Below are 72089 nucleotides of genomic sequence, written 5' to 3' on the forward strand. Positions count from 1 at the left end.
AGGTTATCTCACCAACAACTGCATAAAAGAGATTTTCGATGTCGGCGAAACTCAGGTATTCCAGAACTGCAACGATAAAATTGTGACGACAACACCTCAGAGCTCAACTCACCGGGACACTGCCACAACCCCTAAATGTCAGGAGGCACCAAGAACAATGTTCTCATCACAAAACCATCGGAACAAATTCAAGATACACATGTGATCCTAATTTTTTTTAATGAAATTTGAGAAGAGAAGAGTCAAAATTCTACGTCAGGATGCCTCACCAGAGCGGCGAAGGGACTGAGGAGTAAAAAGAATCCTACTCTCCGATATATATAATCCTAAAGACTCAAAACATTTTTCTAGACACAACAACGCCAGCGATTCAATCAAGCAGGGGGCTCCTAAGTCGGGGAAGGCTCTGATTACCAACTTGTAACACCCACGATGCGGCTATATCTCCCACGTGTCGGAGCACGACTTAGATGCATAACCGCATTGTAGGCATGTCGCAAGAGGGGTAATCTTTACACATCCCATGTACTGAATAAGAAAGGGATAAAAGTTGGCTTACAATCGCCACTTCACACAATACATAAATACAACATTACATCATCCAGAATAAAATCAAGGTCCGACTACGGATCCAAATAAAGAAAGACAACCCCTAATGCAATAGATCCTCGATCGCCCCAACTGGGCTCCACTACTGATCAACTGGAAACGGAACAACATAATGAACACGATCTTCATCGAGCTCCTCCTTGAGCTCAGTTGCGTCACTTGCATGGTAGCATATATGGTGGCTAACTTACGCAAATGAGAGCGAGAAGAGAAGCAAAGCACGGTCGTGAACTAGAAGTGATCAAGAAGTGATCCTGAAACTACTTACGTTCAAGCATAACACAAGAACCATGTTCACTTCCCGGACTTCGCCGGAAAGAGACCATCACGGCTACACACGCAGTTGATGCATTTTAATTAAGTTAAGTGTCAAGTTCTCTACAACCAGACATTAACAAATTCCCATCTGCCCATAACCGCGGGCATGGCTTTCGAAAGTTCAAAACCCTGCAGGGGTGTCCCAACTTAGCCCGTCACAAGCTCTCACGGTCAACGAAGGATATTCCTTCTCCCAGGAAGACCCTATCAGGCTTGGAATCCCAGTTACAAGACATCTCGACAATGGTAAAACAAGACCAGCAAAGCCACCCAGATGTGCCGACAAATCCCAATAGGAGCTGCACATATCTCGTTCTCAGGGCACATCCGATGAGCAAGACGTCGGGTTGGCATAAACCCTGGTTGCCCAGGGGGCGCCGGACATCGCTCAGGTTGGACCAACACTTAGGGAAGCACTGGCCCGGGGGGGGGGGGTAAAATAAAGATGACCCTTGAGTCTGCAGAACCCAAGGAAAAAAAGGCTAGGTGGCAAACGGTAAAACCAATGTTGGGCCTTGCTGGAGGAGTTTTATTCAAGGCGAACTGTCAAGGGGTTCCCATTATAACCCAACTGTGTAAGGAACGCAAAATCAAGGAACATAACACCGGTATGAAGGAAACTAGGGCGACAAGAGTGGAACAAAACACCAGGCATAAGGCCGAGCCTTCCGCCCTTTACCAAGTATATAGATGCATTAATTTAATAAGAGATATTGTGATATCCCAACAAATATCCATGTTCCAACAAGGAACAAACTCCAATCTCCACCCGCAACTAGCAACGCTATAAGAGGGGGCTGAGCAAAGCGGTAACATAGCCAAACAACGGTTTGCTAGGACAAGGTGGGTTAGAGGCTTGGCATGGCAATATGGGAGGCATGATATAGCAAGTGGTAGGTATCGTGGCATAGCAAAAGAGCGAGCAAACTAGCAAGCAAAGATAGAAGTGATTTCGAGGGTATGATCATCTTGCTTGAGATCCTGAAAGGAAGAAGAACGAGTCCATGAAGAAGACAAACGGACGAAGTCGAACGGATCCTCACAAACGCGACGCTATTGGAACTAACCCGAAGAAGCAACACCGGAAAGAAGAAAACAACATAGTAAACAACCACCACATAAACATAGCATGATGCACAATCAAGTATGATGCATGTCCGGTTTAAATATGCATGGCATGGCAAAGTGCACAAACAAAACTACAAGTTAAGTGGAGCCCAATATGCAACGAGTTGCATATTGACGGAACACCACATCAATTATTTAGTTCACACCCAGTTAAGTACTCAACAATATTAAATGTTGGTTAACATGGCAATTTGGTGAAGCATAACAAAACTATACTATCTAAACAATTAAAATGGGGCCGGATATAACAAGCAACAAATCCGGTAAATCCCCATATGCATTAGTAATTTAATGCAAACAACAATTTTAAACATTCTTGGTGTTATTATCATGATGCGGATGACATGTTCAAGTTTTATGCAGTATTTATGAAAATGTTGATAAGAGCATTATGAAGCATTTTGTCATCGTGGCGGAAACGAAAAGGGGTGCCACGGCAATGATAACAATAACGGTGCCACGGCAACGTTCCGGTTCTGGTACTTGATTGAGATACCGATGCAAAGGGGAAGTGTGCAGATGCGTGCAAAAGATGGTGGGGCGCTCCCGGATACCGGGTGTCCCATGAATTGACCACGGTGTCAGACGAGGGAACAGCTAACGTTCACGGGCGGATTACAACAACCAACATGCATCTCATACAACTCATGCATACGGTCCAAGAGTGGTCGTCTCGGGGTTATACCTTCGAAGCGTGCCTTTTCGGAACAGATCAAGTTCGTAGCGGAAGTAGGCATTTTCGCGACGTTAGTGGAAGTAGTCATACATGGCGATGGTAGGTGTACACGGGTCTTCGGCTACGACAGTAGTCGGACAATGTTTTCGTAGAGGTTCGGGGCCACGACACGGAACTTGACGTCCATGGGTTCTTTGCGGGTCGACGGTAGTGGTTCATGTTATGTAGCCATTCGAGTCATCGGTGGAGGAACTTGACGCATCGTTGAACTTGGCGTCTGAGGAATCCCGCGTAGTGGTACGTATTTCTTAGACGTTCGGGGTCGTCGATAGAGGTACTTGGCGCTTGCGGTGTGTTGCTTGGGGCAACCAATTGTACTTGTCAGGTTCCACACGGAGAGGCATCGATGGATCTCCGACTCGTTTGGCGGTGGACGAACTTGGCGAAAACCACGAAGGCGGCCTTGGGCTTCCCTGGTTGCTGTGTCTTGGCAGTGACAAGAGGAGCGACGAGGCCAGCGGGGCAGCAACCGAAGATAGCCAAGTCAGGCGTCGGGGTTGAAGACCGGAGGTGGTTGCGGCCAGAGCAGCGGCGACCTTGGAGGCGGAGGAGGTCCGGCGAAGGTAGCAAGCCGATGGCGGGGAAGGCAGCAAGGCGGCGATGTGTGGTGGAGGGCTCGAGTCCCTGGCGCAAAAGAGAGGCAGGGAAACGACAGGGGCCTCAGCGCCATGGGACGGAGGTGGAGGAGGACCGCATGGTGATGGGGCGGCAGCCGGCAGTGGCACCTGTGGCCGGCGGACTTGGAACTCCAGGCGAGGCGGAGAACTGGTGGCGGCGCTCCTGGTCGCCGGTGTCCGGCAGAGCCGCAGTGGCGGCGCGAGAGCGCTCCGGGCGATGCGAGGAGAAGCAGAGGCGCAAGGTAGGAGAGGAGGGCGACGTGGATCATGCAGGGGGTCGGGGAGATGGTTGCGCCTGCGTGCGGAGACTGACGAGACGAGGAGAGGGATCGAGGGTGAGTAGCTGGGTCTGGTCTCTGGCGGCTTGAGGGGAGAGGACGAGGGAGAGATGGGATCGAGCGCGAGGGGAAAACGAGAGGGAGGAGGGGATCGGGTAGGGTTAGGAGGGAGTGGGCCTGGGAGGCCGGTCGGCCTGGCTGGGCTACCGACTACGGCTGGGCCTTAGCCTCGGTGCAGATGGGCCGCGGGGATAGTGAGCGAGCTGGGGACGCGCTGCTGGGCCGCGGCAGCTGCTGCGCTTGGAGGCCAGCCCAGGAACACGTTTTCTTTTATCATTTACTTCCTGTTTATTTAGATAAACAGTTACAATAAAAGAAAAAGGCCAGGGGGCTAGAAGAGGAGTTTTTCAGATATAAAAATATCCTCAATCTCCTGAAACTATACTCTATTTGATAAAATTGTCTTGGATATTTTTAGAGGTAGAAAAATAAAACAAGTTTAAATATGATTCAAACTTGAGGCATTTTTGAACCTAACCAAAACAACTCCAAAGGATCTGAAATTTGACAGAGAGGTTAAAGGAAAGGTGTATGGTTAATAGGAAAAGAACGAACATATATGGACGACAGAAAATGGCACTTGCAAAAAATGAAAGGAATAAGAAGGAAGAAGGCGGTGATGACACATGGGTAGATTTTTGAGATATGGGAAGGGGTTGATACAAATGAGAAGAATCGAGCAAGACAACATCATGACGAATGCAATGCACATGGTGATAATGATGAAATGCAAAATGGCAAGAGGCAGGATGCAAAGCAAACAATGATGACATGATGAAATGCAACAAACAAATAAAACACCCGGCGACAACGGAAAACGTGGAAGACGTCTGAAGCGTCGGTCTCGGGCGTTACAAGTTTATCCCTCTACATCATGTCATCTTGCTTAAAGCATTACTCTGTTCTTAAGAACTTAATACGCTATATGCATGCTGGATAGCGGTCGATGTGTGGAGTAATAGCAATAGATGCAGGCAGGAGTCGGTCTACTTGTCTCGGACGCGATGCCTATATACATGATCATACCTAGATATTCTCATAACTATGCTCAATTCTGTCAATTGCTCAACAGTAATTTGTTCACCCACCGTAAAATACTTATGCTCTTGAGAGAAGCCACTAGTGAAACCTATGGCCCCCAGGTCTATCTTCATCATATTAATCTTCCAACACTTAGTTATTTTCATTGTCTTTTATTTTACTTTGCATCTTTATCATAAAAATACCAAAAATATTATCTTATCATATCTATCAGATCTCACTCTCGTAAGTGACCGTGTAGGGATTGACAACCCCTTATCGCGTTGGTTGCGAGGATTTATTTGTTTTGTGTAGGTGCGAGGGACTCGCACGTAGCCTCCTGCTGGATTGATACCTTGGTTCTCAAAAACTGAGGGAAATACTTATGCTACTTTGCCGCACCACCCTTTCCTCTTCAAGGGAAAACCAACGCAAGTGCTCAAGAGGTAGCATTATTGATGATCCCACTTCTGCTATGAATGATACTTATGATGAAACTACTTCTATGCTTGATACTACTGTGCCACTTGGTGAATTTCTTGATGAACAACTTGCTAGGGTTAGAGATAATGAAATTATTGTAACTGATAATATTGATGAAAGTGATGATGAAGACTCTCCCCCTAATGAATATGAATCGCATGTTATTCCTGAGGGTTATGTTTTTGAAAAAGAAGCTGCTCTAGCTATTTTAGCTTGCAAAGATAGATACGAGCTCAAGAGGTTATTAGCTAAATGGAAGCAGCATTATCTTAATGCTAGAATGAAACCTGGCCCTGCTTTTGCTACTTCACCTATGTGTGTTACTGATAAGGATTATGAATTCTTTGTTGATCCTGATATAATTACTTTGATTGAATCTGATCCTTTTCATGGCTATGAATCTGAAAATGTTGTGGCACATCTTACTAAATTAACTGATATAGCCACCCTGTTTACTAATGATGAGAGAACTCGCTACTTTTATATCCTTAAAATATTTCCATTCTCATTAAAGGGTGATGCTAAGATATGGTTTAATTCTCTTGATCCTGGTTGTGTACATAGTCCCCAGGATATGATTTATTACTTCTCTACTAAATATTTCCTTGCTCATAAGAAACAAGCTGCTTTGAGGGATATATATAATTTTGTGCAAATTGAAGAAGAGAGTCTCCCACAAGCTTGGGGGAGCCTTCTCAAGTTACTTAATGCTTTGCCTGATCATCCTCTTAAGAAAAATGAAATACTTGATATCTTTTATAATGGACTAACCGATGCTTCCAGAGATTACCTCGATAGTTGCGATGGTTCTGTTTTCAGGGAAAGAACACTAGATGAAGCTGAAATTCTATTGAATAATATGTTGACAAATGAAAATAATTGGACACTTCCTGAGCCAGCTCCTGAGCCTATTCCTAAACCAACTCCAAAGAAAAGGGGTATTCTATTTCTTAGTCCTGAAGATATGCAAGAGGCAAAGAAATCTATGAAAGAAAAAGGTATTAAAACTGAAGATGTTAAGAATTTACCTCCTATTGAAGAAATACATGGTCTTAATTCACCACCTGTTGAAGAAATGCATAATTTTAATCCATCTCCTATTGAAGAAACACATGGTCTTAATAACCCGACACAGGTAGTAAAGGTAAATTCTCTCTATAGATATGATAAAGCTGAAATCTCATTTACTAACTTTGCTAGCCCATGCTTAGATGAGTTTGATAAATTTATGGTTAAGCAAGAAGACTTCAATGCTTATTTTGGTAGAGAATTAAAATGCAGTGCTGGTATGCTTGAACACTTGGGTGCTTATATGGCTAATGTCAAAGGTGAACTTAAACTTATTAGTAAGCATGCTTCTATGGTTACCACTCAAGTAGAGCAAGTACTTAAGGCTCAAAATGATTTGCTCAATGAATTGAATAGTAAGAATAATGATTATGCTGTTAGAGTGGCTACTAGAACTGGTAGAATGACTCAGGAACCTCTGTATCCTGAAGGCCACCCTAAGAGAATTGAGCAAGATTCTCAGAGAAATAATATAGATGCACCTAGCCCTTCTAAAAGGAAGAAAAAGAAAAATGATAGGACTTTGCATGCTTCTAGTGAACCTATTGCTGAAACACCTGAGAATCCAAATGATATTTCTATTTCTGATGCTGAAACACAATCTGGTAATGAACCTGAAACTAGTGATAATGTTAATGATAATGTTCATGTTGATGCTCAACCTAGCAATGATAATGATATAGAAATTGAACCTGCTATTAATCTTGATAACCCACAATCAAAGAATCAATGTTATGATAAGAAAGACTTTGTTGCTAGAAAACACGGTAAGGAAAGAGAGCCTTGGGTTCAGAAACCCATGCCTTTTCCTCCTAAGCCATCCAAGAAAAAGGATGATGAGGATTTTGAGCGCTTTGCTGAAATGATTAGACCTATCTTTTTGCGTGTGCGATTAACTGATATGCTTAAAATGAATCCTTATGCTAAGTACATGAAATATATTGTTACTAATAAAAGAAAGATACCAGAAGCTGAAATTTCCAATATGCTTGCTAATTATACTTTTAAAGGTGGAATACCTAAGAAACTAGGAGATCCCGGAGTACCAACTATACCATGCTCCATTAAAAGAAATTATGTTAAAAACTGCTTTATGTGATCTTGGAGCCGGTGTTAGTGTTATCCCTCTCTCTTTATATCGTAGACTTGATTTGAATAAGTTGACACCTACTGAAATATCTTTGCAAACGCCTGATAAATCAACTGCTATACCTGTCGGTATTTGTGAGGATGTGCCTGTTGTAGTTCCAAACGTTACTATTTTAACGGACTTTGTTATTCTTAATATTCCCGAGGATGACAGTATGTCTATTATTCTTGGAATGCCCTTTTTGAATACTCCAGGGGCTGTTATTGATTGCACTAAAGGCAATGTCACTCTTCATGTTAATGGTAATGAGCATATGGTACACTTTCCGAGGAAACAACCTCAAGTTCATAGTATCAACTCTATTGGAAAAATTCCATCAATTATTATTGGAGGTTTTGAATTTCCTCTACCCACTGTCAAAAAGAAATATGATATTCTTATTATTGGGGATGTGCATATCCCCATTGAGGTAACATAGTGTTATTTGAAATTTGTCCGGTTCCATGTTATTTGGAATGAGTTCGTTAATAAGACTTGATCAACCTTGTTAGTGGATTCCTTTTGATGAGCATGAGATGGATGAAATTAGAAAACACAACTCTCTGTACCCTCCTTTTGCTTTCTGTTATTTATATTAAATAAAATAAAAATAAGTATTTTCCGTCTGTTATCTGATTTATCCGTGCAATATAAAAATACCCCGAAAATAAAGTTCTCCAAATGCCCTGAAATTTAAATATGAGTTTTTTTCTGGAATATTTGAGAATATTTGGCACTGAGAACACAGCAGGGGGCATCCACCTGGCCACGAGGGTGGAGGGCACGCCCTACCCCCTGGGCGCCCCCCTTTCTCGTGGGCCCATAGTGGCCCTCCTCCACTTATTCCTGCACCCACACACTCCTTCTTCCTCCCACAAACACGATTATCCAGTCCAAGCACGAGTTCTAGCTCATTTTGCTGCGATTTTCGATCTCCTTGCTCAAAGCACCTCTCACAAAACTGCTTGGGGGGATTGTTCCTTGGTATGTGACTCCTCCATTGGTCCAATTAGTTTTTGTTTTAGTGCTTTATTCATTGCAAAATTGTGCTGCCTAGGTGACCCTGTTCTTGAGCTTGCATGTCAAATTTATATGGTCCCAAGTAGTTCTAATGCATGATATAGGCTCTAGGCACTTGTAGGAGTTGTTGCTATCAATTTTGTTGAGCTTGGCTCACTTTTATTTGAAGTTGCTAAAAAATTCAGAATTTTTCAGAAAATAATGAAGAGATTTTTGAGGGGCTCATCGAGCCGAAGCTCGAAGGAAAATCAAAATGAAAAAGCAGAGAGGCCCAAATATAATCTGCCTCGCACCGCGGAGGTTCGGCCGTGTGAATGGCCTTTCGATGATTTCTTGAGAGTAGCCGGGATTTATGATGATTTTTATGAATTGGCTGAGAATGCAGGCCTCACCGCCTTCCTCCACGACCAACGCGAACAACCAGTACCTTGTTCCGTTAGATGCTATTCACGCCTACCAGAACCCTACATCAGCCACAGAGCCAGAGTCGGAACTACAAGTTGATCCTCCACGACAGTCTAATTACCAGTGGGATCTGGAGATGATTGCCAACCAGTGGCAATCAGAGTCTTCTTCTTCGCAGTACGACCCCAACTATTACTATGGATATCCGCCAGGCCAACCATGGCCATATACCAACTTAGGCCAAAAGTCTAAGCTTGGGGGAGTACGTATTTCCCACCGACATTACATTCATGTTCACACACTCATTGCTAGATGTCGGTGCTCATACTTTTTCATTGTATCATCCATGCTAGTTTATTTCCCTTTTTATGCTTTCTTCTTGTGTGCTTAATAAACCTTAAGAAAAACAAAAAAATAGTTGTAGCTTTTAGCTAGTTTTAATTTCTATGCTTGTAGTAGTAATTAAAAAGAAAACCTAAAAAGATTTCCTGTTCTTCTTTTGCTTGTTGGGAGCTTTCCCGTGTAAATAGTTTTATTTCTTTTCCTTTCTTTGGGGTTCTATAGGAGAAGATCATGATTAAATTGTTAAAGTGGCTCTTATATGCATTATTGTTGATCTGACAAAAGATCCCATATTGCCTTGTCTTCTCCTGTTTATTGAATGCTTGCAGATTCCAACTTAGTCCAATGCCCGTGCACTATTATTATTATCCACATCATTCGGTCGTGCAAGTGAAAGGCAATTATGACGATATATGATGGACTGATTGAGATAAGAAAAGCTGGTATGAACTCGACCTCTCTTGTTTTTGTAAATATGATTAGTTCATCATTCCTGATTCAGCCTACTATGAATAAACATGTTTGCAATGACAACTAGAGATCATAGTTTCTTGTGCCATGCTTGATTAGCTAGGAGCTTATAATGGTTTACCTTGTGTGCCAACATGCAATTAAAATGGTTGTGATGTGGTATGATAGGGTGGTATCCTCCTCTGAATGATTCGAGTGGCTTGACTTGGCACAAGTTCACGCATGTAGTTGAAACAAAATCAACATAGCCTCTATGATATTTATGTTCATGGTGGATTATATCCTACTCATGCTTGCATTCCGTGTTGATTAATTTCATGGTGGATTATCAACTGAATTGCTTGAGGACAAGCAAAGGTTTAAGCTTGGGGAAGTTGATACGTCTTTGTCGTATCTACTTTTTCAAACACTTTTGCCCTTGTTTCGGACTCTAACTTGCATAATTTGAATGGAACTAACCCGGACTAACGCTGTTTTCAGCAAAATTGCCATGGTGTTATTTATGTGCAGAAACAAAAGTTCTCGAAATGACCTGAAACTTCACGGAACGTCTATTTGGAAATAATAAAAAATCCTTGCAAAAGATGAAGACCAGGGGGCCCACACCCTAGCCACGAGGGTGGGGGCGCGCCTGCCCCCCTAGGCTCCCCCTACCTCGTGGGCCCCCTGGAGCTCCTCTGACCTCAATTCCAACTCTATATATTTGCTTTTGAGGAGAAAAAAATCAGAGAGAAGGATTCATCGCGTTTTATGATACAGAACCGCCGTCAAGCCCTAAAACCTCTTGGGAGGGCTGATCTGGAGTCCGTTCGAGGCTCCGGAGAGGGGAATCCGTCGCCATCGTCATCATCAACCATCCTCCATCACCAATTTCATGATGCTCACCGTCGTGCGTGAGTAATTCCATCGTAGGCTTGCTGGACGGTGATGGGTTGGATGAGATCTATCATGTAATCGAGTTAGTTTTGTTAGGGTTTGATCCCTAGTATCCACTATGTTCTGAGATTGATGTTGCTATGACTTTGCTATGCTTAATGCTTGTCTCTAGGGCCCGAGTGCCATGATTTCAGATCTGAACCTATAATGTTTTCATCAATATATGAGAGTTCTTGATCCTATCTTGCAAGTCTATAGTCACCTACTATGTGTTATGATCCGACAACCCTGAAGTGACAATAATCGGGACCACTCCTGGTGATGGCTGTAGTTTGAGGAGTTCATGTATTCACTATGTGTTAATGCTTTGGTCCGGTACTCTATTAAAAGGAGGCCTTAATATCCCTTAGTTTCCGCTAGGACCCCGCTGCCACGTGAGGGTAGGACAAAAGATGTCACGCAAGTTCTTTTCCATAAGCACGCATGACTATATTCGGAATACATGCCTACATTACATTGATGAATTGGAGCTAGTTCTGTGTCACCCTAGGTTATGACTGTTACATGATGAACCGCATCTGGCATAATTCTCTATCACCGATCCATTGCCTACGAGCTTTCCATATATTGTTCTTCGCTTATTTACTTTTCCGTTGCTATTGCTATCATCACTACAAAATACCAAAAACATTACTTTTGCTACCGTTACTTTTGCTATCGTTACCACTACTATCATATTACTTTGCTACTAAACACTTTGCTGCAGATATTAAGTTTCCAGGTGTGGTTGAATTGACAACTCAGCTGCTAATACTTGAGAATATTCTTTGGCTCCCCTTGTGTCGAATCAATAAATTTGGGTTGAATACTCTACCCTCGAAAATTGTTGCGATCCCCTATACTTGTGGGTTATCAGTCCTCTAGAAATTCAGTTGATAAACTGAAAGTGATAAAGAAATTTTTTTACAAACTCTGTTTGCTCTTGTTGTTGTAAATATGTAAAGCCATCATTCAAGTTTTCACCAAAGATTATGAACTAACCATATTCACAATAACAATTAGGTCTCATGTTTACTCATATCAATGACATAATCAACTAGCGAGCAATAATAATAGATCTCGGATGACAACACTTTCTCAAAACAATCATGATATGATATAGCAGGATGATATCTCGCTAGCCCTTTCTGAGACCGCAAAACATAAATGCAGAGCACCCTTAAAGATCAAGGACTGACTAGACATTTTAATTCATGGTAAAAGAGATCCAGTCAAGTCATACTCAATGTAAACTAACAGTAATGAATGCAAATGACAGTGGTGCTCTCCAACTGGTGCTTTTTAATAAGAGGATGATGACTCAGCATAAAAGTAAATAGATAGGCCCTTCGCAGAGGGAAGCAGGGATTTGTAGAGGTGCCAGAGCTCGGTTTTGAAATAGATATGAATAATATTTTGAGCGGTATACTTTCATTGTCAACATAACAACCAAGAGATGGCGATATCTTCGGTTCCCAAACAGAATGGTAAAGTTTATACTCCCCCTCCACCAACAAGCATCAATCCATGGCTTGCTCGAAACAACGAGTGCCTCCAACTAACAACAGTCCCGGGGGGAGTTTTGTTTGCAATTATTTTGATTTGATTTGCATAAAGCATGGGACTGGGCATCCCGGTGACCAGCCATTTTCTCGTGAGTGAGGAGCGGAGTCCACTCCTCTTAAGAATAACCCACCTAACATGGAAGATACGGACAACCCTAGTTCATACATGAGCTATTCGAGCATACAAAACAGAATGTTTATTTGAAGGTTTAGAGATTGGCACATACAAATTTACTTGGAACGGCAGGTAGATACCGTATATAGGTAGGTATGGTGGACTCATATGGAATAACTTTGGGGTTTATGGAATTGGATGCACAAGTAGTATTCCCGCTTAGTACAGGTGAAGGCTAGCAAAAGACTGGGAAGCGACCAGCTAGAGAACGACAACAGTCATGAACATGCATTAAAATTAATCAACACTGAATGCAAGCATGAGTAGGATATAATGCACCATGAACATAAATATCGTAGAGGCTATGTTGATTTTGTTTCAACTACATGCGTGAACATGTGCCAAGTCAAGCCACTCTAATCGTTAAAAAGAGGATACCACCCTATCATACCACATCACAACCATTTTAATAGCATGTTGGCACGCAAGGTAAAACATTATAAGCTCCTAGCTAATTAAGCATGGCACAAGCAACTATAATCTCTAATTGTCATTGAAAATATGTTTCTTTCATAATAGGCTGAATCAGGAACGATGAACTAATCATATTTACAAAAACAAGAGAGGCTGAGTTCATACCATCTTTTCTCATCTCAATAAGTTCATCATATAATCATCATTATTGCCTTTCGCTTGCACGACCGAATAGTGTGGATAATAATAATGGTGCACATGCATTGGACTAAGATGGAATCTGCAGGCATTCAATTCAAGAGAGAGGACAAGGTAATATGGGCTCTTTTGTCAAATCAACAATAATGCATATAAGAGCCACTTTAACATTTTAATTATGGTCTTCTCCTCTCGACCCCCAGATAACAAGAAAAGAAATAAAACTATTTACACGGGAAAGCTCCCAACAAGCAAAAGAAGAACGAGAAATCTTTTTGGGTTTTCTTTTTAATTATTACTACTACAGCATGGAAAGTAAACTAACTAAAAGCTACAACTAATTTTTTTCTTAAGGTTTATTAAACACATAAGAAGAAAGCATAAAAAGGGAAAGAAACTAGCATGGATGATACAGTGAAAAAGTATGAGCACTGACAACTAGCAATGAGTGTGTGAACATGAATGTAATGTCGGTGAGAAATACGTACTCCCCCAAGCTTAGGCTTTTGGCCTAAGTTGGTCTATGGCCATGGCTGGCCTGGCGGATATCCAAAGTTGTAGTTGGGGTCGTACTGAGATGCAATAGCTATTGGCCTCCTGAGCTGCCGCTTGGAGACGGGCCGTCTCCGTCCTCCTCTTATACCCGTCCACCTCCTCCCTGGTTATAACATATCTCCCTTTTGCCTGAGAGTCAAAGAAAGTAGGAGCAGGGAGAGCGACGTGATAGGTGCGTCGTCTGTCAAAGATTAGTCGGTACTGGAGGAACTGATCGTTCCTCTCAACAAACTGATGACGAACCATAGCATCATAATATTATTAAGTAGGAGGCAACTCAATATCATATCCACATATGGGTATCTCAAGAAAGTTAGCTATACGAGTTGCATAAATTCCACCAAAGAAACCTCCATGAATACGATTATTATGCAACCTACGTGCAACAATAGCCCCCAAGTTGTATTGTTTATCTCCTAAAACAGCGCTCCTGAGAACGCTGAGATCAGGTACACACATGTGACATGCTTCATCTTTACCATTTATGCACCTAGCTATGAAGAGAGCAAAATAATGTATAGCAGGAAAATGAATGCTCCCTATGGTAGCTTGTGTTATATCTCTAGATTCCCCCACAGTTATACTAGCAAGAAAATCTCTAAACTCAGATTTGCGAGGCTCACTAGTGCTGCCCCATTGTGGAAGTTTGCAAGCAGTATTAAAATCCTCTAAGTCCATAGTATAAGAATTTTCATGAAGATCAAATAGGACAGTTTGAGAATTGCATGATGATGAAAATTCAAACCTTCTCACAAAGGAATCAGTGACATAGTGGTATTGGCGGCACTTATCTGCCTCGAAGCTCTCAAGATCGGCATTACGCACATACGCGTTAAATTCTTCCTTGATTCCTGCTCGATCCATAAAGTCCTATAACGGCCATTCACAAGCCCACACCTGAGCTTCCCTCGGTGGTTCATCGTCGGCATCGCGTATTGCATCCTGGGTCCTTGCTTCCTTGAAGGACCACCTTGGTACATTTTTCTAAACATATTTCTTCCTCTGAAAAATTTCTGAAATTTTAGTAACTTCAAAATAGAAGTGAACCAAACTCAACAAAATTGATAGCAACTACTCCCACAAGTGCCTAGAGGATATATCCTGCATTAAAACTACCTTTGACCATATAAATTTGACATGCAAGCTCAAGAACAGGGTCACCTAAGCAGCAAAAATATGCAATGAATAAAGCACTAGAACAAAAACTAATTGGACCATTGGAGGAGTCACATAGCAAGGAACAATCCCCCAAAGCAGTTTTTTGAATGGAGCTTTGAGCAAGGAGATCGAAAAATGGCAGCAAGATGAGCTTGGACTCAGGTTTGAGCTGGTTGGTGATTTTTGTGGGAGGGAGAAGGAGTGTGTGGTAGCTGGAATAAGTGGAGGGGAGCCACCGTGGGCCCACGAGGCAGGGGGCGCGCCCTCCACCCTCGTGGCCAGGTGCTTGCTCCCCCTACTGTGTTCTCACTGCCAGATATTCTCAAATATTCCATAAAAAATCATATTTAAATTTCAGGGCATTTGGAGAACTTTTATTTTCGCGGTATTTTTATTGCATGGATAATTCAGAAAACAGACAGAAAAATACTATTTTTGGTTTATTTAATATAAATAACAGAAAGTAAAAAGAGGGTACAGAGAGTTGTGTTTTCTAAATTCATCCATATCATGCTCATCAAAAGGAATCCACTAACAAGGTTGATCAGGTCTTGTTAACAAACTCATTCCGAATAACATGGAACCGGAGAATTTTCGAATAACATTAGGTTACCTCAACGGGGATATGCACCTCACCAACAATAAGAATATCACATTTCTTCTTGACAACAGGAAGAGGAAATTCAAAACCTCCAATAGTAATTGTTGAAAATTTTCCAATAGAGTTTATACTGTGAACTCGAGGTTGTTTCCTCGGAAAGTGTACCGTATGCTCATTACCATTAACATGAAAAGTGACATTGCCTTTGGTGCAATCAATAACAGCCCCTGCAGTATTCAAAAAGGGTCTTCCAAGAATAATGGACATACTATCGTCCTAGGGAATATCAAGAATAACAAAGTCTGTTAAAATAGTAACGTTTGCAACCACACCAGGCACATCCTCACAAATACTGACAGGTATAGCAGTTGATTTGTCAGCCAATTGCAAAGATATTTCAGTAGGTATCAACTTATTCAAATCAAGTCTACGATATAAAGAGAGAGGCATAACACTAACACCGGCTCCAAGATCACATAAAGCAGTTTTAACATAGTTTCTTTTAATGGAGCATGGTATAGTTGGTACTCCGGGATCTCCTAGTTTCTTAGGTATTCCACCCTTAAAAGTATAATTAGCAAGCATGGTGGAAATTTCAGCTTCCGGTATCTTTCTTTTATTAGTAACAATATCTTTCATGTACTTAGCATAAGGATTCATTTCAAGCATATCAGTCAAACGCATACGCAAGAAGATAGGTCTAATCATTTCAGCAAAGCGCTCAAAATCCTCATCATCCTTTTTCTTGGATGGTTTAGGAGGAAAAGGCATGGGTTTCTAAACCCATGGTTCTCTTTCTTTACCGTGCTTCCTAGCAACAAAGTCTCTCTTATCATAATGTTGATTCTTTGATTGTGGGTTATCAAGACCAACAGCAGGTTCAATCTCTACATCATTATCATTGCTAGGTTGAGCATCAACATGAACATCATCATTAACATTATCACTAGGTTCATGTTCATTACCAGATGGTGTTTCAGCATCAGAAATAGAAATATCATTAGGATTCCCAGGTGTGTCAACAACAAGTTCACTAGAAGCATGCAAAGTCCTATCAATTTTCTTTTTCTTCTTCTTAGAAGGACTAGGTGCATCTACATTATTTCTCTGAGAATCTTTCTCAATTATCTTAGGATGGCCCTCAGGATACAAAGGTTCCTGAGTCATTTTACCACCTCTAGTCATAACTCTAACAGCATTATCATTTTTCTTACTATTTAATTAATTGAGCAAATCATTCTGAGCCTTAAGTACTTGTTCTACTTGAGTGGTAACCATAGAAGCATGTTTACTAATAAGTTTTAGTTCACCTTTAACATTAGTCATATAATCACTCAAGTGTTCAATCATATAAGCATTATGTTTCAATTGTCTACCAACATAAGCATTAAAATCTTCTTGCTTAACCATAAAGTTATCAAACTCATCTAAGCCTTGGCTAGCAAACTTAGTAGGAGGGATTTCAGCTTTATCATATCTATAGAGAGAATTTACCTTTCCTACCTGTGTCGGGTTATCAAGACCGTGTATTTCTTCAACAGGCGGCAAATTAAGACCATGTATTTCTTCAATAGGAGGTAAATTCTTAACATCTTCAACTTTAATACCTTTTTCTTTCATAGATTTCTTTGCCTCTTGCATATCTTCAGGACTGAGAAATAGAATACCCCTTTTCTTCGGAGTTGGCTCAGGAGTTGGTTCAGGAATTGGATCAGGGATTGGATCAGTGATACGTCTCCAACGTATCTATAATTTTTGATTGCTCCATGCTATTATATTATCTATTTTGGATGTTAATGGGCTTTATTTTACACTTCTATATCATTTTTGGGACTAACCTACTAACCGGAGGCCCAGCCCAAATTGCTGTTTTTTTGCCTATTTTAGGGTTTCGAAGAAAAGAATATCAAACGGAGTTCAAATGAAATGAAACCTTCGGGAACGTGATTTTCTCAACAAACGTGATCCAGGAGACTTGGAGTGGGTGTCAAGAAACAACGAAGGAAGCCACGAGGCAGGGGGCGCGCCCTCCACCCTCGTGGGCCCTCCATTGCTCCACCGACATACTTCTTCCTCCTATATAAGTCCACGTACCCCCCCAAACATCCAGGAGCAACATGAAAACCTAATTCCACCGCCGCAACCTTCTGTACCCGAGAGATCCCATCTTGGGGCCTTTTCCGGAGCTCCGCCGGAGGGGGCATTGATCACGGAGGGCCTCTACATCAACTCCATGGCCTCTCCAGTGATGTGTGAGTAGTTTATTTCAGACCTACGGGCCCATAGTTATTAGCTAGATGGCTTCGTCTCTCTCTTTGGATCTCAATACAAAGTTCTTCTTGATCTTCTTGGAGATCTATTCGATGTAATCTTCTTTTGCGGTGTGTTTGTCGAGATCCGATGAATTGTGGGTTTATGATCCAGATTATCTATGAACAATATTTGATTCTCCTCTGAATTCTTTTATGTATGATTGGTTTATCTTTGCAAGTCTCTTTGAATTATCAGCTTGGTTTGGCCTACTAGATTGATCTTTCTTGCAATGGGAGAAGTGCTTAGCTTTGGGTTCAATCTTGCGGTGTCCTTTCCCAGTGACAGCAGGGGAAGCAAGGCACATATTGTATTGTTGCCATCGAGGATAAAAAGATGGAGTTTATATCATATTGCATGAGTTTATCCCTCTACATCATGTCATCTTCCTTAAAGCATTACTCTGTTCTTATGAACTTAATACTCTAGATGCATGCTGGATAGCGGTCGATGTGTGGAGTAATAGTAGTAGATGCAGAATCGTTTTGGTCTACTTGTCGCAGATGTGATGCCTATATACCTGATCATACCTAGATATTCTCATAACTATGCTCAATTCTATCAATTGCTCGACAGTATTCATTTACCCACTGTAATACTATGCCCCCCGGGATCTATCTTCCATCATATTAATCTTCCAACACTTAGTTATTTTCTTTGCCGTTTATTTTACTTTGCATCTTTATCATAAAAATACCAAAAAAATTATCTTATCATATCTATCAAATCTCACTCTCGTAAGTGACTGTGAAGGGCTTGACAACCCCTTTATCGCATTGGTTGCGAGGTTCTTATTTGTTTGTGTAGGTGCGTGGGACTTGAGCGTGATCTCCTACTGGATTGATACCTTGGTTCGCAAAAGCTGAGGGAAATACTTACGCTACTTTGCTGCACCACCCTTTCCTCTTCAAGGGAAAACCAACGCAGTGCTCAAGAGGTAGCAATCAGGAAGTGTCCAATTATTTTCATTAGTCAACATATTACTCAATAGATTTCAGCTTCATCTGGTGTTCTTTCCCTGAAAACACAACCAGCACAACTATCCAGGTGGTCTCTGGAAGCATCGGTTAGTCCATTATAAAAGATATCAAGTATTTCATTTTTCTTAAGAGGATGATCAGGCAAAGCATTGAGTAATTGGAGAAGCCTCCCCCAAGCTTGTGGGAGACTCTCTTATTCAATTTGCACAAAATTATATATGTCCCTTAAAGCAGCTTGTTTCTTATGAGCGGAGAAATATTTAGCAGAGAAGTAATAAATCATATCCTGGGGACTACGCACACAACCAGGATCAAGAAGATTAAACCATGTCTTAGCATCACCCATTAATGAGAACGGAAATAATTTAACGATATAATAATAGCGAGTTTTCTCATCATTAGTGAACAGGGTGGCTATATCATTTAATTTAGTAAGATGTGCCACAACAGTTTCAGATTCATAGCCATATAAAGGATCAGATTCAACTAAAGTAATTATATCAGGGTCGACAGAGAATTCATAATCCTTATCAGTAACAAAGATAGGTGAAGTAGCATATGTAGGATCATATTTCATTCTAGCATTCATAGTTTTTTGTTTCAGCTTAGCTAAAAGTTTCTTAAGATCAGTCCTATCATTGCAAGCAAGAAAATCTCTAGCAGTTTCTTCATCCATAACATAGCCCTCAGGCACAACAGGTAATTCATATCTAGGGGAAGAATCTTCATCATCACTTTCATCAATATTATCAGTTTCAATAATTTCATTCTCTCTAGCCCTAGCAAGTTGTTCATCAAGAAATTCACCAAGTGGCACAGTAGTATCAAGCATAGAAGTAGTTTTATCATAAGTATCATGCATAGCAGAAGTGGCATCATCAATAACATGTGACATATCAGAATTAATAGCAGAAGCAGGTTTAGGTGTCGCAAGCTTACTCAAAACAGAAGGTGAATCAAGTGCAGAGCTAGATGGCAGTTCCTTACCCCCCCCCCCCTCATAGTTTCGGGACAAATCTTGGTTCTTGGATCTTTCAAGTTCTTCATAATGATAAGAAAATATAAATCCCAAGTGACTAAAAGAATAGAGCAATGCTCCCCGGCAACGGCGCTAGAAAATAGTCTTGATAACCCACAAGTATAGGAGATCACAACAGTTTTCGAGGGTAGAGTATTCAACCCAAATTTATTGATTTGACACAAGGGGAGCCAAAGAATATTCTCAAGTATTGGCAGTTGAGTTGTCAATTCAACCACACCTAGAAACTTAATATCTGCATCAAAGTGTTTAGTAGCAAAGTAATATGATAGTAGCGGTAACGATGGTAAAAGGTAACGGTAGCAAAAGTAATATTTTTGGTGTTTTATAGTGATGATAACAATAGCAACGGAAAAGTAAATAAGCGAAGAACAATATATGGAAAGCTCATAGGTAATGGATTGGTGATAGAGAATTATATCGGATGCGGTTCATCATGTAACAGTCATAACATAGGGTGACACAGAACTAGCTCCAATTCATCAATGTAATGTAGGCATGTATTCCGAATATAGTCATACGTGCTTATGGAAAGAACTTGCATGACATCTTTTGTCCTACCCTCCCGCGGCAGCGGGGTCCTATTGGAAACTAAGGGATATTAAGGCCTCCTTTTAATAGAGTACCGGAACAAAGCATTAACACATAGTGAATACATGAACTCCTCAAACTACAGTCATCACCGGGAGTGGTCCCGATTATTGTCACTTCGGGGTTGCCGGATCATAACACATAGTAGGTGACTATAGACTTGCAAGATAGGATCAAGAACTCTCATATATTGATGAAAACATAATAGGTTCAGATCTAAAATCATGGCACTCGGGCCCTAGTGACAAGCATTAAGCATAGCAAAGTCATAGCAACATCAATCTCAGAACGTAGTGGATACTAGGGATCAAACCCTAACAAAACTAACTCGATTACATGATAAATCTCATCCAACCCATCACCGTCCAGCAAGCCTATGATGGAATTACTCACGCACGGCGGTGAGCATCATGAAATTGGTGATGGAGGATGGTTGATGATGACGATGGCGACAGATTCCCCTCTCCGGAGCCCCGAACGGACTCCAGATCAGCCCTCCTGAGAGAGTTTAGGGCTTGGCGGTGGCTCCGTATCGTAAAATGCGATGAATCCTTCTCTCTGGGTTTTTTCTCCCCGAAAGTGAATATATGGAGTTAGGGTTGAGGTCGATGGAGCGTCAGGGGGCCCATGAGGCAGGGGGCGCGCCCCCACCCTCGTGGACAGGTGGAGACCCCCCTAACGTGGATCTTCCTTCCAGTATTTTTTATATATTCCAAAATAATTCTCCGTTGATTTTCAGGTCATTCCGAGAACTTTTATTTCTGCACAAAAATAACACCATGGCAATTCTGCTGAAAACAACGTCAGCCTGGGTTAGTTCCATTCAAATCATGCAAGTTAGAGTCCAAAACAAGGGCAAAAGTGTTTGGAAAAGTAGATACGACGGAGACATATCAATCAACTGCCAAATGGCCGGCTTGGGGGCTGTTCCAATGGCGACAGTATTCCGGACCCCTGTGAGCCGCCGAACCGTGTTGCAATCTTCATGGCCAGTACACAACCTGTGCAGCACTCATCAACAACAGCAGAGTTGATTTTCGGGTTAGCAGCGGCAGCGGCTGCCGGGGCAGGAGGCCCTGAGCGCCCGCTGGCTCAGGTCTTAACCGACTTACTGGACAAGCTGACAACACTGTTGACAGCGGTGGTTAACCCGGCGGATCAAGATCAGCATAATGCGGCAATCACAAAGCTGTGTGATGAGATAGTGCAGGCCAAGGAGTAGCTAAACGCGGAAAACGCCAGGAGGGCCGAGGAGCAGACCGCTTTGGATGCTCAGGCTCAACGGATTCAGTCACAATCTTACCAGCTCATGTTAGATCAGAACGCTTCCAATGAAGTCATGAGGAGGAGGCATCAGACTCGTCTGCCTTCGGTTTATGAGGCAAGGACTCTCTTTAATACGCCAGGGGCAGGAACCAGTAACCCGGCAGTAGCAAACCAGGTCGAGGCGCCTGGGACGGGTATGCCGGTTCAGCCACGTACAACAGACCCTCCCCGTCAGAACAATAACCCGCTGCAGCACGTGCCAACACCTCCGGGTTGTTATTCTAACCCTTTGGATAACATGATCGCTGCGGCGTCACAATTGGCGGCTCTCCCGGTTGACGGTGAGTCACCAACGGCGGTTGAGACATGGAGGGCCAGAGAGCTTCTCCAGACGGCACTAACTCAGCAGCAGGCTTATTCTTACAGTCGTGATAGGATTCATTCCACCCCTCGCCCGAGCTGAAGTTACAACAAACATCTTGATGAGCCGGCAGAGTCAAGCAGTGGACGGAACCATAACCCGCCGCGCGGGTATAACCCGGCGGGCGGTGGCGCTGATGCTTAGAATGTGGTGGATCAAGGTAGAGCGTGTCGAGAGGATGAGCTGGCGGCTCAGTATACGACTCGTCAACCAACTCCGGTTCATCCAACCACCTCTGTGGAGCCAGGTGTAACCTTTAGAAACTTGGGCGTGCCATGCTTAGTGCCGGATCTGCGTAACGAGCACCTACCCAAGGATTTCAAAGGTCCTCGCAAGGTGCCTAACTATACAGCCGATTTAAGTCCTGAGGCATGGATTGAGAGTTATGAGATGGCCATGGAGTTGCTTGATGTCAGCGAGGCTGCATGTGCTAAATATTTCCCCCTGATGTTAGAAGGGACGACCCGCACTTGGTTGAAGGGGCTTCCTGCCAATTCCATCCGGTGATGGGCCGAGTTAAAGGCCCGGTTCATCTAGAACTTCAAAGATACATATAAACAGCCCATGTCAACTGTGGATCTGGCCTCCTGTGTTCAAGAAGAGGGTGAGTCAACAACCCATTGGGTGTGTCGGGTCTCAACAATCTTGCACTCGTCGGATCGCATCAATGCCGACTCAGCGGTGTTGATGTTGGAGAACAATTGTCGTTTCACGCCCTTGAAGCAGAAAGTAGGGCTGCTCAAACGCCACTACAATGACATGGGGACGCTCATGGCGGCTCTGGTTAAGTATGCTGACTCTGATAGTACCAAAGACCCCGAGTCTGATGACGAGAAAACGGGGAAGGGAAAGAGGAGCGGCAACGCCAAAGGGCGGCAGTATAACCCGGGAGGCAATGGTAAGCGCAAGGCTGATAATAGTTTTGACTTTGTGGCTAACACCAATGCATAGAATAATGGTCAATGTCGTAAGGTTAAACCGCCCCCATGGGCCAGAGGATCCGGTATAAATCTTGAATATATGTTAAATCATCCTTTCCCAAAACATGGTACGAAAGAAAGACCATACAGGCACCTATGGAAGGATTGTCACATTATGAAGGAGTACAAGAATTCCAATCTTTTTCATGACATCCATGGGCCAGGTGGCGGTTCTGGGCCCGGCTCTCACGATCCGGGTTATGGCGGTGGCGGTTCTAACTCTGGATTCCAAGGAAATCAAGGTAATCACAACAACCAGGGTGGTTACAACCAGCAGAGTAATCAAGGGGGTCAGCAGCAACAACAGTCTGGTTATTAGAGCAACCCAAAGCAGTTGAATAGTGGGCAATATCATGTGTTTACCACTAGCTTGTGTAAGCGTGACTAGAAGCTTCATAAGAGATTAGTCAATGCTGTTGAGCCGGTGGTTCCTCGTTATCTGCGTTGGTCTGAGCAGCCCATCGTGTGGAGTTGGGAAGATCACCCGCCCTGGGTTGATAATCCAGGTCATTTGGCTTTGGTGGTCGCACCTCAAGTCGGAGGGTATAAGTTTACCAAAGTACTCATGGACGGAGGGAACATCATCAATATCCTTTATTATGAAACTTTCCGTCGCATGGGGTTGACTGATAAAAATCTTAAGCCGTCAAACACTGTTTTCCATGGCATGGTGCCTGGTAAGTCGACATATCCAGTTGGTAAGATAGCTCTGGAAGTTGTTTTTGGAGATGATCATGACTCTAGGTCAGAGACGTTGACCTTTGAAGTGGTCAAGATCCACAGCCCATATCACGCTCTGTTTGGACGGCCGGCTTATGCCAAGTTCATGGCGCGGGCGTGTTATGTGTATCTGCAGCTCAAGATGCCGGGTCACAAAGGAACCATTACAGTGCATGGGAGCCGTAAGATAGCTCTAGAATGTGAAGTAGGGGATGCGGCTTATGCTGAGTCGGTTTGTGCAATGGAGGAGTTAAAATTTTACAAGGACAATGTTGACCCGGCAGATATGACATCTTTGAAAAAGCCAACCACAAAGCATGATCTAGTTTTAAAATTTAAATCGGCATATGATACCAAGATGGTTGATTTTGTCCCTAGCGACTCATCCAAGCAGTTCAGTACCAGTGCTAATCTGGATCCGAAATAGGAAAGCGCGCTCATCGAGTTCATCTGTGAGAACCGGGACATCTTTGCATGGAAGCCTTCAGACATGCTGGGTGTACCGAGAGAACTCGCTGAGCACACTCTTAATATTGACCCAAAGTTTAAACCGGTCAAACAGTTCCTTCGCCATTTTAATGAGGAGAGACGGAAGGCCATCGGAGAGGAGGTAGCCCGGCTCTTGGCAGCTGGGTTTATCATTGAAGTTTTCCATCCTGAGTGGTTGGCTAACCCGGTGCTAGTACTTAATAAGAACGGCACTTGGTGTATGTGTGTGGACTACATGGATTTAAACAAGGCTTGTCCAACTGATCCTTTTGCTCTCCCTCGTATTGATCAAATTATTGATGCTATGGCGGGTTGTGAGCATTTGAGTTTTTTGGATGCTTACTTTGGTTATCATAAGATCAAGATGGCAGTTAAGGACCAGGAGAAGACAACTTTCATAACTCTTTTTGGAGCCTTCTGCTATGTGTCTATGCCTTTTGGGCTCAAGAGTGCCCAGGTGACTTATCAAAGATGTGTGCAAAATTGCCTTCATAATCAAATTGGGCGTAATGTTCATGCTTATGTGGATGACATTATGGTAAAGTCCAGAGAGAAAGAGACATTGATAGATGATTTTAAGGAAACCTTTGATAATCTCAGGGTTTACAAGATGATGCTTAACCCGGCCAAGTGTGTTTTTGGTGTGCCGGCAGGCAAGCTCTTGGGTTTTCTGGTGTATAATAGGGGCATTGAAGCTAATCCGGAGAAAATCAAGGCCATTACTTCTCTGGCTAAGCCGGTGTGTGTCAATGATGTGCAACGTATGGCAGGCCGTATTGCGGCGTTAAGCCGGTTGGGAGAGAAAGCTATCCCTCTGTATCAGATGATGAAAAAGACAGATAATTTTGTTTGGAGTGATGCTGCTAATGAAGCATTTGAGGATTTGAAGAAACATCTGGTTGAGTCGCCCGTGCTTGCCGCCCCTATTGATAAGGAGCCTTTGTTGTTATATGTGGCTGTTAATAGCCGGGCTGTCAGTGTTGCCATTGTGGTAGAAAGAAAGGGGGCAGGCAAGGAATATCCGGTTCAAAGGCAGGTTTATTACATCAGTGAGGTGCTTATTGAGTCCAAGCAGAGATATCCGCACTGGCAGAAGCTTGTATATGGGGTGTTTTTAGCCAGTCAGAAGCTTAAACACTATTTTCTGGGTCATCCCGTCACCGTGGTTAGCTCTGCTCCTTGGGAGATATCATCCAAAACAGGGAGGCAACTGGCCGGGTTGCTAAGTGGGCTACTGAGCTTGGACCTCACGGGTTAAAATATGTGCCTCGCACGGCCATCAAGTCTCAGGCACTGGTGGATTTCATCAACGATTGGACAGAGCTGCAGATGCCTAAGGAAAAGCCAGATAACACGTATTGGACTATTCAATTTGATGGGTCTAGGCAATTGGAGGGCTCGGGGGCTGGAGTTATTCTTGCTTCCCCTCGAGGTGATAAATTTTGTTATGTTCTCCGTTTGATGTTTCCTTGTACTAACAATGCAGCTGAGTATGAGGCCTTACTCCACGGTCTTCGGATGGCTAAGGAAATGAATTTAAGCCGGGTTAGCTGCTTTGGCGACTCAGACTTGGTGGCTCAGCAAGTCTCTGGTACTTGGGATTCTAAGGATCCACTCATGGCGGCTTATCGATGAGAGGTGGACGTTATTGCTAGTCATTTCAAAGGCTATCAAGTTGAGCACGTTGATTGGAGGAAAAATGAAGCGGCAGACACTTTAAGCCGGTTGGATTCTCAACGTAAGCCGGTGCCGCCTAATGTCTTTCTTGACGTTTTGCATAACCCGTCGGTCAAGTTACCTACAGAGGAGGATTTGGCTATTCCTGACCCGAAAGCTCGGTTAGTAGTGGCGCTTCATGTAATCCCGGATTGGACAGTACCTTACTTGGCTTTTATGACCCGGGGCGAGTTACCAGAGGATGAAACCTTAACCAGGCAGATAACCCGGTGGTCTAAGTCAATGACAATTGTTAATGGAGAGTTACATCATCGCAGTGTCACAGGGGCATTTCAACGTTGTGTTTCTCCAGAAGAGGGTTGTGAGATCTTACGAGAGATTCATGAAGGAGATTGTGGTCATCGTGCCGGTTCACAATCCCTCGTGGCCAAAGATTTCCGTCATGGGTTTTATTGGTTAACAGCTCATGCTGATGCAGAGGACCTTGTCAGCAGGTGTGATGGATGTCAGAAATTTGCACGACGAGCCCATGTGCCGGCTCAAGAATTGAGGATGATTCCAATTACTTGGCCGTTTGCAGTTTGGGGACTTGATATGGTTGGACTTTTCAAAAGATCCAAGGACAAGAAGACCCACCTTTTGGTGGCGGTTGATAAGTTCACTAAGTGGGTAGAGGCAGAGCCAGTCAGTAAGTGTGATGCAGCAACGACGGTTCAACTCATGAAAAAGGTGATCTTCCGTTTTGGCTTTCCACACAACATTATAACAGACAATGGCACTAATCTCTCTAAGGGTGCTATGGAAGAATTTTGTCAACATGAGCATATCCGACTCGATGTATCGTCAGTGGCTCACCCCCAATCCAATGGTCAAGCTGAGAGAGCAAACCAAGAGATCTTGAAAGGCATCAAACCCCGGCTTATGGTTCCCCTGCAGAGGACGCTGGGTTGTTGGGTGGAGGAGTTACCTTCCGTGTTGTGGAGCATCAATACCACCCCAAACAGATCTACGGGATATACACCTTTCTTCATGGTTTACGGAGCAGAGGTAGTTCTCCCTAGTGACATCCGTCATGACTCACCTTGTGTCGAGGCTTATGTTGAAGCTGACAATGAAAGAGCACGTCAAGACGCACTTGACCTGTTGGATGAGTAGCGTGACATTGCAGCGGCTCGTTCGACGATTTACCAGCAAGATCTGCACCATTAACACAGCCGCCGGGTTAAAACCAGAACTTTCCAAGAAGGCGATCTGGTGCTCTGGCTTATCCAGGATCAGACCGATATACAGGTTATCCCCACCTTGGGAAGGACCCTTTGTGGTCAGCAAGAATCTAAACAACGGGTCATATTACCTTATCGATGTTCAAGACCACAAGGACTCACGCACGTCGAAGGAAGAGACCCGCCAGCCCTGGAATATTGCTCACCTTAGGCCTTACTACACTTGAGCCACTTGCTCTTCCAATATACATATTTTGACAATGTATATATTATGATCGATATAATAAAGCCGGCATCCCTGCTAAAGCAGGGCCTCTGTCGTTTTCTCCTCTTTAAATAATGAGTTTTTGGTCGCATGGGGGCTTCCGCTTTATACAGCAAAGTTATGATTACCCTTTGATCCGGCTTATAGGCCACATAAAAAAACTTGGGGGCTTACTACCCAGGTTAAAGGGACCAAAGAGAGTCTGTTGCAAAAGCACAACTCAAACATAGGTACCCCTTGAGCACAGCTCAAAATATTGCTTGGGGGCTCTTTTGTTCTAAAGAACAAAGAGTTCATAACCTTGTGATAGGCTATAAAAGCCAGGCTTGGAAGCCAGGTGTATTCACCTAAAACCCCGGGTTATCCTGCCTGTATGCCAGATGCTTCTCCATCAGGTAATCCTGATTGACCCGTCGAACTCTTAACTGTAGCGACCTGACCCGAATGGATCACGTCTACTGTGCTACGGTGTCATCCCTGGATCAGTAATGCTGACACCACACAGTACATCGAGGTTTTATAGCAGAGTTGCAATCACACACTTATTACATCGATGGCCGAAAAAGGACTTATTACAATAAATATGGCTGAAGGCCATCTAATATCGATAAGAGCGGAAGACTCAGAAGATAAATGGGTCCATCAACTCCAGCGGCATCACTGAGTATAGAACCACGACCTAAAACACCTCAATCGTCGTCTGAAAAGTCTGCAACATCAGAAGTTGCAGCCCGAAAACGGGTCAGCACATGGAATATGCTGGCAAAGTAACACATAGAGTAATGGAATGAAACAGCTATACTATATGCATATATGGCTGGTGGAAAGCTCTATGGTTACAGTTTTGCGTAAAGCCAGTTTTTCCCTACTGCAAAGGAATAATTTTATTTAACTATCATGGTGGTTGTGAAACATTGAGAATGGTTGACAGCATTCTCAATCCCAATTAAAAATAATTAAAACCCAATAACATTAATTAGAGGTAACACGTTGAGATTCACATGATATTCAAGTACTAGATACTCAAGTTGTCCATAACCGGGGACACGGCTAATCATGATTAGTTTGTACACTCTGCAGAGGTTTGCGCACTTCTCCCCACATGACTCGATCGCCTCCGTTTGTTTTCTCGCACTACATGGTGTTTGAGAAACGGATGACTGAGACATAGTCTTTTAGAAGCACTAGCACCTTACTTGTGGGGTAGACCGGTACACCTACATCCCCTACATCTGCTAGTCCACCCCGTAAGAGTTCGCACAACTTAGTCAACTATGCCAGAGCCCATAGTAGCATGTGGCTGCACACGGAAGTTTCTAGCATGAAAGATCTTATGATCCCTTTGAGCCTGGGTGGCGGTCCGAAAAAAAACAGGCAAGTCCTGATAGACATCAGGTGCCTCAATCCACCCAGATGTGTGTTTAAGTTGCCACCTTAGATAAACCATTAAAATTATCAATCTCACATCTGTCATGGATATCACTCACCCAATCCACGTCTACTAGCATAGCATGGCATAATAAGCAAACATAGAAGTAACTCCCAAAGGTTTCATAATAATACAGGTAATAGGTACTACCTCATCTACTTCCCATCCCACAATTTAATTAGATCCTAATCATGCAATGTGTGAGGATTGATCTAATGCAATAAAACATGGGTTGTAGAAAAGGTATGATCAAAGTGTCACTTGCCTTGCTGATGATCCGCGAGTCCTAGGGTTTCGAAGTAACAAGCGGCGCAATCCGGGTAATCTATCACAGACAAACAACAAGCATACAATAATTACTCATCTAATGCACAGGTAAAACTCGAACAAGAGATCGAACCAAGTAGTTCAACTTAAGAACTCCGGTTGCAAAGAAAGAACGAAAAACAAATGGCGGAAGAAAACAACTCGGTTCTAGCAAGTTGAATCTAGGTCAAAATTTTACTATAGCAAAAGCTTGTTCAAGTTGATTAGACGGAACGGCGGTTTCGAGACAAAACACCAGGCGCTTGAATCACCTGATTCCGATAAACGAGCGAAAAGAAAGACTAGAAAGAAGATCGGATCTGAGATCGCGATCGCGGAATAAATCTGACGAGAAGAAAAAAAGAAGAACGGTTAAACGAACGGACGTCGTTAACCTAGAAGAATCCGGTGATCATGTTCGTTAGGACGAACGGTCCGGCGAACAGTCCAAAGGCAACTAAATCGGAGAAGAAAACGAATCCGATCTAGGGTTTCGGAGAAGAAAACCGAACGAAAAACCGATCTAGAAAACCGGAACGGTTTAGAGAAGAAAAGAATCGGAACGATTAGAAGAAAACGATCCGAGAAAAAGAATAGATGTAGCGCGGGGCTACCTCCGGCGAGGTCTCCGGTGAGGGGCTCCAGCGGCGGCGGCGGCGTGGCGTGGGTGGAGCTCTAGGCTTTGGGTTTGATGATTTAGAGGGGGGGTGCTTGGGTATTTATATGGGTGAGGGGAGACAAAACTTGGGGTAGGGGACAAGAATTAGACTAGGAATAGGAAAAGATCTAGAAATAGAAAAGGAATATACGGAAGTAGGACAAAAGTCCTACTAGGATTCGGTTTAGAGCAATAGGCGAGGCGGCGGCCTCCTGCGCCTGCGCCTGGCGCGCGGCTCCCTGGGGCGGTGGCCTTTGGCCGTGGCCTTGGCCGACTGGGCCTTTGGCCCAAGGCGCTGGACTTTGATTTTTTTTAAACGGTTCCGCGCTCGGAAAAACACAGAGAAACAAAATCTATCGGACTCCAAAACTAATAAAGTAAATTTTCCTCGACTCCTAAAAATGAGCCGAACAAAATGAACTTTTCTCCGGACCTAAAATGCAATTTTCGAAAACGCGCATTTTCCCTATCCAAATAAAATGCAAATAAACTCCGGCAAACAAACTTTGATCTATTTATTAAATCTTCATTTTTCCTAAATTTGGGAAGTCATATTATTCCCTCTCTCATATATTTTGACACCGGAAAATAATTGAAGATAAAATAAATAAATCAAATGATCCTCTTTTTCAAAATTTGAGAAAACTCAAATATGAAAATAACGAAATCTCCAACTCTCTCCGAGGGTCCTTGAGTTGCGTGAAATTTCTAGGATCAACCAAAATGCAAGAAAAATATGATATGCATGATGATCTAGTGTATAACATTCCAAATTGAAAATTTGGGATGTTACAAACCTACCCCCCTTAAGATGAATCTCGCCCTCGAGATTCGGGTCGGCTAGAAAATAGGTGAGGGTGGTCCTTGAGCAAATCTTCCTCTCTCTCCCAGGTGGCTTCATCCTCTGAGTGGTGGTTCCACTGAACTTTGCAAAACTTGATAACCTTGCTGCGAGTAACTCTACTGGCAAACTCGAGAATCTTGACTGGCTTCTCCTCATACGTTAGGTCATCCTTTAACTGAATCGCTTCAAGCAGTACGGTATCCCTTAGCGGTACCTCCGCCATCTCGGCATGACATCTCTTCAGCTGAGACACATGGAATACGTCATGAACTCCTGACAGTCCCTCTGGTAATTCCAACTTATAAGCGACTTCTCCCATACGTTTCAAGATCTTAAATGGTCCAACGAAACGCGGTGCTAACTTTCCCTTAACTCCAAAGCGCTTAACTCCTCGAAGTGGGGATACTCGGAGATAAACTCTGTCTCCAGTTTCGTAAACTATCTCCTTGCGTTTTGAATCTGCGTAGCTCTTCTGCCTGGACTGGGCTACCTTGAGCCTGTCGCGAATCAACTTAACTTTCCGTTCAGACTCCTTAATCAAATCTGGTCCAAAGAACTGACGGTCTCCAACTTTGTTCCATGACAACGGTGTCCTGCACCTCCTTCCGTATAAAGCTTCGAAAGGGGCCATCTTCAAACTGGTTTGGTAACTGTTGTTATAAGAAGACTCCGCATACGGCAAGTTTTCGTCCCAACTTGATCCATAATCTAGTGCACAAGCTCTCAGCATATCTTCCAAAATCTGATTGACTCTCTCGGTCTGTCCATCCGTCTGTGGGTGAAAAGCTGAGCTGAACTCTAGTCTGGTTCCTAAAGTTTCATGCAACTGATTCCAAAACTTTGAGGTAAATTGGGTTCCTCTATCTGATACGATACTCCTTGGAACTCCATGCAAACAAACGATTCTAGTCATGTATATCTTTGCCAACTTAGCACTGGTGTAAGTGGTCTTAACTGGAATGAAATGTGTTACCTTCGTCAAACGATCAACTACTACCCATATCGAGTCATATCTTGCTTTCGTCCTGGGTAGTCCTGTGATAAAATCCATGCCTATCTTATCCCACTTCCATTCAGGTATCGGCAATGGTTGTAACAATCCTGCTAGTTTTTGATGTTCTGCCTTTACTCTCTGACATACGTCACAAACTGCTACATAGGCTGCAATATCCTTCTTCATTCCGGTCCACCAGAATGTTTCCTTTAAATCCAAATACATCTTGGTATTCCCTGGGTGAATCGAATATGGTGAATCATGTGCCTCTTGCAAAATCAACTTCCTGATCTCCGGGTCATTGGGCACATAAACACGGTCCTCAAACCATAGGGTATCGTGCTCATCCTCACGAAATCCCTTAGCTTTTCCTTCGCTCAGTTTCTCCTTTATAGCAGCAATCTCCTTGTCAGATTTCTGAGCTTCTCTGATCTTATCCATCAATGTTGACTGAATCTCCAATGCTGCTACATAGCCTCTCGGAACTATTTCCAAACATAGCTCACGAAGGTTTTCTGCTAATTCCTTTGGTATTTTCCCCATCACTAGGGTATTGACATGGCTCTTACGGCTCAATGCGTCAGCTACTACATTAGCCTTTCCGGGATGGTAATGCAATCTCATGTCATAATCCTTGATGAGCTCCAACCATCTCCTTTGTCTGAGGTTCAACTCCTTCTGAGTGAAAATGTACTTCAAACTCTTGTGATCCGTGTACACCTCACAATGATTTCCAATGAGGAAATGTCTCCACGTCTTCAATGCATGCACTACGGCTGCTAACTCCAAATCATGCGTGGCATAATTCAACTCATGAGGCTTCAGTTGTCGTGACGCATACGAAACAACTCTCCCTTCCTGCATAAGCACTGCTCCAAGTCCTCGACGTGAAGCGTCGCAATACACCTCATAATCCTTGGTCTGATCTGGCAAAATCAATACCGGTGAGGTAACCAATCGTTTCTTCAACTCCTGGAAACTAGCCTCACACTCCTCAGTCCATTTGAACTTAGTATCCTTCTTCAACAATTCAGTCATAGGCTTTGCAATCTTTGAAAAGTTCTCAATGAATCTCCGGTAGTATCCTGCGAGTCCAAGAAAACTCCGGATCTCTCCAACTGTTGTTGGTGCTTCCCATTCGGTTACGGTCTCAACCTTTGTGGGGTCAACTGCTATACCTTCTCCGGATATAACGTGTCCGAGGAATCCAACTTCCTTCAACCAAAACTCACATTTGCTGAATTTGGCGTATAACTGATGTTCCCTTAGTTTCTCCAAAACCAAACGCAAATGTCCCTTATGCTCCTCTTCATTCTTTGAATAAACCAGGATGTCATCAATGAACACTACGACGAACTTATCCAAAAACTCCATAAACACTTTGTTCATCAGGTTCATAAAATAGGCAGGTGCATTAGTCAATCCAAATGACATAACGGTATACTCATACAGTCCATATCTTGTGGTGAATGCTGTCTTAGGAATGTCCTGCTCTCGAATCTTCAATTGGTGGTACCCTGATCGCAAATCGATCTTGGAAAACACTTTAGCTCCTTGCAATCGATCAAACAGATCGTTGATCATTGGCAGTGGGTACTTATTCTTGATGGTTACTTCATTCAATCCCCGATAATCAACAACCATCCTTAATGATCCATCCTTCTTTTCCACTAGAAGTACGGGTGATCCCCAAGGCGAAGAACTTGGGCGAATGTAACCTTTATCCAATAACTCCTTAATCTGATTCTTAATTTCCACCAAATCCTTTGCTGGCATCCGGTACGGTCGCTTCGATATTGGGCTTGTACCTGGCAATAACTCAATCAAAAACTCAATGTCTCTATCCGGTGGCATGCCTGGTAATTCCTCAGGAAATACATCAGGAAAATCCTTTACCACTGGTACTTCCTCCTGCACAACTCCTGTTAGGCAATTTACTTGGGTCCTGTTTGGCACATGCCGGGATACATACTTGATCCTTCTTCCTTCTGGTGTGGTAAGCAAAATTGTCTTACTGGCGCAATCGATGTTTCCTCCATACATCGACAGCCAATCCATACCAAGAATCACATCCAACCCTTGGGATTCCAGAATAATTAAATCCGTTGGGAATACATGCCTTCCTATACTCAATGGTACTTGGAAACATCCTTGTCTGGCCATGTATTCTGCTCCTGGCGAGCTTACTAGCATAGGTGTTTTAAGAATCCTAGTGGGCAGGCTATACTTTTCCACAAATCCCCTTGATATGTATGAATGCGATGCATCAGTATCAAAAAGAACGAGTGCAGTAAATGACTTAACCAAAAACTTACCTATTACTGCATCGGGCTGATCTTCAATCTCCTCCACATTAACGTGGTTCACCTGTCCCCTATTGAAAGGGTTCGGCTTCTTCCCAGAGCTTCCATTGCCATTTCCATTCTGGCCTTCGAGACATTCATTGGCATAATGTCCGGTCTTCGAACACTTGAAACAGGTGACTTGACTCAGGTCTCTCTTGGTTGGGGTCGATGGGGTGGTCCGGTTCTGGCCGTTGCTTCCTCCATTCCCATTACCATTCTTGTGGCCATTATGGTTGTGTGAGCTACCTCCTCCATGGGTATGCTGAAACTGAAATCCCGGTTTAGGGGTAAAACGGGGCTTCTGCTGGGCTCCAGAGTTATACTTCCCCTGTCCATACTTCCTCTTACGGTTCTCAATCTGCTGTTGCCTCCCTTCTATCATGATGGCACGATCTACCAACTCCTGGTAGTTGTTGAAACTCGCTACCATCAACTGCATGCTTAGTTCATCATTCAGTCCTTCCAGAAACTTCTCCTGCTTAGCTGCATCCGTAGCAACGTCATCTGGGGCATAACGTGCTAACTTGCTGAAGTCGTCAACATACTGACCAACTGTCCTTCCTCCTTGGCGTAAGTTGCGAAACTCACGCTTCTTTATGGCCATAGCTCCTGCTGAAACATGGGCAGTGCGGAAAGCTTGCTGAAACTGATCCCATGTGACAGTGTCAACTGGGTAAGTGGCTGTGAAATTCTCCCACCATGCTGCCGCGGGTCCGTCAAGCTGGTGAGCGGCAAACTTCACTTTCTCACCATCCGTGCATCCTGCAGTGGTCAACTCCCTTCCTATCTTGCGGAGCCAATCGTCTGCTACTATTGGCTCGGTGCTACTGGAAAACACCGGCGGGTTCAGCCTAAGGAAACGGGCTAAGTGGTCAACAGGTGGTGGTGGTGGTGGGTTGTTGTTGTTGTTCTGCTGATTCTGGACTAACATCTGCATCAATTGATTCTGCTGCTGGATCAACTGAGTGAGCTCCAGTGGAAATCCATTGTCACGTCTCGGAGGCATCTGAGGGTTTAGAAAAGACGAGATATAAGAATAGAGGGGTCTAAAGGGAAAACACTACCCATATGCACATGAGGCAAAAGCACACAAAATCACTTCAATCAATCAAACAAGGGCTTACAAACGGTCTAAAACTATCGCAAAAGTGCTCGACTATAATGTTTTACATGGGGGAATACTACTACTATCTGGTGGTCATCTAGAAATTTGAACCGGAGGAAGACTCCATGATATCTGCTCCAGCTTCGTCTTCAAAGTCGGGTTCACTTGGATCCGAATCGGTGTCGTCGATGATGATGTAGTTGTCCGGACATGCGACGTACTCGTCTTCTTCCTTGGTTGCTAACTTCCTCTTGAGTTCTTCAATCTCCTGCTTAAGATCGCCATTGTGTCTTGCTAGAGCTACGATCTCGTCCATGTAGTCCTTGAATGTAGACTTCAGTTCTACTTCTAGCTCGATGATCCTTGCCTTCGCATTCTTCAACTCTATCATATCATTGCACATCTGGTTCTCGTGGCGTCGAATGTGCTGGTTTAACTCTTGGATGAATGCTGCAATGGACCTATCCTTCTTGGTGCTGACTAACTCCCATTATTCATCTCGGCGTCCGCAAATCTGGTAGATAGTGTCCTTGAGGTCTTCTTGATAAACTTCTCCAATGCATCCTATGGTGATATGAGCTGCCATGCTCCTTCCTAGACTCCAGGTTGGTGCATTGAAAACACTATCTATGGGCTTCGTGATTGGCGCGAATGTCCTTCCCGGAACATGAGCTTGAATCTTCCAGCGCTCCTCTTCAGGCAGAGTGGCGTTGAAGGTTCCCGTGAAGCTTGGTAATCCAATGTTCAGGTACTTGGTGACTTCCTTCAGGTGAAATCCAAAAGGTGTGCCTTCATCCGGTTGAGCGTACTTAATCTTCGCGTGCGTCATCCTAATAGAGTAGAAAAGATGAGGAGTTAGAAAATGAGAAGAGAAGGGTGATCTATGGCTTTAACTTAGTGGTCGTGTCCTACAGTCAGCGTGTGCTCTGATACCATCTCTGTAGCGACCTGACCCGAATGGATCACGTCTACTGTGCTACGGTGTCATCCCTGGATCAGTAATGCTGACACCACACAGTACATCGAGGTTTTATAGCAGAGTTGCAATCACACACTTATTACATCGATGGCCGAAAAAGGACTTATTACAATAAATATGGCTGAAGGCCATCTAATATCGATAACAGCGGAAGACTCGGAAGATAAATGGGTCCATCAACTCCAGCGGCATCACTGAGTATAGAACCACGACCTAAAACACCTCAATCGTCGTCTGAAAAGTCTGCAACATGAGAAGTTGCAGCCCGAAAACGGGTCAGCACATGGAATATGCTGGCAAAGTAACACATAGAGAGTAATGGAATGAAACAGCTATACTATATGCATATATGGCTGGTGGAAAGCTCTATGGTTACAGTTTTGCGTAAAGCCAGTTTTTCCCTACTGCAAAGGAATAATTTTATTTAACTATCATGGTGGTTGTGAAACATTGAGAATGGTTGACAGCATTCTCAATCCCAATTAAAAATAATTAAAACCCAATAACATTAATTAGAGGTAACATGTTGAGATTCACATGATATTCAAGTACTAGATACTCAAGTTGTCCATAACCGGGGACACGGCTAATCATGATTAGTTTGTACACTCTGCAAAGGTTTGCGCACTTTTCCCCACATGACTCGATCGCCTCCGTTTGTTTTCTCGCACTACATGGTGTTTGAGAAACGGATGACCGAGACATAGTCTTTTAGAAGCACTAGCACCTTACTTGTGGGGTAGACCGGTACACCTACATCCCCTACATCTGCTAGTCCACCCCGTAAGAGTTCGCACAACTTAGTCAACTATGCCAGAGCACATAGTAGCATGTGGCTGCACACGGAAGTTTCTAGCATGAAAGATCTTATGATCCCTTTGAGCCTGGGTGGCGGTCCGAAAAAAAACAGGCAAGTCCTGATAGACATCAGGTGCCTCAATCCACCCAGATGTGTGTTTAAGTTGCCACCTTAGATAAACCATTAAAATTATCAATCTCACATCTGTCATGGATATCACTCACCCAATCCACGTCTACTAGCATAGCATGGCATAATAAGCAAACGTAGAAGTAACTCCCAAAGGTTTCATAATAATACAGGTAATAGGTACTACCTCATCTACTTCCCATCCCACAATTTAATTAGATCCTAATCATGCAATGTGTGAGGATTGATCTAATGCAATAAAACATGGGTTGTAGAAAAGGTATGATCAAAGTGTTACTTGCCTTCCTGATGATCCGCGAGTCCTAGGGTTTCGAAGTAACAAGCGGCGCAATCCGGGTAATCTATCGCAGACAAACAACAAGCATACAATAAGTACTCATCTAATGCACAGGTAAAACTCGAACAAGAGATCGAACCAAGTAGTTCAACTTAAGAACTCCGGTTGCAAAGAAAGAACGAAAAACAAACAGCGGAAGAAAACAACTCGGTTCTAGCAAGTTGAATCTAGGTTAAAATTTTACTGTAGCAAAAGCTTGTTCAAGTTGATTAGACGGAACGGCGGTTTCGAGACGAAACACCAGGCGCTTGAATCACCTGATTCCGATAAATGAGCGAAAAGAAAGACTAGAAAGAAGATCGGATCTGAGATCGCGATCGCGGAATAAATCTGACGAGAAGAAAAAAAGAAGAACGGTTAAACGAACGGACGTCGTTAACCTAGAAGAATCCGGTGATCACGTTCGTTAGGACGAACGGTCCGGCGAACGGTCCAAAGGCAACTAAATCGGAGAAGAAAACGAATCCGATCTAGGGTTTCGGAGAAGAAAACCGAACGAAAACCGATCTAGAAAACCGGAACGGTTTAGAGAAGAAAAGAATTGGAACGATTAGAAGAAAACGATCCGAGAAAAAGAATAGATGTAGCGTGGGGCTACCTCCGGCGAGGTCTCCGGTGAGGGGCTCCGGTGGCGGCGGCGTAGGGCGGCGGCGTGGCGTGGGTGGAGCTCTAGGCTTTGGGTTTGATGATTTAGAGGGGGGGTGCTTGGGTATTTATATGGGTGAGGGGAGACAAAACTTGGGGTAGGGGACAAGAATTAGACTAGGAATAGGAAAAGATCTAGAAATAGAAAAGGAATATACGGAAGTAGGACAAAAGTCCTACTAGGATTCGGTTTAGAGCAAGAGGCGAGGCGGCGGCCTCCTGCGCCTGCGCCTGGCGCGCGGCTCCCTGGGGCGGTGGCCTTTGGCCGTGGCCTTGGCCGGCTGGGCCTTTGGCCCAAGGCGCTGGACTTTGATTTTTTTTAAACGGTTCCGCGCTCGGAAAAACACAGAAAAACAAAATCTACCGGACTCCAAAACTAATAAAGTAAATTTTCCTCGACTCCTAAAAATGAGCCGAACAAAATGAACTTTTCTCCGGACCTAAAATGCAATTTTCGAAAACGCGCATTTTTCCCTATCCAAATAAAATGCAAATAAACTCCGGCAAACAAACTTTGATCTATTTATTAAATCTTCATTTTTCCTAAATTTGGGAAAGTCATATTATTCCCTCTCTCATATATTTTGACACCGGAAAATAATTGAAGATAAAATAAATAAATCAAATGATCCTCTTTTTCAAAATTTGAGAAAACTCAAATATGAAAATAACGAAATCTCTAACTCTCTCCGAGGGTCCTTGAGTTGCGTGAAATTTCTAGGATCAACCAAAATGCAAGAAAAATATGATATGCATGATGATCTAGTGTATAACATTCCAAATTGAAAATTTGGGATGTTACATTAACAGTCAATCTTTTAAACAAGACCCTGAACTCGTTAAGGTTAAAATGTCGGTTTGTCATAAGAGGGCATGGTTTACAGAAAGCAAGGAGAAGCTCAGGCTGATAAAGCCGCCTTCCTTGAAACTTGGATAAATCGGCCTGTGATGCACAATGCTACTCTGACCCCGCGTACTCCTGATAAGTCTATCTTTAGATAAGAACTGAACTTATCTGGGTTAAAATGTCGATTGGGTAATGTGAGAGCCGGCTCACGGAAAGCGCATACCTCCCAGTGGCTAATGCTAGTTTCATTGAAGACATTTTTTTGGCTTGGCGGCCTATGAAAGCCTTGGATTTTCTGTTGTTTGTTGCTTCGAACGTCTTTTGAGATTTTTTTTATTTTGTGACATAGTAATATCTGGTTGAAAACCAATAAGGCTTATAATGCCTTCTGAGTCATATATGACATTAACCGGTGTTCATTAACCTGGCCTGGTCTTTGAATATAAGTCACCAGTATGAAATAAAAATACTATCCGTTGTTTATTAACCCGGTCCGGCTTTGTTCATAAGCCGGCAATCTCGGATAATTACCAGTGTCCAGAGTCTTGGGTTATCGCCCTTACTGCACTGGCCTGGTAAACCAAAAGGGGTGATCAAATATCACAGGTATGACATATTTTTAATCATATATGATTATTATTTAGTCCAGTCTTGATTATAAATCATGATAAAATTATATTGGGGCCTTATAACCCGTCCAGCGGTAAACCGCCAGGATACTTTTCACCTGTTGTATACAGGAACAGATTCAAAATTGATAATATCATCAAACACATATGGCATATCTTCGCATAAATAGTGTCATGAACAACACAATATGCATGATGGCATAGCAGAACAAGAAGTTTCAAAGCTAGCCTATTACAAGGCGCTTGGTTCCCAAAAAGATGATTGTTTTTAAACATCGCAACGAGCAGATAATAAACCGGCCTCGGTTCATGAATCTTGGCCTGGCTGACTTGAAGGTTGCGGCTCATCCCTTGCCGGTTCGTCCTCCTCCTCCACCGTCTGGAAGTTGGGTTTGGACCAGTCAAAGCCACGTAGGGCGACAAATTCGGCCTCGTCATCAATCAGGTCAGACGGATCAATATCAGGGGCGAAAGTGTGCTTACAAATCGGCGGGATTAAGTCCATCACTTTATATGAAGGAGTCGCCATCTTCTGATTATCTGCGTCATAACCCGGCTGATACTTTGTGATGTTGGTCTCTTCGGTAATGATTGTGGCATGAGGACGAATCTCCTTGACACAAGCAGCAAAGTCTTGTTGATCAAAAAGAGTTCCATCTTCCTTGAGACCGGGATACCCACTGGCTATGTCCGCCGGGTCTAACTCCGGTACCCAGGCTTTGGCACGGCTCAAAGTTGTCACAGCTCCGGCTCTAGCACAGGATCGCTTGATTTCTTGGAACCTAGCAGGCAAGATGGACAGCTTCTTCAAGACATCACTTAATAAGTTTGGTCCTTGATTCGCTGGGGAGATAGTGGCAAGAGTCCGCTGAGCTCCAGTATATAATTGTTCAACAAGCGTGTAAACCGCCTTGAGGTATCTCTGCTCAAATTGCTACTCCTGGGACCTGTAAAGTTTACACAATTGGTTAAGTGGCGGCTTATATTATGATGACAAATACTCACTTTGGGTAAATAACACGGTGACTTACCGAATATTGCAGAAACCATCTGAGACACACGGTTCTTTAAACCAGTGAGTTCAGTAGTAACCTCTTCCAGAGCCGCCTCAGCTTTCTCAGCCCGCTGCGTCAAGGCAGTCTTCTCATTTGCCCAAGCCTCTTTCTCCGCAGTAAAGCTGGTTTTCAATTTCTCTGCTTCAGACACACTCAACCAGAATTTGGATTCATCCTTCTTTGTCTCAGTCTCCTGAGCCGCCAGCCAGGTCTTGGCCTCGGATAGTTGAGCTTCCAGTTCAGTGGTCGCAGCCTGCATACAGTATAAGTTCGTTAAGTTCCATGGCAGGTTATAAAAAAAGTCCCAAGTGCTTTGCAAGCAATAACAGTTGGCACTTGGGGGCTAATGTCTATCAGCAAAAAAATTCAAAGGAATTGAATCTTTCTAAAAAGTCCCAAGTGCTTTGCAAGCAATAACACTTGGCACTTGGGGGCTATGCATATTGCTTGTTTTTCTTGTTAAAGATGAGCCGGGTGTGCTATTGACAGACCCAGCCGACTCATGAGGGATATCAAGTCAAGTTTTGGTCTCTTACATAATGACTAATAGGACCAGCTCACCCATACTGATTAAGCCGGCCCTTGGGGACTACAGATGCAAAGTTGTGCTATCATCATAATCCGGTTTAAAAGTTTGTTAACCGGACTTGGAGGAAGTCTAGAACAAGAAGTTTATAAACATTTCAAGTCTACAGATCATTCAAGTTTATCATAATCAGAAGACTTGGGGGCTGGCAGGGTATATATATAAGCCGGATGACATACCTCATACTTTTGCTGCATTTGCTCCACCATTTCAATCTCTAAATCACGGTCGAAATGCACTTGACTGACATATCCAGATAAAAATTCAGTAATACTCAGGTGAGCATAGTGGGAGACGTCAAACCTCACTTTCTGCCTTTCCATAACTTCTTGTTTGGCAGAGTGTCTTGCTAGAATAGGTGGATTCCCCGGTTCAACGAATCTGGTACCAGTGATTAAAACGTCATCACCATGACTCTCCGACGGGTTAGTTGAGCTTGACGGTTCAATACTTGACGAGTCAATAGCAGTTTCATCAGCAGACGGCTCAGGTAAATCCGGTTGAACATTGAGAGCAGGGTCCTCTAGCTGTTCAGGGTGTTCTCGCACAAAGGTTGACTGATCCGGTTCAGCAGTTTTCGGATCCTCGGCCGGCTTTGTCACCTTTGCTTTCTTGGGCTTTGCTTGACCGCTAAAAAGGATTTGGATAAGTCGGTACAATTATAAAGGTACAGAATAAATACATTTATTATTACCCAGGGGTAGTCTTGAAAGCCGGCAGTTGAGTTTGTGATGAATCGCCAGAGGAGGAACGGGAAATCTCCTGCAAGGATGGAATCAAAATTGAGTGATTAATAAAAGTAGCTCGTTGGTAAATACAAGGGTTAAGGTTAAAAAGAACCTCATTTTGGCGTTTTCGAGGAGTGTTCGGTAAGCCGGAGGATAAATCGTCATCTCCACTGGTCTGGGTCTGGCGGCGGCTCTCATGTTGCTGTCGTTTCAAAAGAAAATGAGGATCCAAATAAGCCAAGGGCGTGAAAACCTTACTTTCCGGGTTACCCGCCAAAGTTTCTGCCTTCGTAAAGGTTCTGAGTCAGAGGAAATAATAGTTATCTCTTCTTCGACTGCCTGGCTAGCCCCCGTGTCATCCTGATAATAGTCAGTGTCAATAAGGTTGTTAAAAAATTGGCCAAGAGAGTCAAGGGCTACCTCCGACTCAGAGGTATCATCCAGCTTAAGTAATTCAGAGGCACTGGGTTTCTTCTTAGACTTCCTGACGGTCTTTTTGGCGGCTCTCATAGCAACCTTAGCCTTTTTGGCAGCCTCATGGTCATATTTGGCCTTCCAGAAGTCAGATTTAGCCTGTGGAAGGATAACATGTTGAGGTTCATGCAATAATTAACTACTGAGGAAAAAGAAGTCAAAAGATTTACCTTTGGCGCCGGGTTAAGCTTGCAGAAAGGGTTCAAACCCACTAGGCTGCAGTCTTCATATTTTCTATTGACAAGTGTGGTTGCCATCTCAACGATGCCATCTCAACAAGAGAGCTATGACGTAAGGGATCATCAGTTCCTCTAGTGTATGAATACATCAAGCCGGGTCGGCAGCTGTCGGCGTCAAAACCGGCAGATCTCGGGTAGGGGGTACCAAGTTGTGTATCATGGATCGATGGGTAACACGAGATAGGGGGCACGATGTTTACCCAGGTTCGGGCCCTCTTGATGGAGGTAAAACCCTATGTCCTGCTCTTGTTTATATTGATAGAGTATCAAGTACAGAGTTGATCTACCTCGAAATCATATGTTGTGGTCTAAAACCAAAGGGTATGATGAATAATATCATAATAATCTACCGACTAGCCTGGCCTCGGCTTATATAATGTACCAGAGGCCTATGATAACAAGAGTCCTAGTCGGATACGTCGGTGGAGAGGAGTCCTTGTCTTGATCACCAAGTCTTGTGGAATCTTCCTCGTGTATACATCGGCCGTTTGAACTGGCCCATGAGCATACGGCTATGGGGGTCCTCGACCCAATCCAACTGATTGGGAGATGATGTGGAGAGTACCCCCTAGTCCAGGACACTGTCAGTAGCCCCCTGAACCGGTCTTCAAGTTGGGGACGCTCCTCGATTCTTCCGAACTGTTCTTCATCTTCGGTCGTCGGTCTTGAAAACTGGTTCAACAAATCTTCCCATGTTTGATCTTGAGGATCGCCGAAGTAAATCCGAAGAGTTTACACGTCGGGTATCCGAGGATCCCCTTTAAGTTATCGACTTTTATCAATGCCTTGTTATTTTTACGCCCACCTCGGGTTTGAAGTTGTTCCCGGGCAGCGGTGTCCTCTTGCATCCGAGCTCCAACGCCGGACTGCATTCGAGGTATCTTTTGCAGCCGAGCACCAACGCCGGACTGTATCCGAGGTGTCATAGATCACCTTGGCTTGAAGAAGTTTAAAGGAGGTTAGCCGAGCTTAATGTCGGAAATGCTCTCTATAGAGCCAGCCACTTGCGTCCGAGCTTTATGCCAGACTGCTTACGAGGTGATGCATCACCTCGGGCTTGGGTTGATTGTTTACGAATTTTATTTCCGATGCGTGTAAATTTATTTGCTGTCAATATGTATAACTAGTAGCCCTCAAGGTGTGTGTCGGTCTAAAACCCGAGATGCACCTTAAGGAAACCATGAAACCGCTGATCCTAGTAACCCTAGAGACTCAGGTCGATGCGTAAAATCGGCCTGAGGATCAACTCCTAGCTCGGCAGCATACGTAGGAATAGAAACGCAGTGTAATATATTAGAGATAATAGTGATCGGCGAACGGGCCCTTGAGAGAGGGTCTTGAGAAGTTGTTGTAATATATTAGCTTGATGCCAGATAGGTCCAGATGGTACATGTTCTTGTCCGAAGACGTGTTTTCCTAGAGTTCGGTCAAGACGAACACTAAGCACTTTGAATTTCTGCATTGAACAGGCAATGCAGTAGCCCCCGAGACACTGGTTGGGTGGCAACACCAGATCAGGGGATCGATGTGCCCCTTTAATATTTCTAAATAATAAGCCTGAAGCCCAGTAGCCCCCGAGCCTTAATGCTGGCATGGGTGGACGAATTAAGGATCAATATCCATAGTAAAATCACAAATTATGTGTAATGACTCTATGTATCCAAGTACTTTACATCATTAATGCTCGGATCCGCATTGTACAAAACTTTGTTGACCGACCATCAGCTTCAACCTCTTCGGCCAGTAGCCGAGGAGTGTTTTCCTACTTTATAAAGCCGTCATAAGGGCAAAGATTTATGGAAAACAAGGCAATCCAGCCATACAGTTTTATAAACAAAGATACACAGAGAGATATGTTATATTACGTTTTAACGTAAGAAACATCTTCCAAAGAAAGTAGTCCCGCTATTGGTTCCTTTCTTTGGGTCGTCATGCTTATCATGATCATGAAACTGTTGGGGAACGTAGCAATAATTCAAAATTTTCCTACGTGTCACCAAGATCTATTTATGGAGTCATCTAGCAACGAGGGAGGAGTGGATCTACATACCCTTGTAGATCGCGCGCGGAAGCGTTCAAGAGAACGGGGTTGATGGAGTCGTACTCGTCGTGATCCAAATCACCGATGATCCTAGCGCCGAACGGACGGCACCTCCGCGTTCAACACACGTACGGAGCAGCGACGTCTCCTCCTTCTTGATCCAGCAAGGGGGGAGGAGAGGTTGATGGAGATCCAGCAGCACGACGGCGTGGTGGTGGAAGTAGCGGGATTCCAACAGGGCTTCGCCAAGCGCTGCGGGAGGAGGGAGATGTGTCATGGGAGGGAGAGGGAGGCGCCAGGGCTTAGGTATGGTTTCCCTCTCCCCCACTATATATAGGGCCAAGGGAGAGGGGGGGCGCAGCCTTGGCCCTTCCTCCAAGGAAGGGTGCGGCCAGGGAGGAGTCCCACCTCCCCAAGGCACCTAGGAGGTGCCTTCCCCTTTTAGGACTCTTCCTTTCCCTCATCTCTTGGCGCATGGGCCTCTTGGGGCTGGTGCCCTTGGCCCATATAGGCCAAGGCGCACCCCCTACAGCCCATGTGGCCCCCCGGGGTAGGTGGCCCCACCCGGTGGACCCCCGGGACCCTTCCGGTGGTCCCGGTACAATACCGGTGACCCCGAAACTTGTCCCGGTGGCCGAAATAGCACTTCCTATATATAATTCTTTACCTCTGAACCATTTCGGAACTCCTCGTGATGTCCGGGATCTCATCCGGGACTCCGAACAACTTTCGGGTTACCGCATACTAATACCTCTATAACCCTAGCGTCACCGAACCTTAAGTGTGTAGACCCTACGGGTTCGGGAGACATGTAGACATGACCGAGATGACTCTCCGGTCAATAACCAACAGCGGGATCTGGATACCCATGTTGGCTCCCACATGTTCCATGATGATCTCATCGGATGAACCACGATGTCAAGGACTTAATCAATCCGGTATACAATTCCCTTTGTCTATCGGTACGATACTTGCCCGAGATTCGATCGTCGGTATCCCGATACCTTGTTCAATCTCGTTACCGGCAAGTCTCTTTACTCGTTTCATAACACATCATCCCGTGATCAACTCCTTGATCACATTGTGCACATTATGATGATGTCCTACCGAGTGGGCCCCGAGATACCTCTCCGTTTACACGGAGTGACAAATCCCAGTCTCGATTCGTGCCAACCCAACAGACACTTTTGGATATACCTGTAGTGTACCTTTATAGCCACCCAGTTACGTTGTGACGTTTGGCACACCCAAAGCATTCCTACGGTATCCGGGAGTTGCACAATCTCATGGTCTAAGGAAATGATACTTGACATTAGAAAAGCTTTAGCATACGAACTACATGATCTTGTGCTAGGCTTAGGATTGGGTCTTGTCCATCACATCATTCTTCTAATGATGTGATCCCGTTATCAACGACATCCAATGTCCATGGTCAGGAAACCGTAACCATCTATTGATCAACGAGCTAGTCAACTAGAGGCTTACTAGGGACATGGTGTTGTCTATGTATCCACACATGTATCTGAGTTTCCTATCAATACAATTCTAGCATGGATAATAAACGATTATCATGAACAAGGAAATATAATAATAACCAATTTATTATTGCCTCTAGGGCATATTTCCAACAGTCTCCCACTTGCACTAGAGTCAATAATCCAGTTCACATCGCTATGTGACTAACACTCAAGGTCACATCCCCATGTGACTAACACCCAAAGAGTTTACTAGAGTCAATAATCTAGTTCACATTACCATGTGATTAACACTCGATGAGTTCTGGGTTTGATCATGTTATGCTTGTGAGAGATGTTATAGTCAACGGGTCTGAATCTTTCAGATCCGTATGTACTTCACAAATTTCTTATGTCATCTTGTAGATGCAACTACTACGCTACATTTGGAGCTATTCCAAATAACTGTTCTACTATACGAATCCAGTTTACTACTTAGAATAATCTGGATTAGTGTCAAAGTTTGCATCGGCGTAACCCTTTACGACGAACTCTTTTACCACCTCCATAATCGAGAAAATTCCTTAGTCCACTAGTTACTAAGGATAATTTAGACCGCTATCTGGTGATCTACTCCTAGATTACCTTTGTACCCTCTTGCCAGATATGTGGCAAGGCACACATCAGGTGCGGTACACAGCATAGCATATTGTAGGGCCTATGTTTTAAGCATAGGGGACGACCTTCTTCCTTTCTCTCTATTCTGCCGTGGTCGAGCTTTAAGTCTTAACTTCATACCTTACAACTCACGCAAGAACTCCTTCTTTGACTGATCCATCTTGAACACCTTCAAGATCATGTCAAGGTATGTGCTCATTTGAAAGTACCATTAAGCATTTTGATCTATCCTTATAGATCTTGATGCTCAATGTTCAAGTAGCTTAATCCAGGCTTTCCATTGAAAAACACTTTCCAAATAACCCTATATGCTTTCCAGATCTACGTCATTTCTGATCAACAATATGTCAACAACATATATTCATCAGAAATTCTATAGTGCTCCCACTCACTTCTTTGGAAATACAAGTTTCTCATATACTTTGTATAAACCCAAAATCTTTGATCATCATCAAAGCATACATTCCAACTCCGAGATGCTTACTCCAGTCCCTAGAAGGATTGCTGGAGCTTTGCATACTTATTAGCATCTTTCAGGATTGACAAAACCTTCCGGTTTGTATCACATACAACCTTTCCTCAAAAAAACGTCGAGGAAACAATGTTTTGACATCCTATCTGCAAGATTTCATAAATAATGCAGTAATCGCTAATATAATTCCAACAGACTCTTAGCATCGCTATGAGTGAGAAAGTCTCATCGTAGTCAACTCCTTGAACTTGTCAGGAAAACATCTCAACGACAAGTCGAGCTTTCTTAATGGTGACATTTACCATCATTGTCCGTCTTCCTTTTAAAATCCATCTGTACTCAACAGCCTCACGACCATCGAGCTGTTCTGTCAAAGTCTACACTTTGTTTCCATACATGGATCCTCTCTCGGATTTTATGGCCTCGAGCCATTTATCGGAATCCGGGCCCACCATCGCTTCTCCATAGCTTGTAGGTTCATTGTTGTCTAGCAACATGACTTCCAAGACAGGATTTCGTACCACTCTGAAGTAGTACGCATCCTTGTCATCCCACGAGGTTTGGTAGTGACTTGATCTGAAGTTTCATGATCACTATCATAAGCTTCCACTTCAATTGGTGTAGGTTCCACAGGAACAACTCCCTGTGCCCTGCCACACACTAGTTGAAGAGACGGTTCAATAACCTCATCAAGTCTCCACCATCCTCCCATTCAATTCTTTCGAGAGAAACTTTTCCTCGAGAAAGGACCCGATTCTAGAAACAATCCCTTATTGCTTTCGGATCTGAGACAGGAGGTATACCCAACTGTTCTGGGTGTCCTATGAAGATGCATTTATCCGCTTTGGGTTCGAGCTTATCAGCCTGAAACTTTTTCACATAAGCGTTGCAGCCCCAAACTTCTAAGAAATGACAGCTTAGGTTTCTCTAAACCATAGTTCATATGGTGTCATCTCATCAGAATTACGTGGTGCCCCTTTTAAAGTGAATGTGGTTGTCTCTAATGCCTAACCCATAAACTATTGTGGTAATTCGATAAGAGACATCATGGTATGCATCATATCCAATAGGGTGCAGTTATGATGTTCGGACACACCATCACACTATGGTGTTCCAGGCTGTATTAGTTGTGAAACAATTTCCATAATGTCTTAATTCTGTGCCAAACTCGTAATTCAGATATTCATCTCTATGATCATATCATAGATCTTTTATCCTCTTGTCACGACGATCTTTCAACTTCACCCTGAAATTACTTGAACCTTTCAATAATTCAGACTCATGATTCATCAAGTAAATATACTCAACATCTACTCAAATCATCTGTGAAGTAAGAACATAACGATATCCACTACATGCCTCAGCACTCATTGGATTGCACGCATCAAAATGTATTACTTCCAACAAGTTGCTTTCTAGTTCCATTTTACTGAAAACGAGGCTTTCAGTCATCTTGCCCATGTGGTATGATTTGCATGTCTCAAGTGATTCAAAATCAAGTGAGTCCAAACGGTCCATTTGCATGGAGTTTCTTCATGCATATACACCAATAAACATGGTTCGCATGTCTCAAACTTTTCAAAATGAGTGAGCCCAAAGATCCATCAACATGGAGCTTCTTCATGCGTTTTATACCGATATGACTTACGTGGCAGTGCCACAAGTAGATGGTACTATCATTACTATCTTTTGGCATGAACATGTGTATCACTACGATCGAGATTCAATAAACCATTCATTTTAGGTGTAAGACCATTGAAGGTATTATTCAAATAAACAGAGTAACCATTATTCTCCTTAAATGAATAACCGTATTGTGATAGACATAATCCAATCATGTCTATGCTCAACGCAAACACCAATATTGATGGTAGGGGGAGCATACGATATTTGATCAACCTTGGAAATACTTCCAACACATATCGTCATCTCACCTTTTAGCTAGTCTCCGTTTATTCCGTAGCTTTTGTTTCGAGTTACTAACACTTAGTAACCGAACCGGTATCTAATACCCTGGTGCTACTAGGAGTACTAGTAAAGTACACATTAACATAATGTATATCCAATATACTTCTATCGACAGCCTTCTCATCTACCAAGTATCTAGGTAATTCTGCTCCAGTGGCTGTTCCCCTTATTACAGAAGCACTTAGTCTCGGGTTTGGGTTCAACCTTGGGTTTCTTCACTAGAGCAGCAGCTGATTTGCCGTTTCATGAAGCATCCATTTTTGCCCTTGCCCTTCTTGAAACTAGTGGTTTCACCAACCATCAACAATTGATGCTCCTTCTTGATTTCTACTTTTGTGGTGTCAAACATCGCGAATATCTCAAGGATCATCATATATGTCCCTGATATATTATAGTTCATCACGAAGCTCTAGCAGCTTGGTGGTAATGAGTTCGGAGAAACATCACTATCTCATCTGGAAGATCAACTCCCACTCGATTCAAATGATTGTTGTACTCAGACAATCTGAGCACAAGCTCAACAATTGAGCTTTTCTCCCTTACTTTGCAGGCTAAGAAAATCGTCGGAGGTCTTATACCTCTTGACGTGGGCACGAGCCTGAAATCCCAATTTCAACCCTCGAAACATCTCATATGTTTTGCGACGTTTCAAAACGTCTTCGGTGCCTCAACTCTAAACCGTTTAACTGAACTATCACGTAGTTATCAAAATGTGTATGTCAGATGTTCGCAACATCCACAGACAACGTTCGAGGTTCAGCACACTGAGCAGTGCATTAAGGACATAAGCCTTCTATGAAGCAATGAGGACAATCCTCAGTTTGCGGACCTAGTCCGCATAATTGCTACTATCAACTTTCAACTAAATTTTCTCTAGGAACATAACTAAACAGTAGAACTGAAGCGCGAGCTACGACATAATTTGCGAAGATCTTTTGACTATGTTCAGGATAATTAAGTTCATCTTATGAACTCCCACTCAGATAGACATCCCTCTAGTCATCTAAGTGATTACATGATCCGAGTCAACTAGGCCGTGTCCGATCATCACGTGAGACGGACTAGTCATCATCGGTGAACATCTTCATGTTGATCGTATCTACCATACGACTCATGCGCGACCTTTCGGTCTCTTGTGTTCCGAGGCCATGTCTGTACATGCTAGGCTCATCAAGTCAACCTAAGTGTTTTGCATGTGTTCCGAGGCCATGTCTGTACATGCTAGGCTCGTCAACACCCGTTGTATTCGAACGTAAGAATCTATCACACCCGATCATCACGTGGTGCTTTGAAACGACGAACTTTCGCAACGGTGCACAGTTAGGGGGAACACTTTCTTGAAATTTTAATGAGGGATCATCTTATTTACTACCGTCGTTCTAAGTAAACAAGATGCATAAACATGATAAACATCACATGCAATAAAATAGTGACATGATATGGCCAATATCATATTGCTCCTTTTGATCTTCATCTTCGGGGCTCCATGATCATCATCGTCACCGGCATGACACCATGATCTCCATCATCATGTCTCCATGAAGTTGCCTCGCCAACTATTACTTCTACTACTACAGCTAACGGTTAGCAATAAAGTAAAGTAATTACATGACGTTTATGTTGACACGCAGGTCATAAATAAATTAAGACAACTCATATGGCTCCTGCCGGTTGTCATACTCATCGACATGCAAGTCGTGATTCCTATTACAAGAACATGATCATCTCATACATCACATATATCATTCATCACATCCTTTGGCCATATCACATCACATAGCATACCCTGCAAAAACAAGTTAGACGTCCTCTAATTGTTGTTTGCATGTTTTACGTGGCTGCTATGGGTTTCTAGCAAGAACATTTCTTACCTACGCAAAAAACACAACGTGATATGCCAATTGCTATTTACCCTTCATAAGGACCCTTTTCATCGAATCCGATCCGACTAAAGTGGGAGAGACAGACACCCGCTAGCCACCTTATGCAACTAGTGCATGTCAGTCGGTGGAACCAGTCTCACGTAAGAGTACGTGTAAGGTCGGTCCGGGCCGCTTCATCCCACAATGCCACCGAATCAAGATTGGACTAGTAACGGTAAGCATATTGAACAAAATCAACGCCCACAACTACTTTGTGTTCTACTCGTGCATAGAAACTACGCATAGACCTAGCTCATGATGCCACTGTTGGGGAACGTAGCAATAATTCAAAATTTTCCTACGTGTCACCAAGATCTATTTATGGAGTCATCTAGCAACGAGGGAGGAGTGGATCTACATACCCTTGTAGATCGCGCGCGGAAGCGTTCAAGAGAACGGGGTTGATGGAGTCGTACTCGTCGTGATCCAAATCACCGATGATCCTAGCGCCGAACGGACGGCACCTCCGCGTTCAACACACGTACGGAGCAGCGACGTCTCCTCCTTCTTGATCCAGCAAGGGGGGAGGAGAGGTTGATGGAGATCCAGCAGCACGACGGCGTGGTGGTGGAAGTAGCGGGATTCCAACAGGGCTTCGCCAAGCGCTGCGGGAGGAGGGAGATGTGTCATGGGAGGGAGAGGGAGGCGCCAGGGCTTAGGTATGGTTGCCCTCCCTTCCCCCCACTATATATAGGGCCAAGGGAGAGGGGGGGCGCAGCCTTGGCCCTTCCTCCAAGGAAGGGTGCGGCCAGGGAGGAGTCCCACCTCCCCAAGGCACCTAGGAGGTGCCTTCCCCTTTTAGGACTCTTCCTTTCCCTCATCTCTTGGCGCATGGGCCTCTTGGGGCTGGTGCCCTTGGCCCATATAGGCCAAGGCGCACCCCCTACAGCCCATGTGCCCCCCCGGGGTAGGTGGCCCCACCCGGTGGACCCCCGGGACCCTTCCGGTGGTCCCGGTACAATACCGGTGACCCCGAAACTTGTCCCGATGGCCGAAATAGCACTTCCTATATATAATTCTTTACCTCCGAACCATTCCGGAACTCCTCGTGACGTCCGGGATCTCATCCGGGACTCCGAACAACTTCCAGGTTACCGCATACTAATATCTCTATAAACCTAGCGTCACCGAACCTTAAGTGTGTAGACCCTACGGGTTCGGAAGACATGCAGACATGACCGAGATGACTCTCCGGTCAATAACCAACAGCGGGATCTGGATACCCATGTTGGCTCCCACATGTTCCACGATGATCTCATCGGATGAACCACGATGTCAAGGACTTAATCAATCCCGTTTACAATTCCCTTTGTCTATCGGTACGATACTTGCCCGAGATTCGATCGTCGGTATCCCGATACCTTGTTCAATCTCGTTACCGGAAGTCTCTTTACTCGTTTTGTAACACATCATCCCGTGATCAACTCCTTGATCACATTGTGCACATTATGATGATGTCCTACCGAGTGGGCCCAGAGATACCTCTCCGTTTACACGGAGTGACAAATCCCAGGCTCGATTCGTGCCAACCCAACAGACACTTTCGGATATACCTGTAGTGTACCTTTATAGCCACCCAGTTACGTTGTGACGTTTGGCACACCCAAAGCATTCCTACAGTATCCGGGAGTTGCACAATCTCATGGTGTAAGGAAATGATACTTGACATTAGAAAAGCTTTAGCATACGAACTACATGATCTTGTGCTAGGCTTAGGATTGGGTCTTGTCCATCACATCATTCTTCTAATGATGTGATCCCGTTATCAACGACATCCAATGTCCATGGTCAGAAAACCGTAACCATCTATTGATCAACGAGCTAGTCAACTAGAGGCTTACTAGGGACATGGTGTTGTCTATGTATCCACACATGTATCTGAGTTTCCTATCAATACAATTCTAGCATGGATAATAAACGATTATCATGAACAAGGAAATATAATAATAACCAATTTATTATTGCCTCTAGGGCATATTTCCAACAGAAACCTCACCTCCGGTCAATGTGGGAGGAAAATATTGAGGATTTAGTTCGGGGAAAGTTCCCGAACTCTATGGTATTAATGAACCAAAAAAAATTCACTTCCGTCGTTGCCGACTGTGATCCTTTTAAGATTGCTAGCTTTCGGCTTCACCCAGTCTGAGGTACTTACTCGGATGACCCGGTAGTAACAATCATAGAGGTGCTCCCTTTACCACCTAGCCGAACAATCAGGACCGTAGGGGTAAGCACAGGATCCAGGCAACCCAGCTTGGCCAAAATCTTAAGTCAAATTGATGCATATTTATGGCTTTATAACAATGATTGCGGAAGGCAGCCCTCGTATATTAAATACAAATGTCGATGATATGTTTATTTTGACTCGGTTGCGACCGTTATTAGTTGAAAGTGGCCCATCATCGGCTTCCACCCCCTTGTAGATGCAACGCAGGGTGTTTCCGCAATAACAAAACAACCCTTAGCCGATGTCTCAGTGCCCGAAGGTGGTTGTGTTAGCGGAAACGAGGCAATCAGATATGCGGGCTTTATAACTTTCACTTAGTCATAGGAGCTTTAAACTGGGGAAGCTAGCTATGAGCCCCCGGTTAGTGTTCGGCGACATCCGAGGTTAAGCTGTAAACACTTCGGCCAATGTTACGAACGGCACGTCATTTAACATAGTCATCGAATCGCTGACTAGTTTACGCTTATTGTGACAGTTAGTTTTCGGCTTTCTCCATTGAGGTGCTTAACCATGTGAGCTGGAAGCACAATCGCAGTGGTTCTCCCTTTGCACACCAAGCCGAACAAAGCAGAAGGTAGGAGGCAAGCGCAGGAGCAGGGCAACCCAACTATTGACCGAAGACACAATTCGAAACCGATGCATATTTAGCAATATCCGAGAATGCTTTTGCCGAATCTCTAAAGGTGCCCGGTGTTGCACTGCGAGACTTATGCTGGAAACACACAAATAGCTTAAAAGTGCCATAATCTTGGAAAACCAAATAAACGTTAGTAAAACCTTGACGTCCGAACAAGATCAAGTGTTCGGTGCCAATCCAAAATTTGGAAAAAAGGAAAAATTGTGCTTATGCCATTGAGGGAGTCCTGGATTAGGGGATCTCCGGACAGCCGGACTATCTCCATTGGCCGGACTGTCAGACTATGAATATACAAGATTGAAGACTTCGTCTCATGTCCGGATGGGACTCTACTTGGCGTGGAAGGCAAGCTAGACAATACGTATATGGATATCTCCTCCTTTGTAACCGACCTTGTGTAACCCTAACCCTCTCCGGTGTCTATATAAACCGGAGGGCTTTAGTCCGTAGGACAACAATCACAACATACAATCATACCGTAGGCTAGCTTCTAGGGTTTAGCCTCTCTGATCTCGTTGTAGATCCACTCTTGTAACACCCATATCATCAATATCAATCAAGCAGGACGTAGGGTTTTACCTCCATCAAGAGGGCCTGAACCTGGGTAAAACTTCGTGTCCCTTGCCTCCTGTTACCATCTAGCCTAGACGCACAGTTCGGGACCCCCTACCCGAGATCCGCCGATTTTGACACCGACATTGGTGCTTTCATTGAGAGTTCCTCTGTGTCGTCGCCGTTAGGCTTGATGGCTCCTACTATCATCAGTAGCGATACGGTCCAGGGTGAGACTTTTCTCCCCGGACAGATCTTCATATTTGGCGGCTTTGCACTACGGGCTAATTCACTTGGCCATCTAGAGCAGATTGAAAGCTACGCCCCTGGCCATTAGGTCAGATTTGGAAGTTTGAACTACACGGCCGACATCCGCGGAGACTTGATCTTCGACGGATTCAAGCCACAGCCGGGCGCGCCGCACTGTCTCGATGGGCATGACCTAGCTCTGCCACCGGACGGTACTCCAGAGGCTGCGCCCACACCAGCTCCGACCCTTAGCTCGGAGCCAACTGCGCCAATCGAGGACGGGTGGTTAGACACTGCCTCAGGGGTTGCAGTCTCAACGGCGATCGAGCCGAATACCAGCATAAATCTCTGCACAGCCCGTGACTCCAAGGTGCCGGACTCTCTTCCGGACCCTGAACCATCCGCGCCCCTGCCAATCGAATCCGAGTGGGCGCCGATCATGGAATTCACCGCTACGGATATCTTTCACCACTCGCCCTTCAGCGATGTTCTGAATTCACTAAGGTCTCTCTCTTTGTCAGGAGAGCCCTGGCCGGATTATGGCCAACAAGATTGGGATGCGGACGACGAAGAAATTCGACGCCCACCCACCACCCACTTTGTAGCCACTGTCGATGATTTAACCGACATGCTCGACTTCGACTCCGCAGACATCGACAGTATGGACAACGATGCGGGAGGCGAAGATGAACCACCGCCCATAGGGCACTGGACGTCCACTTCATTGTATGACGTATACATGGTGGACACACCAAAAGAAGACAACGAGGAACGGAAGGACGCACCGAAGGCTTGTTCCCTCGAGAAGCAGTCAAAGCGGCGGCGCAAGCGCCGCCCAAATCCCACCTCGCCAGAAATAACGATCACACAGACCCAGTGTTGGAGTAGGGCGAATCATTGCCGGACCATGGCAATACGGAGAATCAAACCGAACAAACCAATTCTATCAAAGATAATAGTCCGGACGACACAACGCCGGACAGGCACCCAGAGCATCAGAATGCCCGTCAAAGGCTTGTTGCCACCGCGAGGAGCCTAAAAAAGCAGAAGCAAAGGCTCAAGGCTGCGCAGGACACACTCCAAATCAGATGGAGTAAAATACTCAACACAACAGCAAAGTACGGTGACAATCACCCCACAAAGAGCTACCCAAAGTGGAAATTGCTACCTGAATTCGATGAGGAGGCCTTAGACCCCTCACAGCCAAAAATCAAAATAGCCACCTGGCCAGATAGACGACCTCACGGCCAACATAGAGCGGCCAACAATGCCACTCACAAGACAATACGCGATTCACGCGGGGGCTTGCACCAAAAGAACAGCGCAACCAGATCCATCTATGGACCACGCAAGCACGCCCTAGCATACGATATAACATCCAAACAACGCGGTACACCTAGATACAGGGGTGCCGCACACCCTCTATGTTTCACCGATGAGGTGCTGGATCATGAAATTCCAGAGGGATTCAAACCTGTAAACATAGAGGCATACGACGGAACAACAGACCCGGGGGTCTGGATCGAGGACTATATCCTCCACATCCATATGGCTCGAGGAGATGATCTCCACGCCATCAAGTACTTACCACTCAAACTCAAAGGGCCAGCCCGTCACTGGCTCAAAGGCCTTCCCGGAAACTCCATTGGAAGCTTGGCAGAGCTCGAAGATGCTTTTCGGGCAAACTTTCAAGGGACTTATGTCCGACCTATGGACATGGATGATTTGAGTTGTATAACTCAACAGCCCGGAGAGTCAGCCTGAAAGCTTTGGAACAGGTTTCTTACTAAAAAGAACCAAATTGTCAACTGTCCGGACGCTGAAGTCTTGGCAGCTTTCAAGCACAGCGTCCATGACGAATGGCTTGCCCGACATCTCGGCCAAGAAAAGCCGAGAATGATGGCAGCACTAACAAGCCTCATGACCCGCTTTTGCGCGGGTGAGGATAGCTGGCTAGCCAGATGCTGCACCAGCGACCCAAGTACATCCGAAGTTAGAGATGGAAACGGGAAATCACGGCGCAACAGCAATAACAAACGCCGGAACAAAGGAGACAGCACGAAGAACACGGCAGTAAACGCCAGATTCAAAAGCTCTCGGCCAGGTCAGAAGCCGCCCTCTAAAGGCGCTAGAGACGAACTGTCCAGCCTGAATAAAATTCTGGACCAAATATGTCATGTCCATAGCACCCCTGGCAAACCAGCCAACCATACCCATAGAGAATGTTGGGTCTTCAAGCAGTCCAGCAAGCTCAACGCCGTACACAAGGGGGGGGGGATACACCAAGTGAAGATGAGGATGAGCCCCTCAAGGAAGACACTGGGGAACAAAAGAAATTTCCACCAGAAGTCAAAACAGTAAACGCGTTACACGTGATCAAGGGCAGAAACAAAACGGCACCCTAAGAAAAATACGCTCGAAGGCCTATCACCGCGGAGCCCTGCCACTGGTCGTCTCAACCGATCACCTTCGACCATCGTGATTACTCAGCAAGTATCCGGCGTGCAGGATGGGCTGCCCTGGTATTAGACCCAATAATTGACGGATACCACTTCACATGAGTCCTGATGGACGGTGGCAGCAGTCTAAACCTGATATACCAGGATATAATCTGCGAAATGGGGATAGACCCAACAAAAATTCGCCATAGCAATATTACCTTTAAAAGAGTAACGCCAGGCCCAGGGGCTCGTTGCACGGGCTCCCTGCTACTAAACGTTATATTCGGCTCCCCCAATAACTTCCGTAGCGAACATCTAACCTTCCACATCGCTCCGTTCCAAAGTGGCTATCAAGCACTACTCGGATGCGAAGCTTTCGCTCGCTTTAATGCAATACCACACTACGCTTCCCTCACACTCAAGATGCCCGATCCATGTGGCATCATTACAGTGAACGGAAATATTAAGCGATTTCTGCACGCCGAAGAGCGTGCGGCTGCCTTAACAGCCGCACACTAAAAACGGCCTCACCAACTAATTAGCAGGTCCCCTATTACAATACAAGGGGCTCAACGTGTGCAGACAAGTGGAAATTCTTACTCACCTTGAATTATACATGGTTTATTTAAAAAACTATCTTTTTGCACGACAGCTTTTTTACCTAAGCTGTTCTCTTTTACAGATAATCGTCGTGCTACACCCGTCCAGGATACGGCACAACGGAGACACAGGCGCACACGTGTAGCAGGGACCCGCTCCAAGGATTCTTTTTAGATTAAGACCCTGTGTAAACCTTTTTTTACTGTCTCTTGTTGATACATATCCACCGAATTCTCAGCACGATTGAGAAGGATGCTGACATCTTGGCATGTGGCCACGTCAGAATAATGCACGTACCTGGACACAAGGGGCTTCTTACAAGAGGCACTGTTTCGGCCTGGTTTATACCATAAAGACCGAATACCTTAGGGAGTGTTCGGCGTCACGAGTTCGGCCTTATATGCATCAGCTCCGAATCATTGTCTTTGGTCAAATGTTGGGTTTGCCCGGCTCCTGTGTTTTGGTGCCTTACGTTCCGCTTTATCGACTAAGGTAGCACCAGGAGAACTACTGCGATTGTGCCCTGGTTCATCCGGACGAGTGCCTCAGTAGAGAAAGCCGAAAACTGACTGTCATGATATAGCGTGAGACTGGTCAACCACTCGATGACCTATCGGAATGTTAGAATTCCTCTGCCTTAACGAAGGGCCGTTTTCCGGCCAGGCATATACGCACCCCGTGATCGGGAGAGTGCGGAGCCACCAGGGGCTATCTAGTAGCCCCACTATCAAACTCCTATGGCTAAGTGAAAGTGTTCAAGCATTATAGTCCAGTTGCCTCGCTCGCTGCGCTATCACCTCCCTATCAGGACCAAGACATTGGGTTAAGTGTGAACACGCATTTTTTGCGAGCACCTCCGCATTATATGCGTGAGGGTTGAAGCCGACGGCTGGAATCTTTCAGGTTATACACATGTATACATAAACAGCCGCACAGGAGGCATCATACTACTTCCAAGCAAAAGTATAAACACAGCCTTATAAAAACTTCATAAAAGCATTATGTTTACATGAGAATACATATCACTCAAACATAATATTTTTCGAGCACTGGGCCTCTATCAAACGAGCACCCTCGAGAACTTCTTCGAAATAGTGTTCGGCAGCCACACGGCCTATGGCCGAACCCTGCGCCGCAACAGTGGTAGCGTCCATCTCCGCCTAGTATGCTTTAACACGGGCAAGGGCCATCCGCGAGCCTTCTATGCACGCCGACCTCTTCATCGCATTAATGCGCGGCACCGCATTAAGGAGCTGCTGCACTAAGCTGAAATAGCTATTCGGCTTAGGCCCTTCCGGCCATAATTGATCCACAATAGACCTCACGGCGAGTCCGGACAACCTATTCAGTTTGGCCCATTCGGCTAGCTGGTCAGTCAATGAAAGCGGACGCTCTAGAACGTGGAATTGCGTCCAAAACAGCTTGTCCACTTCACAATCTGTCTGACCTTGGAAGTACTTGGCCGCATCGGCAGCGCTCGCCACCAAATCCATATACACATCTGCCGAGCTCCACAGCCGATCCAGAGGGGCATACCGTGGATCTCCGAACTTCCTCCGTAACATGAAGGGTTTTCCAGCCGCAATATCCCCGACTTCCCGCAGCTCCTCCTTCGCTCTCATAGCAGAACGGGTGTCTTTGTCTGCCGCCGCGGCCTTCTCAAGGTCCGTTGCCTTCGCTTGGTTCTCTTTCTCAAGGACCCAGCAACGGCCGGCAGTGTCTTTCAGTTTTACGGCCATCTTGGCCATCTTCTCTTGGCTCTCGCAATGTGCGGCCTTCTCGGCTTTCAAATCTTCGGCCGCCTTCAAAGCAGCCGCATTACTACTCCTTGCTTGTTCCTTGGCTCGGGCAAGTTCCGCCCGCAAGGCTTCCACGGTGGCAGCCCCATCTGCAGTCACAACATATTAAAGATGCTGGCATTATGTTGCTCTTACTATGTGGCGTTCACCGGATAATAACACTTACCCTGTGCCGCATCAAGCCTCTTGTTAACAAGCTCGATGTCGACGTCTACCGCATCCAAGTTGCCGTTTTAATTGGGCAAACTCCCTAGTCCGGCTAGCCACCGAAGCTCCCACCACCTGCACATAAAAGCAGATTGGTTATTGCCTGGGAATTTGATCCTCTGTTCACCGCCGTTCTCGACGACAACCAGAGTCTCAGGAGCTACTATAACATGTGCAGTACTATCACATATTATCTCACATACCTCAAAGCCTGTCAATAGACTCATAAAGGCTTCATGTAATCCACTTTCAGCGGACGAGATTCTCTCCATCACCGTACCCATCAGCGTACGGTGCTCTTCTGAGATGGCCGCTCGCCCCACCAACTCCCTCAGAACGTCCGGCCGCACACTAGACGGTGCCGGACTCTTTCGTATGCTCTCTTCGGGAGCCGGACACTGGGGACTTCTGGGGTCTACGGGACTATCTTCTGGCCTCACCGGATCCAGAGAGGCCCTCCGCGACGACAGTTCGGGGTCGCCCGCCTCTGGAGCGGAGGAGTCCGGGGGAGGCATTTCGCTCTCCATCATCTCCGGAAGAAGATCCCCCGAAGACGAACTCATTTGAGAGGGGCTGAGGCCCGAACTGCAAGATATATGTGGTGGTCGTTTTCTGAGAGGAAAAAGATAGCATACTCTTACTATTAAAATATTTTGGATCACTTACGACTCGTTGGAGGGCAGATCCCCTCGCGGACTTGGAGCGGCAAAAGCACCCTCCGAGGCAGGACCCTCTGTGGGAGACTTCTTCTCCCGTTTGGAGGCCTCGGCTTCCGGATCCTCAGAAGCAGTCCTTTTCCTCCCCCGGTCGTCCTCCTTCGTGGAAACGCTCGTTCCCTCAGTCGGAGCGGGTAGCGATGGGGGCCCGTGTTCGCCCGTATTATCCCCCCCGGTATCTTCCTTCAAGGGCTCCGGGCAAGGTGCGACCTCGAGCATCTTCTCCAAAACCGGATTTTCCAAACCCTCAGGGAGGGGGGCCGAACACCGAATCATCTTTGCCTTCGTTAGCCAGTCCTGGTCAAAAGGCGAACTCTCAAAAATAACCTTGAATAAAAGACAGTGTGTTCGGCTAGAGGATTTCTTACTTGTTCGGCAGCGCGGTTACTACTCAGGCCCACGTCCGCGGTGATATCCGGACACTCCACTTGAGGTCCGAAGAATGACTTGTACATCTCCTCGTGCGTCAGGCCGAGGAAACTTTGAATGGCATGTGGTCCCTCTGGGTTGAACTCCCACAAGCGCAGGGGCCGGCGTTTGCAAGGCTGGACTTGGCGAACCAGCATAACTTGTATTACTGCAACCAAATTGAAATCTCCCTCGAAGAGATCTCGGATGCGGCTTTGCAGCATAGGCACGTTCTTGGCTGGACCCCAGCTCAGGCCCCTGCTAATCCATGACATCAGTTGTGGTGGGGGGCCCGAGCGGAAAGCGGGGGCAGCCGCCCACTTGGCACTTCTGGGAGCCGTGACATAAAACCACTCCCGTTGCCATAATTTGGGCACCTCTGGAAAGGAACCTCTCGGCCATGGAGCTCCTGCCATCCTGCCTATTGATGCACCTCCGCACGCGGCTTGTTGCCCCTCGATCATCTTTGACTTTACTTCAAAGGTCTTGAGCCACAGGCCAAAGTGAGGGGTAACGCGGAGGAAGGCCTCACACACGACAATAAATGTCGTGATGTGGAGAAATGAGTCCGGGGCTAGATCGTGGAAATCTAACCCGTAATAGAACATCAAGCCCCTGACGAAAGGATCCAGAGTGAGGCCTAGACCTCGGAGGAAGTGGGATACGAACACAACGTTCTCGTTGGGTTTGGGAGTAGGGATGACCTGCCCTCGAGTAGGCAGCCAATGCGACACCTCGGCGGTCAGATATCTGGCCTCCCTCAACTTCTTAATGTCATCTTCCGTAACGGAGGAGGACGTCCATCGGCCTTGAAGGCTGGATCCAAACATGGTTGAAGATCCGGAGCACCTGACCTGGGCTTTGGGTGTTAGAACTCGAGGCGGGGGAAGGGTTTGATTGAGCACGGGAGGGAAAAAGCAAAAACCTTGTCCCCTTATAAAGAGGGTGAATATCAAGCATCCTCTCCGTAGCCGTTTAGGACTTCCCTATAATCTAGGAGTCCTAGAAACGGTTGGGTTACCCATGAACCACATTAATGAGAATCCCGTAATTAGGGGAACACGATCTCCGCTTCGGCAAGACGTGTGAAGAAACCGCCTCGCATTATGTGTGGAGCGGGTTAAGAGAAACGGTTCGAATAATCACCGGGCCATGACGTAACGTCATGTTGCCAAAACAAGCTAGCAGATTAGATCTGCAAAAACATTATTCTCTCTACGGTGAAATGTGGGACTTATTTTGCAGGATCGGACACTATCCTCGTATTCGACTTCTTCTGTAATGTATTCGGAGAAGGAACCCGCCTTGCAATGCCGAAGACAACTGCGCGCCAGACTCGTCGTCATTGAAGCCAGGTTCAGGGGCTACTGAGGGGGTCCTGGATTAGGGGGTCTCCGGACAGCTGGACTATCTCCATTGGCCAGACTGTCAGACTATGAAGATACAAGATTGAAGACTTCATCTCGTGTCCGGATGGGACTCTACTTGGTGTGGAAGGCAAGCTAGGCAATACGTATATGGATATCTCCTCCTTTGTAACCGACCTTGTGTAACCCTAACCCTCTCCGATGTCTATATAAACCGGAGGGCTTTAGTCCGTAGGACAACAATCATAACATACAATCATACCGTAGGCTAGCTTCTAGGGTTTAGCCTCTCTGATCTCGTGGTAGATCCACTCTTGTAACACGCATATCATCAATATCAATCAAGCAGGACATAGGGTTTTACCTCCATCAAGAGGGCCCGAACCTGGGTAAAACTTCGTGTCCCTTGCCTCCTGTTACCATCCGGCCTAGACGCACAGTTCGGGACCCCCTACCCGAGATCCGCTGGTTTTGACACCGACGGCCGTGCTTTAACATGACACATCTGATCTCAACACTTCAAGCGGGCCAGCCTACGGCTTCAAGTTCCTTATCCCAAAGGCGGAGTACTTCTTCGAGGCCAGTTTAGCGAACTAAACTCGAGCGGATTTTAGAGAGAAGACAGGCTATCCGGCTATTGACCATACACTCGAGTCGAAAAAGGAGCGGTAGAAAAAGACTTTGCAACAACCAAGAAGGAAACACATTTACTATAAAACAACTCATATAAATTTTAAGAGCCCCCAAGTGACTTGGGTAAAAGAATTTTATGTATAATGATTTTATGTACCGATGTACTTATATCATATATGTGTTCACCCGAACTTTAAACGCATCTTAACCGACCGTCGGCTTCTCCCTCTTCGGTCAAGGACCGAAAAGTGTCATGTACTCCACCTGTCGAAAGCATCGATGGTGTTTCCGATAACCAGGCAATCATGCCATAAGGCTGTAACAGAAAAAGCGCGCTCAGGGAACTTATGCTATATTATTGACGAAGTGTAAGAAGCATCTTCGAAGAAAATAGTACCTCCACCGATACCTTTCTTCGGTTGCTCATTGTTACTATGAGACTTGTGCAATAGATTTTTTGTACTCATGAGTTCCATTGTGTGCCGACCATTATTGAAAACAATAAGAGCGCTAGCTTTCGGCTTCACCCAGTCTGAGGTACTAACTCGGATGACCCGGTAGTAACAATCGCAGAGGTGCTCCCTTTACCGCCTAGCCAAACAATCGGGAACGTAGGGGTAAGCACAGGAGCCAGGTAACCCAGCTTGCGAAACACTTAAGTCAACACAATGCATATTATGGCGTAATACACGAACAAGGAACGAAGCCGTACAAGTATAATCACATGCAAGAGGAAAGGCTTCATAAAGGAAACTGAAAGTGCTAATGATCGACTAGAGGGGGGTGAATAGGCGATTTTTATGAAAGTCTTCAAAACATGGACGTTTCGAAGACAAACGATAGAAATAAACCTATTACCATGCAGCGGAAGGTAGACTACACTAGGCAAACCATAATCAAGTATTCAATGGAGTGAAAGCACAATGACTAATAGCAGCTAGGCAGTAAATATCAAGTAGGAAGATATTGTGAAGCCAATCAGAACAAGCAGTCACTCAGTGAAGAAAAAAGATAAAGCAATCATACAATGACTTCACAAGGACCAATAGTAAGTAAAGGGAAGGGAAGGATGAAACCAGTGACTCGTTGAAGACAATGATTTGTTGGACCAGATCCAGTTGCTGTGACAACTGTACGTCTGGTTAGGGAGGCTGAGATTCAACTCAGAAGACCTCGTCTTCACCTTATTCCCCTTGAGCTAAGGACACCCAGTCCTCGCCCAATCACTCTGGTAAGTCTTCAAGGTAGACCTCCAAACCTTCACAGACTTCGTTCACCGGCGATCCACAATGACTCTTGGATGCTCAGAACGCGACGCCTAACCAGTTGGAGGATTCACAGTCCTCAAGTGTAATAAGTCTTCAGATCACATAGACAGGAAGACTTAAGTGATGCCCAATTCTCTTTGGCTCTGGGTGGTTAGGGCTTTATCCTCGCAAGGAATTCTCTCTCAAAGGCTTCGAGGTGGGTTGCTCTCAAACGACAAAAGTCGTACTCTCAATCTGAGCAGCCAACCGTTTATGGTTGTAGGGGGTGGGCTATTTATAGCCACTAGGCAACCCGACCTGATTTGTCCGAAATGACCCTTTGTCACTAAGGAACTGACACGTGTTCCAAGGGTCAGATTTCAAACACACATAGCAACTTTACTTGGGCTACAAGCAAAGCTGACTTATCCAACTCTGGACAAGATTTGCTCTCATAGTCTTCACTCAAAGACATAGGATTTGGTTAAGCATCACTTCAGTCATTCTGACTGGTTCACTTGGACCCCACTTAATAGTACGGTGGTTCCTATGACTCAACAAAGAAGAAAAAAGAATGACGAAACAACTAAGTCTTCGCGCTCCATAGTCTTCATGCGATGTCTTCTCTTGTCATAGTCTTCAATGTGAATGTCTTCACATACCACCTTTGACTTCAATGTCTTCATTCATTTTTAGGGGTCATCTCTGGTAGGAAGACCGAATCAATGAGGGACTTCTACCTGTGTTATCCTGCAATTCTCACAAACACATTAGTCCCTCAACCAGGTTTGTCATCAATACTCCAAAACCAACTAGGGGTGGCACTAGATGCACTTACAATCTCCCCCTTTTTGGTGATTGATGACAAACTGGTTGAAGTTTTCAACGGGGAATAAAATATGTGAAATTGTAAAGGATAGGGTATTGTCTTCATAAGTTGCAAGGGCTCCCCCTGAAGATGTGCATATAAGTAATTTGCTTTTGGAATGCAAATGCACATGGCAGGTTGTACTTGTGGAGATCCTCTTCAACTTATGATGACAAGTCATTATGCAAGATATGATGTAACGAAGATAATGACATGCATAATGAAAAATGGATGTCTGCAAAATGATTTAAGTGCGGAATTTATCATCGCACATGCGGAATTTATCATCGCATCACAGAATAGCAAATAAGTAGCAGACGACCATCGAGTTTAAGTGTTACAACTCAAAGAACCAAATGTATCGAAAACGAGAGTTGCAAGCACTTGGCAAAAGTAGCAAAAAGTAAATTAACCACCCATATGGACCCGCTTGAAGACTATCAACTCATATGCTTCTCCCCCGTTTGTCAGTGAGGACCAAAAAGGTTTGAAGACATAGAGCGCCTAATCGTTCCCATGAGGTGCAGGCGAGGCAGCAGGGTCGTCGTTGAGATCCGGTGGTGTAGAGGAACTTGGTGCAGTGTCGACACACGCTGAAGTTGGAGGAGGTGAAGTTGCATCATCTTGGTCATCGATGACTCTAGCATTTACGGTCGCAGCTGAGGACGAGTATTCAGAGTCTTCAAGTGAGGGAGTCCGACGCAAGTGAGAATTTCTGGGAGGAGTTGAGTCAAACTTGAAGCGTTCGGTGAAGCCATCGTCATGCGGATCAGCTTCAGCACTGAGTAGGGTCAAACTCTTCCACGACCTCCGACAGGTTTCATGAGTGACAAAGGCATTCTTGGTGGCAAGATTGCGAATGCGGTTGACATCCACCAAGAGGCTTTGCATCTGACGCTTAAGCCAGTTGTGATGTTTGTCCTGTTTCTGATGCAGCGCGACTAGAAGCTCTCGGTCATTTAGGACACGAGATCGTCGTCGAGGCCTTTGCGCAATGGTGCTACCAGTGGCATCAGTTTGAGCACGAGGGGCACGTGTGTTTCCAGCAAGGGGATAAACACGAGACACTGCTGGAATTTCTTCAATGGGCTGGGTGAAGCTTTGGTGATCAGCATTGTGAAGATAAATGGGATCCTTAGCAGGCTCTGGGTAAATGGCTTGAACTGACAGATCAACCTCAGGCAAGAATATAAGATGATTGCGCGCAGACGACTGATAGGGGCCATATGTGCTTCAGGTGCTTGGACTTCAGGTGCTGCATTGACTTCTGGTGCCACATTGGCTTCTGGCGTCGTACTGGCTTCAGCCATGACAACGTCATTGGTGTCAGCGGTGATATTGGTGGCCGCCTCAGGGTTGTTGACCTCCACTTCAGAAGCTGGAGGGTCGGTCACGTTCTCCTCGAGAACAACATCTTGGTGAGACGGGGGTGTAGCAACTCTTGTAACTCTTGGGGCTTCTTCTTCATCTTCTTCTTCATCGGCTGATGCAACCGGAATATCTTCAGCCATTTTGGCTTCAAATTCAGATACGTGCATTGTGGGAGTGACTTGGGGCCTTGGTCCTTTGCGAAGCCTGTGTAATGCGGGCGACGCTTGTGGAGATGGAGTGTGCTGGGTCTCAAAGTCATCAGCATCTTGCACTGATGGGGTAGCTTGCGGTTGGGGAGAGCTTGGAGTGTCTTGTCTCTGTGAGTGATCAGCCCACGATGCATCCTGAGCAGTTGGCGTCAGAGGATGACCAATGCTGATGAGTTCACTGTGCGTAAGCAGAGGCGATGATACCAATTGGTGCTCGATGTGAGGAAGGACTTCATCATCTTCAACATTTTCATGGTGACCAATGTCTTCAGCAGCGGTGGGGTCAATTGCTGGAATGTCTTCAGCTTCAGGAGCCTCTGTGGAAGCAGGCTCATGAATTACCATCCGTTGTTCTTGATGCGAAGAGGCAGGACGAGCAACCGAGATGGGCTCAACAATAAGGGGCTCTGTGGGAGCAGCCCGATCTTTCTTGGTTTTGCGCTTCTTCTTGGAGGGAGCGACATCAGAAGCTTCAGGATGTTTCCTCTTTATGGCTTCAGCCTCGGCAGCCCTTGTCTTCTTTAATTCTGAAGCCACTGTGGGGACCTTAGGCTTCGAGCCTGTCATACTGGCTAGGAAGACAATGGGATGTGCTTCCTGCCTTGTTGCTTCGGGTTCAACCACAGCTGGCTTCTTCTTCTTCTTTGCAGCCATCCTGGGATCGATGCTAGGACGCCCAAGAGCCTTGCGCTTTTCAGCTTCATTGTAGGCTTGCACGCACTTGTCAGCCAGACTCTTCATGCGCTCACGAGAACCTTTAGCTTCTTCGCGTTTCTTGAGAAAGGCTTCCTTGAGCTCGTGCAGCATAATCTTGAAGTTCTTGACATCTTGCACGCTGAGCTTTGCCATGTGCTGCTTGAACTGAGATTTCTCATAGTCGATCTTTTGCTTCAGTTCAACGATGCGCTGAGCTAGAGCTAGCTCAGAAGCAATGGCGCCAGTGAAAGAGACGCTGAGGCCAATTGGAAGTTGCAGATCGTCAAAGCTGAGATTGGGGTTTTCAAACCACTCATCAATGAAGTTGTGGATGATTGCCACGTCAAAGAGAGGCAAATCATTGAAGATTTCTGCTTCTTCCTTGCTCTTAATCAGTTGCTCAAGAGCGTCATCTGCAAGATCTTCATCGCTGGACAAATCAATGGCGTCATTGCGTAGAATAGCAGCAGCAGTCAGTTCTTGGTTAGTGGATTGCAAGGGCATCTTCACTCTGGAGGGCTTGGAGATGCGTGACAAATCTTCAGACTGCACACTGTGTTCAGGAGGTGCAGTGGCTAGAGGCTTCGCCTGTAGGACCTTTGGTGCAGGAGCAGGCTTTGAAGCTTTAGGCTTTTTCAGTTTCTTTGGCTTTGGTGGTGCAGGCGCTTCATCAGATTCAGCGTCATCTGCAGGCTCATCCACGGCTGTCCCTTGAACCATGATATGAGTGATGAGACCTTCCAGGTTGTAGAAGGGCCCAACAAGATTGGGTTCAGCTTCGCGGGTGCCATCGGCACGGGGAGCAGAAGGACCAGGGTTGAAGTCTAGTCCCAATGACTTCTTGTTTTGCTTAGCCGAATTCTTGGCAAACTGGAAGTTGCGCTTGAACAGATTGCCGTCACGACACCATAGCAATGACGATGGGTCTGCATCTGCAGGCTGTGGTCCACGGACCATGCAGGGATAGAAGCCTTGTTCAATGGCTTCATCTCTGGACCTGGGTTGAAGATTTCTGTATATGATGTCTCCCCATGGTCGCTTGATGGCATTCTTCTCAGCATATTCCTGGGTCACAAACCTGTACTTGAACCATTTCTCAGCCCAGTATCTTTGAATCCATTGGATTCGTGTCTTGCGCTGATTGTAATCCTCTTCTGGATCTGTCCTGTACAGCTCTGAGAGGTCATCAGGCAGATCTCTTGATGTTTCCCCTCGACACTGTCTGCCACCCTTCCTTGCTGATTTCTCTGTAGCCATGAACTTCAAACTGAATGGCTTCAACACGTTCAAAGGTTTCAAAGGCTTCCGCTTGCTGGTCAAACAGGAACTGGCTTCAGGAGAATTTATATGATGTTGTAAGAATTCTGCAAATGAATGCAGACTATGAGAACCAAGGGATTCTCCCACGGACATGTACCTGTGACAGCATTAAGGTGCGAGGGAAGGGGAAGAGGTCATATGCATTCTCAGAAGATTTTGAAGATAAATCAGTTTAGAAGACATTGACCTCATAGTGCGAAGACATTCACTCATAGATAGAGAGTTGGTTCCAGATTTGTACGAATCCGCGAATAAGTACAAGTGAGGAATATAACTACTTTGTGAAGCATAAGTGAACATACTAGGCATATTATGAGATGGAGTATGAAATAGATCCAACTTGTGTGAACAGAAACTGCTTGTGGTAGAAAGTGATGAATCTATAGGATCAAAGGGGCCGTAAAAGGAAGCTTTATTTACCACTGTAGGATCGAAAGTATGTCTAGAGGGGGGTGATTAGACTACTTGACCAAATAAAAACTTAACCTTTTCCCAATTTTAGTTCTTGGTAGATTTTAGCTATTGTAGGACAAGTCAAGCAATCATCACACAATTCAAGCAAGCATGCAAAGAGTATATTGGCAGCGAAAAGTAAAGCATGCAACTTGCAAGAATGTAAAGGGAAGGGTTTGGAGAATTCAAACGCAATTGGAGACACGGATGTTTTTCCCGTGGTTCGGATAGGTGGTGCTATCCTACATCCATGTTGATGGAGACTTCAACCCACAAAGGGTAATAGTTGCGCGAGTCCACGGAGGGCTCCACCCACAAAGGGTAACGGTTGCGCAAGTCCACGAAGGGCTCCACCCACGAAGGGTCCACGAAGAAGCAACCACCCACAAAGGGTCCACGAAGAAGCAACCTTGTCTATCCCACCATGGCCATCGCCCACGAAGGACTTGCCTCACTAGCGGTAGATCTTCACGAAGTAGGCGATCTCCGTGCCCTTACAAACTCCTTGGTTCAACTCCACAATCTTGTCGGAGGCTCCCAAGTGACACCTAGCCAATCTAGGAGACACCACTCTCCAAGAAGTAACAAATGGTGTGTAGGTAATGAACTCCTTGCTCTTGTGCTTCAAATGATAGTCTCCCCAACACTCAACTCTCTCTCATAGGATTTGGATTTTGTGGAAAGAAGATTTGAGTGGAAAGCAACTTGGGGAAGGCTAGAGATCAAGATTCATATGGTAGGAATGGAATATCTTGGTCTCAACACATGAGTAGGTGGTTCTCTCTCAGAACATATGAGTTGGAATTGTGTATGTGTTCTGATGGCTCTCTCCACGAATGAAGAGGAGGTGGAGGGGTATATATAGCCTCCACACAAAATCCAACCGTTACACACAGTTTTCCAATCTCGGTGGGACCGAATCAACAAACTCGGTCGGACCGAAAATGTAAACCTAGTGACCGTTAGAGATTTTCGGTGGGACTGACATGCAACTCGGTAGGACCGATATGGTTAGGGTTTGGGCATAACGTAATCTCGGTGAGACCGATTACACAAACTCGGTGAGACCGAATTTGGTAATTAGCTAACCAGAGAGTTGGTCTGGCAAACTCGGTGGGACCGATTTGCTCTTTCGGTGAGACCGAAAAGTTACAAAAAGGAAACACTGAATTTACATTGCAATCTCGGTGGGACCGATCCGCTCTTTCGGTGAGACCGAAAAGTTACGAAAGGGAAACAGAGAGTTTGCAATCCCATCTCGGTGAGACCGAGATCCCTATCGGTAGAACCGATTTGCTAGGGTTTGGCAGTGACTTATGACAAGTGAAACTCGGTGGCGCCGGATAGAAAGAATCGTTAGGACCGAGTTTGGCTTAGGGTTTAGGTCATATGTGGATATGGGAAAGCAGTTGAGGGTTTTGGAGCATATCATTAAGCACATGAAGCAAGAGGCTCATTAAGCAACACCTCATCCCTCCTTGATAGCATTGGCTTTTCCTAAAGACTCAATGTGATCTTGGATCACTAAAATATAAGATGAAGAGTCTTGAGCTTTTGAGCTTGAGCCAATCCTTTGTCCTTAGCATTTTGAGGGTTCCACTTTCACATCCATGCCATGCCAATCATTGAGCTTTCCTGAAATAATCATCTTGGAATAGCATTAGCTCAATGAGCTATATGTTGTTATGAATTACCAAAACCACCTAGGGATAGTTGCACTTTCAATCTCCCCCTTTTTGGTAATTGATGACAACATATAGATCAAAGCTTCGACAAATGATAATAAGCATGAAATATATCGTCGCTTTGAGAAGTATGTGACAAGTAAGAGCTCCCCCTAAATTTGTGCATATTTAAAATTTGCTTTGGACTACAAATGCACAAAGAGTTAGAGTCATGGGTTACTCTTCCATGTCACATACATCTTGGTGGAGCGCTTAAAATGATAAGAATGAAATCCATGCACTCATCACCAAGAAAAGTGAATGATCACATAAGATAGATAAGATGATAATATTAAGCAAACATTAAGTGTAGCTTATGATCAAACACATGATCATCAATGTCTCACAAGCATAGTATCTCAAGCACTCAAAAGCAAACAAAGTTCGAAAAACCACCAAATAAAGCAAGAGAGAAAAAAGCAACACTCTCTCTCTCGAAGCCTATGATCTATACATTTTCTCCCCCTTTGGCAACAAGTTACCAAAAAGTTCCTAGAAAATGCATAGTGCTAGATCGACACTCAGGCTTGATCTTCAGGTGGTGGTGGAGTCCGGATCACTCCAAGGACGAAGTCTTCCGTAGACGCTGAAGTGGACGCTAGAGTTGGAGCTGAAGTAGATGCTGGAGCTGGTGGAACTGAGGCTGTAGATGGTGCAGAAGTGGTGGCTCTGGTGTCAGCAACTGGCACTGCAGACGACCTCGGACCTCGTGGCACTCTGGCAAAGGCATCAGTTGTAGTCCTGCCTCTCCTCTCCTGCATGTCATCTTGGAGCTGCTCCACTGCAGTCTGAATCTCTGTCACCTTGACATCCAAGTCATAGAACTTTTGTTCCATGATTCTCTCTAAGCTTGCCTGGTTCTGAGTTAGGGTGGCTAGTCCTTTCTCAATCCGCAGGGTGGATGCAATCAGGTAACCAAGCTGCTCTTGTTTGGTCTTCAAGAAATACTCAGATGCCTCCTCTTGAGTAGGCATCTTGGCAGCTTTCTCCTTCCTTGCCTTCTCCTTCTTGGCTTGTGCTTGGGCAGATGATGGTTCATTTTCAGTCATGACCACTTGATTATCCTCAAAATCTGGACAGATGGGCAGGTGTTCCTTGTCCAATAAGTATATGCCCGTGCCCATCTTGGAGTTGATGAGCTCCTGAATCTGAGGGGCATATCCACAGCTCCTCTTCTGATCAGCTGCTGTCCTCTTAATAGTCTCTACTATAAGGCTCATGACTTTGAATTTCTGAGGTACATCAAATACATGAAGCAAATTGATTGCATGGCCTCTGATCATCTTGTGATCTCCATACTTGGGCAATAAGGTGTGCCTCAAGATCCAATTGATAGTTGGCAGCCCTGACAGAAGATAATGCACTGAGCCAAATTTGGAAGTTTCAAGAGCTTCATTTGGAATTTCCTTGTACATATTGGACATAGAGTTGTGGTCCATCTTCTTCTTGGCATAA

This window comes from Triticum urartu, chromosome 6A, assembly GCF_056163025.1.
Source record: "Triticum urartu cultivar PI428250 chromosome 6A, HENAU_Tu73, whole genome shotgun sequence".
Classification (NCBI taxonomy): Eukaryota; Viridiplantae; Streptophyta; class Magnoliopsida; order Poales; family Poaceae; genus Triticum; species Triticum urartu.